The sequence below is a fragment of the Mytilus trossulus genome, chromosome 2, assembly GCF_036588685.1.
Source record: "Mytilus trossulus isolate FHL-02 chromosome 2, PNRI_Mtr1.1.1.hap1, whole genome shotgun sequence".
Classification (NCBI taxonomy): domain Eukaryota; kingdom Metazoa; phylum Mollusca; class Bivalvia; order Mytilida; family Mytilidae; genus Mytilus; species Mytilus trossulus.
The window spans coordinates 51,570,899-51,642,987 of NC_086374.1; the positions used below are offsets into that span (position 1 = coordinate 51,570,899).

The 72,089-nt window shown below is 30.6% G+C and overlaps 1 long non-coding RNA gene across 1 annotated transcript; it reads left to right on the plus strand.

Annotated features, from left to right (window-relative positions):
• The first annotated feature begins 25,760 nt into the window (after positions 1–25,760).
• LOC134707528 (uncharacterized) lies at positions 25,761–59,054 on the plus strand. Its single transcript, XR_010105721.1, has 3 exons — positions 25,761–25,976; positions 50,725–51,004; positions 57,649–59,054. It is a non-coding gene; the product is annotated as an uncharacterized LOC134707528 (long non-coding RNA).
• The last annotated feature ends 13,035 nt before the right edge of the window (positions 59,055–72,089 follow it).

Here is a 72,089-nt window from a genome sequence, read left to right on the forward strand (position 1 = left end):
ATGGTATGACCAGACTCAACGATAAGTAACAGAGAAAATAAATACTCGTTCTCTTTGATATTCTGAAAAAGATTTCAAGACTTTTTCATGTAACCAAACATTACATCTCCACTTTACTGAGTATATTTTACCATCAAAAGGTATGTTATTTAGTTTTAAATTCATCTTTTCATGATCTTTAATGTCAAAGTATGACAATTGCATACACCTGTCTAGTGTATATAAACATAGCTTTAGTGGTTATATATCTCAGCTAATACTTAACATAAAACTAATCTGCAATCTTTATTTCTTTAAGCAGTTATTTTATGGCAACTAATGAAATATACAATTATAACCCTGTGGAGATTATCACTGGCCTTGACCCGTATTATTATAATCTGTTTATTATCCTGTTATGTATCACAGTTTACGTAAAAAAAAACTCCCTCTAAATTCCCTCTAAATTCCATTTTACTGATGAGTTTGATAACACTTACTTGTAACTTAATGATATTGCTGCCTAAAACTATTTAAAATTTATTATAAACCCTGCGCAACATATACTCAGGTGTGCTTATCTGAATATACCTAATAGATACCGCTATCAAATATAGTGATTTTTCGAAATTTAAATATTGACACATGAAACTCTAGACAAAAGTATATGGCAAAAAGGTGAATTTTTGTTCCGTTTTGTTTATTCCCCGTTTATGATGGGGATGTTCCCTTTGATCATTTCTTATCTTGTGGTTATTGTTTTGCAACTCGTTTGCAATGTCCGTGGTTTTAGTCAATTTAAAATTGCAATAATCGTTATTTATCATTCATAACAACGTGATGAAATCAGGGATTTGTAACCAAAAAATAGTTAAAACTTCTACTCATTCCTTTATATATACGAATATTTCATACAAATGTATTTCTATTTCAAAAGGGTCAACCCATACGTGCATTTACTATGGTGTTGTTTATATAGTCAGCAAATATATATTTAGATTTTTTGCCCTCAATGACGTTAGTTAGCATTCAAGCATTGTATATTTGTAAGAACGTACATTCCGTGACTTCCTTCTTGTTCAGTTCCTGTGTACACTACCATTTCCCATGTGAAATTGAAAAGTCGCCTAAAAGAAATAATCCACAATGCTTTTCAACATAAAAATGGTAGCATACGCTATAAATTTATTACTTTGGGATTTCATAAGGCATATTCCGTTAATAGTGACAAACAAAAAGGTAAAACATGCTACACAGAAGAACAAGTGGTCAGTATGCTGGAGTTTCTTATCGACAACATATTTGTTGAGTTTGGGGGTAGACTTTTCTAACAAATTGTCGGCATTCCTATGGGAACAAACTGTGTGCCTCTTCTTGCCGACCTCTTCTTATTTTCATATGAATCGAAGTTCCTTCAGACACTTGTCAAAAACAAGAGGATCAAAGAAGCCAGATATATTGATGATGTTCTTTCCATAAACAATCCGAACTTTTCTAGAGATTAATAAAACAACAGACACGGCTTCATCCGCCTCATTTTTAGACTTATATCTCGAATTTGACTTACACAGTCATCTCAGTACCAGAATCTATGACAAACGAGACGATTTTAATTTTGAAATTATAAATTTCCCTCACCTTAGTAGCAATATACCAACTTCACCTGCATATGGAATATATATTTCCCAACTTATTCGATATTCAAGAGCTTGCAGCTCCTACTCAGACTTTGTAAAACGTCATCAGTGTCTGAGTAGAAATTTGATGAATCAGGGGTATGTCAAAGAACGTCTCGTCCTTTTTCTAAAAAAGTTAATCGGAAGGTACCAAGACCTTGTTGATAAATATTCCGTATCAACTTCTCAAATAATACACGATGGTCTTTTTTTAAGTATAGATTTTGCGTACTGATGTTGTTTATCATCTTAACAACGTGTTTTATAGTTCTTTCATTTGTCTTTGTTCTATTATTAATATTACTTTTACTGTTGAATGGTTTTATGTAATTTACGTTTGACGTGGCTCGGTACTTATACATCTCGTCAATGTGTTTGTATTGGCTTTAATTTTTTGGAGTTTTGTTTTATATAAGCGACTTTTTTGTATTTCTTTTGTTCTTATAACGTGACTCTGTACTTTAAAAGATCCCGTCAGTATGATATTGTTCTATTATATGTCATTATGATATATTTCTATTATGAATTACTATATACGTTGAACCACAAACGTCAAAATCATTCAATCGCGTAGTTGAATTAACTATTTTTGGATTCTCATAAATTCTACCTATAACTTTTGGACTAGTTTAAATCTCGGTCTATTTCTGTAATTTGTTCTTACATACTTTTGATATTTTAACTCTGTATGCTTACATTGCCTATGTAGATTTTAAAACTGTTTGTATGCTCATTGAACGACAAATTTATGTGAAGTATACAAATTTTATGACGTCAGACACTCAAGTCAATCCATGTGTTCGTAGATAGATGTTTTTGTGTTCTGTTAAATTGTTCATTTTGAAATTGTTAAACGATGATGACTGATGTACCCATATGTTGACTGTTTTGTTTATTGTGTCTGCATATTTAACGCATCAATGTAAATATAACGGAATTTGATGATACTGGCATTAAAGTGAGAGGGTTCGCGCTATAGAACCAGGTTTAATCCATCATTTTCTACATTTGAAAATGCTTGTACCAAGTCAGGAATTTGACAGTTCTTGTCCATTCGTTTTTGATGCGTTTTGTTATTTTATTTTTCAATGTGACTATGGACTTTCCGAATTGATTTTCCTCTAAGTTCAGTATTTTTGTGATTTTTATTTTTTGTAGAACATTAATTAATACAAATATCAATGTAATCACAGTGTTTGAAGAAATCATTTTCGAAAAACCGACTTAGTTTCCAAATGATTTTATGCAAAAGGAGACAACTCTTGTATATGACAGAATGTGCAACTGCCTAAACACGTTATTGGGACGCACACAGATTATTGTTCAGGTTCTGAAGTCAATGCTATTTCATAAAACAAAATATTACATATTATCAATAAACAAAGATTTGGTATAAGTGCGACACACGATTTTGAGAAACCTGGCATGGTAAAATAGCCCAACAGTAGTAGTGCTATTGACCTAATACGATATATTATGTATACAGGATCAGACCCATATATATCGTATTAGGTCATTAGCATAATGCATAATGAATTTATCCTTTCAAAGTGACCCAGTCTTCAATACTTATTATTAAGAACCTATTTCAATTGGTCATACAAAAACAAATATCAACAACAACAATTTGTAAGCTTTCAGTGTGTTTAATCAATTTATTTCAATCGTTCATAAAACTTTCGTCTTCAGTTGAAACTTTTCAAATTTATCTTAACATTCTGTTGTTTATAATAAAGGGTTGTAACACCATAACCTACCGTGAATGGCAATACGCCCTGTCTACTACATATCTATCCATATTAAACATAAACAGTCTCCCCGCGGTTGATTTTAACCAATCATATTTCTAGAAATTTATAGGAGCGTGATGAATATTTGTAATAAGCTCCAGTACATGAACACATTTGTTTTTAAAGTTTATATATTGTATGGAGGGATTCTGCATAACCTAAGAGTTAACAGTTTGATACATATAACGACGCACCTGTTCGCGTAGCAGTGTGCATACATCTATGAGAACTAAGAATGTGAATACAGTATTATATATTGCATATCTTACTGTGTAGCCTAGTAAAATCTGTGTGCATTTATGTAAATTCAACATAGCTAAAACAATATAGCAATTATTTTAAGTATTTATGTATTGCTCAGTCTTTGGTGTTCCTGTATTTATTTGTATTGTGTTCCCGCGAACGGTAACTGATATGAATACAAGTTAATTAATCATAGTTTTCATGTTTATCTAAAATAAGTTGTTCTAGTTTTGGATGAATACTTTATAATATGAATAAAGTATTACACATATCCTCAGTGATTGATATAATCTTGCATCCAGTTCATGTTCAGTTATGGGCATAGAAAACTCTAGAGGGAAGAACCGAATACAAGATAATATCTATACATTTCAGAAACCAAAATGTGGACTACTATGCACAATGCAATGCATAAAGAGCTAACTGGATAAAGTGTGCAGTTGTTTCTTATATAACTACTCTGGAACTCATAAAATGAACCATTATAATCAACATTATTGTCATCCGAGATGTATAATCTTATTTTTACCATTGTAATGAAAAAGTAAGCACAAACATACCAATATACCTGCCCTATTTGACCACTCCCTTGAAAATCGATAAAGCGAAGGTGTGTTCCATCAACATGATCCCATGGTAATGCTCATGTTTTTCTAATGTTGTCTCGTGCTCATCCACCCAAAATGCAACCAATATTAAAATACGAATATAAAAACAGATCCACATTTTGGTACTTATGGGTGGGAGAGGGGGGAACTTATCAAGAACCTCATCAACCCAAACAGGCAATATGTATTGCCTGACCAAACACAGCCCTTAAACCAACTACCACTTGGATATTGAAAGAATGAGGATGTATCACATGAACTTCCGCCAAAGATATCAACCAATGAGGTTATACACATATCCTTAGTGATTGATATAATCTTGCATCCAGTTCATGTTAAGTTATGGGCATAGAAAACTCTATAATCCATACAGCATATTTGCAGGCCAATCCCAAATTACACCACAAGCAAGGCCTTCCCTTAAGGAATAGTATTCCCAATACTCACAACAAAAATATCTTTAACACTTTTATTAAATATTATTCCTTAATTACTTTAAAACACTTCTTAAATTTCAAGATACATGTACACAGTTCTTTACAAATAGTTCATAATTCAAATAAATTCTCGTGATTTTGACCACATAGACTTTTAAAAGTTGAGTCAAGGCAATGAACTCATATTAAAATGAACATTGTCATTATTTAATAACATCTTCGGCATATTGAAAGCTTGTAAGCAAAGGGACTTCACCTCCAAGTGTAAACTATGCAGGCCTATCTCTTTCTTTACTGTTGTTGAATCAAACACACGTTTTACTTCTTATCAGGAACATTGGCAATTGTATTTCCACTTGATTCTTCACAACTCTGCTGAAAATATATTAACCAATAACAAGATGTTTATTTGTACTTAAGACAGCATTAGTCACACTTTGAAAAGGAAAAATCCCTTTGCCTACAATCCACGTGGAAAACCACTAGGGAATCAGTGTCCCTCGAACTGTAGACAAAGAAATTTAAATTAAAAAATTTAACCATAAATAAAATTTCAGTATACATTTGTACTAGACTACGTATACAAAATCATTCAACATTATAAAATTTATTAAATAAAACAAAACAAAAAATAGTACAATCATTATTTTATCTGCCAAGACAAAAGATTATGTGACATATTTTAACACATTAATCAGTTAATGAAATTATATACACGTCCAAAAGTAAACATGAAATTACGGACACATTATTAGAATAACTTAATAGGTTCATTTGAACATAAAGCTGCTGCAATCACATAAGTACCAGAAAAAACATAATTTAGTTTTATATCCGTATTTTCCCATTCATTTTTTTTTTGGGGTTCTTTTATAATTATCTTCAGAAATCAAAACATGACTTCCATATTAATTGCAATTTGTTCTCACCATATTCTGATCAGAAAAATCCCTTCCTTTTAGGTTATTCGAACTCATTGACATGAATCATCGTGCAATATCTTATTGCTTCTCCTTCATTCGTCAGAGGTAACACCATCTGAAAACAAAAACATTCTAATCAATTGTTTGTACAATCAAACAGACCGCTGAACCCAGACCTCGACGAAGACACCTCATAATTCAATACACATCACTCCGGTAAACAACAATACTATCATTTTGTTTATTTTCTTTGGTTACATCTTCTGACATCAGACTCAGACTTCTTTTGAACTGAATTTTAATGTGCGTATTGTTATGCGTTTAATTTATACATTGGTTAGAGGTATAGGGGGAGGGTTGAGATCTCACAAACATGTTTAACCCCGCCGCATTTTTGCGCCTGTCCCCAGTCAGGAGCCTCTGGCCTTTGTTAGTCTTGTATTATTTTAATTTTCGTTTCTTGTGTACAATTTGGAAATTAGTATGGCGTTCATTATCACTGAACTAGTATATATGTGTTTAGGGGCCAGCTGAAAGACGCCTCCGGGTGCGGGAATTTCTCGCTACATTGAAGACCTGTTGGTGACCTTCTGCTGTTGTTTTATATTTGGTCGGGTTGTTGTCTCTTTGACACATTCCCCATTTCCATTCTCAATTTTATCAAGTGACATGTCACACTAAATTATTCCACTTTCTCAATATTTCTAAAGAGCATTTTCTATCAGTATGTACGATGTAATAATCAATGAAAGTCCACAACACTCAAAAGAAACAAAGAAACTATTTACGCTATAAACAATTTATTATTCTCCTTTCAATTATAGGTCTCAAAAATGGCCAGAGCCCCCATTTCCACATATATTTTATATAGCGATAGCTCTTTGCCCTGCGTATACGGCATAACAAATATCTGACAACCTGGGTTGATAATTACTACCGGCCAAGGTCCAAATCCCAATACATTTTGCCACCAAGGTCAAACATTGCCATTTAGTTCAAAAAGCCGCCAAGGCGAAAAGAAATGACCATCAAGGTCTTGACGCTCCCAAGGCTATTATTTTTAATTTAATATTGACATCAAGGCAAATGTAAAAAATTATAAAAATGACCACCTAGGTCTATTGCCACCAAGGCATATATAAATGACAACCTAGGTCTATTGTCACTAAGGCATATATAAATGACCACCTAGGTCTATTGCCACCAAGGCATATATAAATAACCACCTAGGTCTATTGCCACCAAGGCATATTTAAATGACCACCAAGGTCTTAAAGCCACCAAGGATATATTGCCACCAAGGCAAATGTAAGTAAAAATTAGAGAATATAGTTACTTTGCCGACAACACGTGGAGCACGACCTTCCCACAGCTTGGATATTGAAAGAATGAGAATGTAGCACATGTACTTCTGCCAAAGATATCAACCAATGAGGTTATATATATTGCATATCTTACTGTGAAGCCCAGTTTAATCTGTGTCCATTTATGTAAATTCATAATTGCAAAACAAATATAGCATATGAAAATCGTCTGAAGTATCTGTGTGTTTCTAAAACATTGTTGAAACATATTTTGTTTATATTCAATTTGAACATCTGTTGGTGTTTTTAGGCAAAAGCAGTCAACACAAGTGAAGCAGATGATACACAGTAGTATAAGAATCTGATTCAGCATTGTAAGCAAGACTTCAAGCCTGTCTTTTTATATCCTTGATAAAAAAAAACAAAGCAAGTAGCTAAGGATATACACCTCGTGAGGAGCCAAAAATTTCAGAATTAGACATTTTTTCTTAACTTTTCGGTTGATAATATAAATAAGAAGATGTGGTATGATTGCCAATGAGACAACCATCCACAAAAGACCAAAATGACACAGACACTAACAACTATAGGTCACCGTACGGCCTTCAACAATGAACAAAGCCCATACCGCATAGTCAGCTATAAAAGGCCCCGATAAGATAATGAAATCAATTCAAACGAGAAAACTAACGGCCTTATTTATGTAAAAAAATGAACGAAAAACAAATATGTGACACAAAAACAAACGACAACCACTGAATATATATGCTCCTGACTTAGGACAGGCACATACATAAATAATAAAGACTGTCAAAAGATAATTAGCGAAGAGAAAATCATTTGGTGATGTACTTCTTTTCTTGCTACGACCCTTTGGAAATACTCAATAATGATGATTTTGTTATTTTTCATCAATTTTTACATATTTTTGGACTATTATCGTGAAAAAAACACAGTTCTGCATTTAAACTTTCTTTCATACTTTCAATAAAGATGACGTGGACCAATCTGAATAAATTTAACTTAAAAAAACTATAGGTAGATATTATTATAAGAAAGTTTTAGCATATTTTGATGCTTTTTGTGTCAAATTTACCATACTGTCAATTTTGTAAATTTGTATTTTTTTCTCAGTTTTAGGAACAAAATGCATATTATTTCAATTTTTTTGTTATAAATAATTGAAACAATATATATCTAAGAAATTTAAAACATCAAAAATGATCTGGGATCTACATGATTCTTGTAAAAAAAAAATTTGAACCCCTTACCCATTTTCTCAAAATTTTGGCTAAAAAGACTGACTTAATAAGTCGTAACATTTGAAAAACAGTCCAGTCAGACTAAGATTTCACCCCAAACTAATTGCAACAGAAAAGGTTTTAGTTCTAATCTATAGCATAAATATCCTTTATATACACAGAAAAAAGTCCCATAAAATCTAACTTGAGGAAACTCAAAATCAGCATTTTTGATTTCCTATGGAAATTAACATTTGAAGAGGAAATAACTCTTTTCGTGAAATTCATGTAAAGTATAACACTTTGATGAGGTGATAAGTTTGTATTTGACTAAATTATATAATTTTCTGCCCATGAAATGTACAAAATCGAAGTGATATCGGTAGTTTGATTTTTTTCGTGCATTTTTCATTAAAGAAATTGCAAATTTTAGGCATTGTAACCATTTTGAAAAAATAATGTGAAAATTTGGTATTGTTTATATCTGCATATCATATTTATTCAGCAACTAACTTATCTAAAAATAACTTTAAAACACAAAAAGAAATATTCATGCTTACTTACTTTAATTAAATTTGAGATTCTTTACCTTGACATGATGAAAAATTCAATAAATGGTCAACTAAATTAAATGAAGTACGAAATCTAGATTATAGCTTGATAAAATTTATGAAAACACCTTTAGAGTTGTTTGTTATACTCTAAAGACCGATAAAAAATCAAGAATCAATACATTCTGATGAATAGAAGCGGAAAAGTTATAATTTTGTGTAAATTTTTATTGATATTTATGCCTTTAATGCAAGAGTTATCTCCCTTTTCAATGCAAATCTCCATAGGAAATTTAAAATGGTGATTATTTTAGTCTTCCTCAATTTAGATTTTATGGGACTTTTCTGTGTATATTTGGGGTATAATGATAAAGATTAAAACTTAAAAATCTTTTGTTGCAATTACTTTCGGGTTAGGGTCAAATGTATGCTATATTGACTGGACTAAACTGGATTACTCTTTTTTTCACAGAGCTATGTTTGATTATAACATTTTCCACTTGTATCACACGTTTTGGGAATAATTCAAGAACGAGATTTTAACGAGACTGAAACGTCAGAAGAATACATCCTTAAGTTTAAATGCACTGACAAAAATCGGAGATATCACGATATAAAATATATTGATCATAGTTATTGTTCGCTAAATCTAGTATTTAAAAATATCGGACGTATAAATGTTACTGATCGGTATTATTCGATTTGTTTACTTTTCTGGGTTTATCGGTTTATCGCATTATCATATTTACTACTGTTAAAACTTCACTTAGAATTAGATAATTAGGATTAACCTATTTTGTTTAATATGTTTATACTTTCTGTTTTTTGTGGGTTCTTTTTACGATTTCTCTGGAAGCTGATTGTACTATATGTTTACTACAAGAAGGACCTAAAGACATCAGTCTTAAAATATAATGTAATGGACAAAACCAATAAACCAAATTCCTTAACCAGTTCAATAATAGATGGCATTTTGTTGGAATTGTTTCTCGTTGAATTACGTTAGATGTTTGGAACTATTTTATCCGATATAAATATCAGATGGAAATTCGAATTCTATCATACTATTTTAACTTCTTAAACAGTTTGTTGTTTAAATTAGTAATGCCAAGAAATTACGATCCACAATAAAACAAATGAACAAATGACTATGGATCATCTGTTTAAAAATTAAACAAGGAGTGGATAAAAAAAACCGGAATGACGTACCAGTGGCGTTTTTATTTTCACTCCTTGAAGGGTTAATGAATTAGTAATTTAAATCATAAAACAAAAATAGCATAAGGTTGTTCTAGTTAACTAAAAAAGTAACCTCAATACTTTGATGTGCTATATAAACAAAGATATTGATGCATTTACCGGCAATGTGTGTTGAGGTTTAGAAATAAAATCTTTAACTACAGTTTTTTTTCTTCTCGTATACGTCATTTATTATTAGCAGAATTCAATGTGCAATGATTTTTGATTTTTTAAGTCAGAATATAAAACAATCATAACTGATAACTTAAGTCTTTGATTCTGCAGTAATATATTTTTAATATTCAAAGAGTATTCTTTAACAAAAGCAAACGTTCATACATCACACAAAATTTATTTTACAAATTAGCTTATTCAATTAAACTAAGATCAAACTAACAAAATAAATTATCCACTAACATTAATAACATAATTCAAAGAATTTTATCAATTAATCTTTAAATGCCTATCAATTAATTCAAAATCAAATATTTATTGTTTTTTTAATTACACGGTACTGGAAACACTTAATTATTATACCGTTAGTTTATAGTAACGTAACATTTATTAAAAACAAAGAAGGGGGAATTAATGCTTGAATGCTGTAAGTATTTTTATGCTTCAGACATACACTTCGCAATTCTATTAAAATGTGTGTTTTGTGTGTACTGCCCTAAATTGTTTTTGTTATTCGTTGTTATTCTGTGGTTAACAAGTCGAAATGTACTTTTATATCATCTATTTATGCATTTCTTAGTCTTTGGTGTTCTTGTATTTATTTTTAATGTATTCCCGTCATGCAATGTTGTCATTTTAGCGGTATATTTAACATTTTCATAAAACGCGAAGGTTCAACCAACCATGTTTTCTTAAATGTCCTGTATCAAATCAGGAATTTGGCAGTGGTTATCTAATATTTCATTCTATCTATGTTTCATAGTTGTTTATTTTTGTTGTTCTGTTATTTCGTTGTTTTCCTCTTATACCTTGGTGTGTTTCCCTTAGTTTGAGTTTGTAATCCGGATTTCGTTTTCCCTGAATCGATATATGACTTTTGAATAGCGGTATACTATTGTTGTCTTAATTTTACTTAAAATTTGAAAAAAAGAACTTCAAAATCTTATGAAGTTACAGTTTTAATCTTACTAGTGTTTACTGGTTGACAATGTTTAAAGGGTTAGATATATGATAATATAAGACTGAACTAAGATTAATGTTTTCGAAAAATATCCTGGTTTTTTTTTGTTTTTTTTTTGAATAACTAACATATTGATATTCATTCAAGTTGCTTGATTGAAATAAAAATTTTCGAGTTGAAACTAGTTTCAACAACTTTTGTCCAATTTGTGATAGAATAATGGCAAATGCAAACGCTAACTGATATGAAGACATGTCAATTAAACATAGTCTTCAAGTTTATTTATAGTAAGATGTTCTGGTTTTAAATGAATTCTTAATAAATTAAACCGTGTTTGATCATTTTTACTTCTCATGGTTAGCAACCTTCAGCTAAAATTGTTTTTCAATTGAAAATTTTCGTTTCTGCTACTGAGCTTGCATTTGAAATTGCCAAAGGGCATTGACACTAATTGACTTAGTCAAGAACAAGCAGCATAGTTGTATAACAATGCAATTACCATTTGGAAGAAATGACAAGCACACTCAGTGTTATAACAGGAGCATCTTTGTATCAATTTATGAAACATGGATGTTCAAATGCATGACACAAAGTTAATAATTTAGGAGACATCTGTTAAAAACAGATATATTCCAAAAAAAAAAACTATACACAAACACACTGCATTGTGATAATTTAGTCATTGAATGCGTAAATCAAACAGATTGATTATCAAATGTACATATTAACATTTATATACCATATCCCTTCGTTTTCGTTACAAAATATGTGATATGTTAATTTTATGTGCAATTTGTCATACATATTTAGTTAATATATTCCCTAATTTCGTTGAATAATTGCAGTGAATGCGCACTATATATTTTTCTTTGAACCTGAAAATATGATCTTGCGTTTCTTTTAAATGATACTTGGATTTATCCAACAAGCTTAAACAATTTGATATCGGTATAAAGGAATTGAAATATAGTAGTATTTCTTACACTACACTTGCTTCATAACAACCCTTCGCTAGATATGAATTTACTGATCATTTTGTAGAGATGAATTCAAACTGCACTAAAAATAAATAATGTTAGTATTGTGAAAGGGCAAACGCTTTCGAATAAACACAGTAATTCTAATAATTCAAGCTTTGTTATTAATTTCCTATATTTGAACATGCATCACTAGTGATGGCTTAAAAGTAAGTTTATTATTGTATTTATTTTTTATTAGACACATTTTTTAACTATGTATATAATTGAAATAATAAATTGAAATTGCGAAACATCCAATGTTGAAAAGAAAAACTACATTGTTTTTTTTTATATTTTGGAGTTTAGTATGACGTCCACTATTATCGAAGTAGTAAGCATTTTTGTTTAGGGATCAGCTTAGCACGCATCTGGGTGCGGTATTTTCTCGATGTATTGAAGACCCATTGGTGGCTTTCAGGATTTTGTCACTTTGATATATTTCACATTACCATTCTAAATCTTATTGTGTAAAAAATGATATACATATTTGGCAAGTAAAGCCACATTTATCCTGTTATTCTGTTGTTAACTTTTTGTAATGTACTATTCTATTATCTAATTATGAATTTCTCTGTCCTGTGGCTCCTGCGTGTTCTTGTGTTTATTTGTACTTGTCACGTAATCTTAGTCACATTTTAAGCAGTGCCAAGTAAGCGGGAGATTTGGCTAGCCATAAAACTAGGTTCAAACCTCTATTTGTGTTTACATGTTACAAGTCAGAAACAGGGCAGTTGTTATAAAATACTCCGTTTCTATTCATATTGGCATTTGTTTTTCAGGCACTTAAGTGTTTCCGTTGTTCCGTTGTTTTCCTCTTATCGTTGATGTGTTTATCTTGGGTTTGGTGTGTGACCCAGACTTTTAAACAGCGGTATAATGTAGCCCTTAATTAAAGAATTTGACAGAATACGAGTATTGACGATAGAAGGCTGAACTCTCACAATAAGTTTAAAATGCAATGATGTTATATGTATGTCCCAAGTTATTATGCCTGTTATCGATGATTGCCATCTGTCTTTTATTTATTTTTTATTTCCTCTTTCGTCATAAATCATATTGCTTGGTTTTTTTTCATTTTGATTTATTTCACATTCTGTCCTTTCGGAACATTTCATGGCTGAAGATTCTCCAAGAAACATCGTGATCTACCGGTCAACATACTTCTCAACAAACGCACGGCTTCCTAAAACAAAGCATTTATGTAAATTCATACCTCTGGGCTAAATTTCTACTTTAAAATATGTGGCAAAAACAGTTAACAGATGCTACATATATATTATAAATGCCATCAACACCAAAGTCTCTTATTAAAAATAAACACCAAAATATTATATAAAAAAGCACAGACAATCGATTACAACACATTTTCATTATTTTATACATTACAATTATAATCGAGTCATAATAGTTTTGTTTTTAAGAACTCTAAGTCATTATGTATTTGCCTACATAGGCATAATAACATTAACGGTATCAATTTTCCTGCACCAGATGCACATTTCGACAATACACGTCTCTTCAGTGATGCTCGTGGCCAAAATATTTGAAATCCAAAGCTTATATAAAAGATGAAGAGCTATAATCCAAAAGGTCCAAAAAGTATAGCCAAATCAGTGAAAGAAATCAGAGCTTTGCATGAGGGAGACCCATTCCTTAATTTATAAGAATTCTAACTTTTTGCAACAGTAAATTTTAATAACACAAAAAAAATCCGTATTTTAATGCCAGTACCTAAGTACTAGCTACTGAGCTGGTGATACTCTCGGGTCTAACAGTCCACCAGCAGGGTCCACGACCATTATGTTCCCTTAGATACACAAATATTTTGCATTAAAATCTTGTATAACTATTTCACAATAATTAAGGAGTAAAAAAAATGTAAATCTATCACCTATCAAATTCAAAGTTGATAAATTTCTAAATTCCCTGACTATTACTTCCTGATTTGAAACTAATGGATGTCGAATTATGCACTTACACATGCGGTAGAAACATATTTTCAATTATTCTTCTGAGACTTGAAATCAATAAACTGTACGTGCAAGCTGCTAGAAATTGGAGGATTTTGTATCTAAATTGTTTTAAAAGTATACAGCGAGACACCTATAAGTAAATACAAATCATTTGAAACCTTATAATATAGATATAAACAAGAAATATAGTCACGGTATGTAAAAATTTAAATTTTTAAAGTTTAAAGTAATAAGAAACTTCAAATGAAAAAAAAATATGCATATGTTTTTGTACAACTCAATGGATAGTTTTCATTATCAAACATATCTACATATACTTTTTTATGAAAAAAAATCTTTAATTTGTTAATATTTAGAAGTTAACTTTATTTTAATTGCTTCCTTCCAGAAAACAATTCCCCGAAATACTTTCCGTTTGCAAAGTGACCTCAGTGTGACCCATCTCGTATAAATCCGGTGATCGCAAATTATACGCATGGATGTCCTCAAAATAAACTATAATCTGATTGTACATGTTAAACACGTGCTCAATATCCATGCTTTTTGTAGATTATTGACAAACAGGTGACAATCGTTAAACTTCGGCTCTAAATACGAACTTTGATTACCTGCCATATTTTCACAACAAAACTGACTGATTGAAAAAAAAAATGACGATTAAACGAAATTTATGCGAAAAAAATGATAAAATCGTGCACAGAAGACTAAGTTTATGATGTTTATATGTATTGGTTCAAGAATTGGAATAACATTGTTTTCCACCAGTTACTCGTTTCATATGACTTTAACCGCTGTTTAAATATTGTGATTTGATAAATTCGAAGATAGATTGTATGTAAAAAAACAACCCAACAACATTTAAGTTCTTTATTTATGATTTTGACCGTATTACCCTATCTTTAGACAAGATTTTGATTGGTTTTGGCTTTCATTTTTTATGGATTGTTTGAATATTTGATTTCAAAAATATACTCTAGCTTGCTTTTACATATCATCTTTTGGTCAAGAAAAATGAGTCTTCCGACCATTTTATTTTTACTGAGAAGGTTTTGTTTTTATAAAGTAATCCCTGAGCTTATGACAACAAACGGCATGAACAGGCATTTAACGGTGAATGCTTTGTTTTTCGTGGATCTATTGTGTCCGGGTTCATGTATTTTTTTTCAAGAATCAAAACTTATTCATTATATCTATATAACTTAATGTCCATGGTTTGGAACTAGAGTAGTTGTTATTAATAATTCAATTTTGATAGATTCTTATCTGATATTTTTAACAACGTAAATTGCCAATCTCCCTGATGTCTTTTTGTGCTACTCTTTAATGTCATTGCGACATTGCATTGAATAAGCCTTGGCTTTTATGTCTCTGATAACATTGATGCAGCTTAATCCAATAAACTTTGAAGATTGCTGCTAAAACCCTTTTTTCTTTTGATTGAAAAAAGACATCTTATAAAGGATAAGCAATGTGAGTAAGACATCTAAAAGACAGACAATATATCTTTCTCCCACAAAACAGCCAATTACTCTATGAATTTATATTTTTACACTTTTAGAGGTTTTTTTTCTTGTGTATATTTTATTATAAGAACTACCAGACGTGTTATTAATCTAATCCAGGAGTAAATTGCTATTTTCATAAAGCATATTAAGAGCAGAAATTACCCCTTCCCTTTCCCCCTTCCACTCCAAAAAATCATAAAAATAAATAAATTAATTAAATTAAATAAAAATCCACCAAATTCAACAACGTCTGATGATAATAATTCGTGATGCTCAGACTTTAGTTTACGGTATATTCTCTAATTGTAATACCCTTGCTTAATTTAGAAACGGTATATTGCGGTATATTGCTTACCAGTTTTGTTCTATGTTGGATAGTCTCGACGGCAATTATACCACCATATTTCCAGATTTTCATACCATTAATTTTTTTCCATTTTTTTTTTATAACTTTGACATGTTGTCATAATAACGCTACATGCTTTTCTTCTGTTTGATCATATACTTTGTTATCTTTCATTTCATTTAGATTTAGCTTTTTTACATGGTCATTCTCAAGACAATACTTGTACAATTTCACACGGGTTCAAGGATTTGAAAGCAAACAAAACTAAAACACATGAGAACAATTAATCAGAAAGACTGACAAATAAATATACATATAGACTTATTAAGAAGGGATAAAATTACGATACTGTTGTGAAGTCATTAAAGCTTGCATATTTTGGCCTTAATATTGAGTCACTGATAAGGTCTTTGCGTCGGAACTAAACACATTTATTCTAAAAACTGTTGTTGGCATGACACGGGTTATGTTCTTCTCATATATGTTATGATGGTATGATACTAAACCCCTAACGAGAAGGATTGTGCCTGATGTTCATATGATGAATTCATAATCTTTCAGTCAGTTTATTTGAAGTCTGGAGCTGGCATGTCAGTTAACTGCTAGTAGTCTGTTGTTATTTATGTATTATTGTCATTTTGTTTATTTTCTTTGGTTACATCTTCTGACATCAGACTCTGACTTCTTTTGAACTGAATTTTAATGTGCGTATTGTTATGCGTTTACTTTTCTACATTGGTTAGAGGTATAGGGGGAGGGTTGAGATCTTACAAACATGTTAAACCCCGTCGCATTTTTGCGCCTGTCCCAAGTCAGGAGCCTCTGGCCTTTGTTAGTCTTGTATTATTTTAATTTTAGTTTCTTGTGTACAATTTGGAAATTAGTATGGCGTTCGTTATCACTGAACTAGTATATATTTGTTTAGGGGCCAGCTGAAGGACGCCTCCGGGTGCGGGAATTTCTCGCTACATTGAAGACCTGTTGGTGACCTTCTGCTGTTGTTTTTTTATTTGGTCGGGTTGTTGTCTCTTTGACACATTCCCCATTTCCATTCTCAATTTTATTTTATGAAATAAGTTATTTAGATATAGATTCCTTCAGTATCAAACACATATCGCAATAACAAACCGCTGTTTTCGATCAATTAACTGTAAATAAAATGTTAAATGCTATATATAACATCTTCATGCCTTATATATCATGTACTGTAGTACGCCGCTAGATTAAAACTGACGAGGAAAGGTAACATACGGCCAGCGAAAGCTCTATTATAGAGCCCAGGTGGTCGTGTGGTCTAGCGGAACGGCTGCAGTGCAGGCGATTTGGTGTCACGATATCACAGTAGCATGGGTTCGAATCCCGGCGAGGGAAGAACCAAATATATATAAGAACCAATACCAATATATATATACAACTCGTCTAAACATCAACCCAACAATGTTAGATCTGTAAATTTCGCAAATTTTTGGTTCTTCCCTCGCCGGGATTCGATCCCATGCTACTGTGATATCGTTACACCAAATCGCCTGCACTGCAGCCGTCCCGCTAGACCACACGACCACCTGGGCTCTCAAAAAAAGAGCTTTCGGTGGGCATGTGTTACCTTTCCACGTCATATAAGTTGAAGTATTTTAAAAAGTATCAAATCAAATTTTAAAAAAATGACACCCTTCCCCTCCCCAAAAAAGAACAACACCATATGGCTTTGAACCTGAAATATGACAAATAAACATATTTTTAATATACCAAGTGCTAACACATTTTTGAAATAATGCATTGAATATATTATGTTAAATATTCATAAGCTTAATACAAACATTTTTTTAAAAGAAAGACCCTTTGGATGTATTTGCCTAGAAAAAAAACCCCACTACACATTAAGATCTCGGTCAGTCATTAAAAATCAACCGTTAATTATAGTAAAAAGTACTATAAAATTATTTTGTTGATTTTTTTTTTATCTAAAAGTATGTTTTGTTTTCAATAGTAAAGTGTTTTCCTGTACTGTTTCCAATGCACTTTAATGTAAGTTTTGTTACACAACTAATCGAGATTATAAAAAGGGGAAAATTGAGATCAAAACATTAACCCTATATCCCCATCAATTAAAAGGCAGTAACGGTCGTATATAAAAATGTTTCTTGTTGTTTTTAGTAAAATATTTTAATAGCACATCTTTATTTGCCTGTGCTAGATTTTATCACGTCTTTTTTAAGATTTGCGATGGATTAAAGCTTGAAGTATAACAGCTTTCTACTTTTATTATGTTGAATACTGTATGTTGTCCCTGAAATGTTTTTTGCTTTTATTTATCTCGTTAAAATTTACCCCAGAGGTCCTTTTATGTATAATTTTGCTTAAATATCTACTACTAAAGCGATAAGAATAAAAAGAATTACAAGATGTACGACCATAAAAAAACTTTCGAACGAAAATAAAAGACAACAAATAAATAAACGGTCGACACAAAAAGAAGATGTCTATATATTCATACATGTCAATCCCATAACAAAAATATGCATAATTATAAAACAAAGACTAAAAATTGTCTTCTAATATTTCAATCCCTGTTCTCAAAAGGGGGTGATCTACAGTAACGGTAACAGTTTTGTATATTGTATGAATTCAAACTTGTATTCTAACGTTGTTGTAAGCTTTTAAATTACATCGCTTTCCTCCATAGTTTCTTGTTCTCTGACCTCTGTCTGGGACGGAAACTGTTGGAGATCTGCACCCTCCTCTCATTGTGATCTTTAAAGGTACACACAAGACCTGCCAATACGAATTAGTTAGGAACACTAATACCAACTTAACTCTGTTAAATCAATAACAATGTATAAGATAAATATCAGAGAGCTACGCTATAAACAGCCACAATTGTGGGCAATATAAAGATACATTTTAAACGAATTGCATTGTCCTTCCCTTTCACAAAACAACAAAAGCAAAATATCAACCACAAACCAATTTAACCAACTAAACTAAACAAGTTGACAGAACAAATCCATATTTTTAAATTTCTGATGTTATTATACAATGTACTTGTGTCTAATCCATTTTGCTACTTTTGCAAATATAATATGTTTAAACTAATGTATATATATATATATATATATATAACCGTTTAAAATTAATGGACGTGATCGAGGTATCAGCATGGTGACTCCAGAGAAAATAAAATGACTATGAAACTTATTAATTACAATGTATGTGATGTTTGTGAAAAGGAAGTAGAAAATATCACTCATTTATTTCTATTATGTTCTGAATTAGTAAAATTTCATCTGTTTATGCAACAAAAGTTGTCAGTTTTATTTGATAATGTTGATTCTGACAAAATTGATAATTTAGTGTATGAAGAGGTATTTATGTTTGGTTTATTTGGATCTATCAAAGGCGTAAATGTAAGTTTTGTCAATTTCATGTTATCTATAGCGAGATATTGTATCTTCAGAAGAAGGAATTTACTTACAAATTTAAACAGTAATGTTGATCTTATTAGACTATTTAAATACACTGTAAAACATTATATAACTTACCTGTATGAATATTTTTGTGATGCAAGATGTATGAGAAATGTTTTTGAGAAACACTTTTTAAGGAATAATATTATGGTACAAGAAACCGAAGGTGTAATAACATTTAATTTCTAAATATTGTGCTGATTATATATATGATTATACTTCAAAACATTGCCTTGTGATATTTGTGTGTAATATGTAATATATCTGTTGTATATATATATGTTGAAGAATTGAATAAAGATAAAAAAAAAAATGACAAATTATTGTTATTACTGATGCTATGCAAAAAAAAAGTGTGAATTATAAAATTTTATTTTTTTCTATGTTCTTTTTTTTCTTCTTCAGTAACACATGACCTGTAGATGAATGCCGCAGAAATCCACCTTTGACCTCAAAGACACTGCAATTATGTATTTTCTCCATGAAGTGACATAGTGAAGATTTATGGTCAACTCGACTTCTCAATTGCCTCGCTCTCATTTCACAGAAATACACGTTATATTAAACAAATATGTGATGGGTCAACAAGATGCAGCTGCACGAAAAAATACTTGCCGCTATAACAAATGGAAGTGTTTAACTACCTTGACTGGCTATACAGCCCTTGCACGGTCGAATGCACCTGTCGCTTTACATCATATCCTCTTTTTAAAGTACAAATCTGAAGTCCCCAACCTTATACCAGTTGATTCATTTTTTAAAATCTGTCTTATTTGTACTAAATAGTGAATGAAATACTTGCCCTAGGTAATTCAGCAAACACAAACCAAATCATACATAAAGTTGTAAATTGATTTCACGACTAGAGAAAAACAAATTTCTGATTATTTATTTAAATCTGTAAATCCGATTTAACATTATTATTTGTTCTCATTTGACCCTGTTTATTTTGCTACAATTAACATAAAATATAATTATCTATGTTTTAATGTATCATGTTTTTTTTCTTCTAAGTATTCAAAAGAAGGAAATCCCTCACAAATAGTGTTGTAGGTTCCACATTTTTAAATTCTATAATTATCCTTTACTATTATTCGAATGCGAGAAGATTTAATGATAAGTCAGCTAATCGTCTTGAGAAGTAAAACTAAAGCCTTTCCCCATCAGTTTCTCATTAAGACTGAGTTGGTTTTTCTGGTTCAGGATTATTTTCATTCTGAAAAATATAATTGAATTTCTTCTGAAGTTGAAATAATCTTATTTTAATGCTTGGCAATTTTTATTGTTGCCTTTTAATATTTACATTAAGCTTCATATGATATTTTCAAGTTATGAATGTAAACTATAATAGATAAATACATAGTCGTACGAAACATGAATAGAGTTGTTAATCTAGGATTTTCAATAGCTGACATGTCAAATTTACTTTGTAAAATCCACTGAAAGGACTCCATCTTATTTTAATATATGTAACACCATGGTATAGTGTGAATTATTATAAATCATTAAAAGAGAAAACAAATCTTATTTCATGTTTACCATATAAGTTTACGGTACTGTAACATGTATTACCAGGTGTGTGTTCTTTGTGTGCGTTAAACTTTTCTGATTTCGTCGCTTCCTATTCATCTTATTCGCCGCTTTCTATTCATCTAATTTGACGATGTGGTTGTTTTTTCCCAGGAATAATTTCTATTAATATAATTATAATCTTGATCTTGAATCTACAATGTTTAACGCAAATACATTCCAACAAGCATATAAAATTAAGTAGGGTTTTCATATGTTCTAATTAAACTCGTACCAAATAGACACTATGCGCTTATATATATACGCTAGCGTAAGATTCATATTAATTAACTAGACAAAGGGAAGGAAATAAGACGGATTAAGATGGGCTCTAGACATATAAATATCATTACGGATGGATATCAGGTCTTAGTCGTTCTTCGGTGAAATAATGAAAAAAAACAACAGCTCTGCAGCTGAAAGTGCTTTTCTGATGCTGTTGTTTGATAAATTTGTTCACATAAGCTTCTTTAAAGTTTTGAGTTGCATCACTGCTTGCTGTCAGTCAACGACAAATAGTTATTAATACTAGTAAAGCACACCCTGAATATGATGTGTTTACTCTTATTAAAGGGGCACTAGCTGTCAAATTCATGGTCACCGATTTGACTCAAATTTTCATATTTGATTTATAACAATGTAAAACATTTATCCAAACTACCAAACGTCTAAAATAAACAGTATACAGAGCATGGTATAGATAATAGGTAAGTTCGTTTCGTGTGTATGTTAGTCCAGACGCCATCTAATTAACTAATGATTTGACCTCAGATGACCATATAAGCGATGTAAACATAAATAACGATATGAATAGATTAAACCAACACGTGCAATTGGATTTTTATAGGTCTGTTTGATTTTATCTTATAGATTTAAAATTTATGTGTCTCATTGTTTTTAATCGTATAAGAATGATTTTATATTGATCGAATCAGTAATCAAATGATTTACCGTAGTTTCACTTTCATTGTTGACATTCTTTTTCTTTAAATAACCTGTACACGTATAATGCATGCGTTGTCAATCTCTAGCGAGGGGTTAAATTGAAGTTCATATGAATACGGATTGAATGAGGTACGCTAATTCACTTGCAAGTGAAACAGTGATTATCTATGTTTCATCGCTTAATTTGACAATATTAAACCATTTTGACTGCTAAAAGCGAATTATTATTTCACTATTTCACTTTCATTATTGATTGAACAAAAAACATCTTACTTAATTTTTTTGATATATCTCGTAGCCAGTGCCCCTTTAATACTATTACATGTACTTAAAGGGTCTCAAATAAAGGTATTTGAGTACTAAATGTTGTATCATAGAGGGAATAATAATTATTACTATATTTATATATCTATTTTTTGAATTGCTTTGCCGCATATGATTTGATAAACACAGAAATATACCAACAAACAATTTTAACCAATTAGGACGGGTGTCCTATGTACAACGTTTTATAATTATTTGTGGTGTCACAATAATTGCAATTTTTGTAAACGTAATTTTTCAGTATAATTGTAATGTCTATTTGTAATAAGTACTTCTAATGTAGTTCATACAAGTATTTATAGAATCATACCATATTATAGATTGTTATACAATACTATTGGCAAAGTTTATAAATTAAAATATATGTGTCGAATCTTCCTGTTAGAGGAGGTCTATATGTGGAAAAGGCACGAAACTTCAAAGGGAGAAATGTTGGTATTTAGAATGAAATTCCGGTTTTTCGTTTTTTCTTTCTTTTCTTACATTGTTTGTCCTATCATATTCATACGACACGTTACGGATTGTATAAAAAGTATCTGAGACTAGCATTTATCGGGAAACCACCACATTCCAAACTTCATAAAAAATGTACTTAGGTCAACGCCTGTACAGAACACCAAATAAAAATACAAACAGATTGTTTTTTTTCATTTGTTAAGCAATTAAATTAATCATCTACATGTATGAAAGGCTCTGATATTACAAAAGGTGAAGCAATTTTAAAGACGATGAAAACAACTTCGACTTCAATAAACAAATTAAAAACAAATATGACAAACAGCAACCAACATCTAAACCAGATTTTAATAGGACAAACAATACAAGTACAAGAAAGAAAAAAAACCCACCTAAACAACACTACAACTTTAAAACTGTAAAATGACTAAAATCTGATATGAAAAAAATGTGATGCCACCTTGCACCTTTATGTCATAATTTGTGTACATACAATGTAGTTTCATACAGAAAATTAATAATGACACGTTTTATCATAGTCCTTGATAATCCGCCATAACGAAAGTAAATGATTTCACTCCAATAGTAAAATTATGTATTTCAGCAAATCTACGTTAAATTCAGTAAGATTGAACATATTTCTTTATCCCTGATGTCAAAGTTTTAGTTAAGGAAAACTGGATGCTTACGAATATCTGAAAGATAGGCTTTGCTCATTGTTGAAGGTCGTACGGTGACCAATATTTGTTAATTTCTTGTTTATGTCTGTCTCAATGGAAATACCACTACATCTGCTTTTTTGTATGGAGCCAAATGATATTTTAATTGATTGATGTTTGGTTCTTGACACCCAGTAACAAATATTTCAAACGTAAGAGGTAACAAATGGACACTAAAAGAAAGCTTATCATAACTGTATTAGATTGGGATATGTGTTGGTGTACCGTGCTTCAAACATTTTACAATCAAAGTAATCCTGTTAATTCTCTTATCAAGATCTCAGACAAAAAAGGGGTCACTTTCACTGATGCAATTAGTAAAAGTTATATCAAATGGTTTGATTTCATAGTTTTTAAGTGGTGATACAAACGTATTGTCTATTTTAGAGTCATGTTTTTATTTTAAGTACACACATTTGTCTGCATTGAATTTCTTTATAGATATTCTAAACACCAATGTGTATAGTACTAGCAAGTCTTGTCCACATTTCCATATTGAAGGAAAAAGTAGATGAACTGTAATACATGTAAGTCCCCTTGAATTTGAACTATCAAAAACGATTTCCAATCTATTGAATAACAGCCCGTAGATGTCCATTAGTCTGAAAGATCTTAGTATTCACATTTTTTAATTAAATATTAGATATTTGCACTATGGCTTCAAACTTCTTAATATTGCGTATAAACGTAAATTTCGAATACTTTACACAAATTCGATTTAACATGTCTAGATTATACCATCCTATTTCTTTATCAATAAAATTTACACAATTTTGAAAGGTTAAAGATTTCAAAATGTTTTTTCTAATTTTAAGATCAAAATAACGGCTATCACCATACATCGTCTTCTACGATATTGTATATCATTTCAAGAAAAATATAAAATAAAAGGATTCAATAATGTTAAATGCCTATCCATTTCATAAGAATCACAAAATTAGCAGTCATCATGTCGTGACCTCTTAACTTATTGCTCGATGTTAACAGCTAGAATCGTTTATTTTGACGTCTACAAGAGAGAAAAAATGTCAAACGGATATATACAAACTAGAGGAGTCAAACAAAGTACAAATTATTCTATAGAAAGAACCAGAAAAACGAAAGTAATTGTAAAATGCATTCTTGTCACAAGAAAATTATTGATACTTTTAAAAGTTTAATGCAGCGTAAAGTAACCGAATCGAAAAGAGTGCGTCTTAATTAAGTTTGAGTCGAATATACCCGCCAGACTGTTGCTGTCGATTTTCACATCACAGAATGCGGGTCGGCAACGTTTATTTTAATCTGGTAGCAGTACGACTTGTGTGGCTATATGAGCAAGAACTACCCACCCTTTTGGAGTTCACTCCTGTACGTATTCCGGTGGGATTCGTTTCGCTCAATATTTATTTTTTTAGGACTGTCTTCGTTGTTAGTTCGTTTTTCATTTGACCATTGTTTGCTTTTCTTCCTTGTATAGTTCTTGATTAGCATATTTTGTATATATTTCTTTCTCTTCCATTTAAACATTTTCAAGGACATTGACGAACAGTATTGTTTCATATTATGTTTTCATTTTCTTTAGGAATATAAGATCTTTAAATAGACCCTTGACTAAGTTTAAGAGTATTATAAGTACATGTAAGTACTATGAATGTAATTGATTGATACATTGACAATGCTGATCTGTTTAATACGCAGAGAATTGTTATCTATATAATGTTTTAGCAGGCACGTCATCCTTAAACCTTTACAGACTTTCCATTACATGTCTGTATTATTGTACAAATCCATGTATAGACTGAATATAAGCAGATACTAGACAAAGCTTGAAAATCTCGTTCATTTTTGTTTTCTTTCGACCCGGAAATAAATTGTATGTATAACTCAATCAAGTTGTATTACTTAATTTCATGTCAGTGTTGTTTGCCTTTTCAACGAAAACATGATAGAATTGTAGGATTCAGTTTTGTGTAAACAACGCAGTTGTTTGAACTAAGACAACAGAAAATTAACCTTAGGTTTAAAAATTCGTACTCAATTATCTTTAAAAAAAAAAACCAGAGGCATTGTTTTATTCAAATGCACTTTAGTGTTTCACCCGGTCAACCATGTTGTTACCTTGTGACATCTATAAGAAATACTATATATGTTGTAGATGTATTGACTTAATGTCATTAGGTATTAAAAACGACCATAAGAACAATTTCTAGAATTTTATTGGAACTTTACATTTTAATGTAAATATGTTTCCTTATCATTTGATATCAAGGTTTTAATCGATCGTAAATTAATCACGTGATATATTTTACAACAAACGTTTAAGTGATATGGATGATTCTGATTTTACAAATGCTGATGACTTTTGACTTCAAAGATACGCATTGTCACTAAGAACAAGATCATCAACAATATAAAAGTTCGATATATCTGTAGGAGTGGGTTCTATGACGGCATAGCTTTATCACTTATAAGGACAGATACGTCTTCGGTTTAGCTTCAAACGGGACTTTTCTATACAGAATATAAAAAAACTTCAAAACTTTTTAAGGTAAGCAACACATTTTATATGTTTTTCTTTTTATAATTTTGATTCATTAAACAAGAAATTATGTCAAAATTGTGACCTGTTCCATTTTACTTAACTTTTGTCAGGGCTTTTCTGTATATAGAATACATATTTCTAGATGCATGAAAGTATCCATAGAATAATTCATTTTTAAAGATTTCAGCTTATGAATGTTTTTGCAAAAGGGCTTTTAAACAAGAAACAGCATTTAAAAAATTATTCCAACTAGGATTTGTCAGGCTAAAAAAACACATTTCAAATTCTAAACTTTTTAAAAAATACCGTTGATAAATAGCATGTTAAAACGTTTGATTGTGCATTTAGCCATTAGGCAGATGAGGATATTTAAGATTGCATTCAATTTACGAAGATAGTAATTTGAAACTTAACAAATGTTTGAAATGTTTAAGAATAATAACACGACCAGTCATTATGTCATGTTTGTGCATTTTAGTAAACTATTGCATCATGAAACAAAACGAGTTTTATTTTTCAAATCCTTGTGAATAGTATTTTTTTTTATATGTAAAAAAAAACCTTGAGAATTGTTACATAAAGAAAATAAAAAAATATCTTTGGAGTACAAAAATATGATTTCCTATAAAGATGGGATCGTTTTATATTAGTTTTTTTTAGTATATTGATTGGCACTTAAAAAATGACCATAAGCCTATGATTGTTTGTTGAAATATGTAATAGTACTACATGCTTTGAGGACGTTTGGTATACTTAGAAGGTTTCAGAAAGAGTAAGAAATTGATATTTCTCTGGCCAAAAGGAACAAACGTTTTAATTTCCTGTCAACAATAATAGATAGTAATATTACTCGCAAAATGAAACATATTATTATCCGGTACGAAGTAATGTAGCAGAGAAAAGATCGTCATATCAATCATTATAAAAAGCAAAATATGAAACAAAAAATATACAAATAAGCATTACTATTTTATCCTATTGTATTTAAATTTTGACAATAATGATTGGTAATTAAAAGTACTTTTACTACGTTAACTGAAGTAGAAATAGAAACAAAAGAGTATCTTTAGGTTTAATGTGTCATTTAATTTTCTGTACATTTATAAAATGTCATCTATGCATACACATGTTTTTAATTGTTTGACGTAAAATGTTTAGGCGATTGAAAATTTAAATAGTTTTTCGACTTTTATGAGACCAAAACTCAACAATAAAATGAAATCATTTGAAATTAAGATCTAGTGGTCGCAACTTGGCTTTTAATCACTTACTCCATTTATATATTTGAAAAAAGATTAGCTATGTGAAAAAAATATTCCATGTGCAGCCTATCTTTCAGTATTGTAAGATTGCCATATAAATAAATTCTCTTGCAGCAGCTGAAGAACAGAAAGGAAAGCAAACGTTACAACACATTATGTCCTATCATGTAATTTTGTCATTTTAATGTTTATTTAACATTGCTATAAAGCGGGAGGTTTGACACAACCAGATTAAATCCACCATTTTTTTCTTAAAGTGTTCATTGTTATATTAAAGTTCGTTTCTGTGTGTTTTTCATTTTAATGTTGTATTTCTGATGTGTCGTAGTTCTCCTCTTATTTTTGATGCGTTTCCCTCAGTTTTAGTTTGTAACCCGGATTTGCTTTTTTTCTCTCAATCTATTGATGAATTTCAGTGGTATACTACTGTTGCCTTTATCGGATACTTTTTCTATTAAGTATAATTATTATCAACATACCCAATGTCATGTCATGATACATGCAATGATCATTCTGATATTTTTTCTATTAAGTATAATTGATGTCAACGACCCAATGCCATGTCATGATACATGCAATGATCATTCTGATATTTTTTCTATTAAGTATAGTTGATGTCGACGAAACAATGTCATGTCATGGTACATGCAATGATCACATAAAGTAAAAATAGTTAAGCTGAAGATTTTACATATTTTTCAAATGTTTGTTTTTGTTAAATTGATTTCAGTATTTTTAATGATGAAATGATCGAATCTGTTAGAGGCGATAACTTTAACATTTTTTTATTAAATCAAATGAATGAAGCTCTAAGATAACTATTATTCGATTTTTTAAGAGGAACATTTTTAAATTAGAAAGATGCTGTTTTACTATCTTCATTTTGAACAAAAATGTTAAACTTTGAATGAAATTTTCTTCTAAGAAACTGGCATAAACCTTTCAAAAAAACTGTTTAAAAGAATTCGATTTCTTTATTTAAAGTTTACCCTTATAGTTTTATTACTCAAGCTTTCTACAACAGAATCCACATACATTCTTGATATTTTTTTTATTCATAAATTAAGCTAGATTAAAAGCGATATATTTCTAAATCAAACATGTAAACAGCTCTAAGAAGAAACTCTGCATTTTTTCCGAATTGCCAGGTGTGAGCGATATCACGTTCAACTATTCGCTCAGGCTCTTGTGTGTTTAAAGTTAAATTACATTTCCAATACTAGTATTAGAGATGCTCACCAAATGTCAGAAGTTTGCAACAGGGATGTTTCTCTAATTTATAGAACAAAGCTGATGGTGATTGGTTTTAAAAATTGAAAAAGAAGATTATGTTTATCTGAATGAAAAAGTATTTTACTTAATGAAAAATAGATTTACAAGTAAGTCGTGTTCAAATTAATTCAAAATCTCTCATAATTGCGTTTTTTTAGAAATTTGCGTACAAATGATAGTTTGCAAAGTGATTCTTTATAAGATCAGATTCATGTACCTCGCATTGTGTTCTTTTCAGTTCCCCTCTCTTGTCTCTACGTAAATTTATATGGCATTTGTGCCATTAAGAGTCTGATATCTTTGACGAGTTTTCTATACTTGTGTGACATATTTTTGGTAGATCTGCAATCAAATGTACGTGTGTATTTCTTTGAAGACATTGTCGATCATGCAATACATGTAGTACACTTATGAAAACTAAGTACGTAGTTTTTGTTCTCCATGCTGTCTTTATGGAGACTTTCGAACATCATCCACAAACAGTCAATATTCCACGTGTTACGACCTGAAATGTGAAAATTTGGATCAAAAAGATGTAAATGTGAAAATCTGGATCAAAGAGATATAAAATGAATGTTTAAATCATCTCTTATGATCATGATGATAACATACTTTTTGATTTTTTGAAATCATTGATTTATTATAGTTCTGTATTAAGATGAAAAAAAGGCAGCACTTGCATAAAACAAAGAAATATGATTTGCTTTGTTAATGGTCAGAAGAACATTGATACAATACAGCTGGAATTACTTTGTTTCCTTTATGACAGAATAACAATTATGGTTTTGACAATCCTGAGCAATGCAGGTGTTCTGGAAATTTATAACTGACTCTGTCTGCGATTTTATTAAAACAACTTATAAAATATCGCCTACTATAGATGGAGTTAAGCACTTGTATTTTCCGATTACTTTGATATGTACACTGTCATTAGAGGTCCTAATAGAATATTGATAAAACAAGACAATAAATGTGTTTAATTATTAAATTATGTCAAGGGCTATAATTGTTTCGCTGATTATTCACCGAGTTTGTTCTAAACTCTATAATGACATAGGTCATAAAAAGTTGATTGGTGAAGACATAAAACCACGTTGACATTGTGGAGGCAAAGTTCACCATGATCATATTAATAAAGTTATAAAGCTTTTGTTGTCTCTTTGACACCTTCCCCATTTCCATTCTCAATTTTATTTCTTATAGTTCTATTCAGAAGGTGCGGGTAATATATCTAATAAGAACAGAATACAACAACGACAACAACTGAAAGCCTGAATATTTGCATGGGAAAGGCACACTTAAATGTGTCAAAATTAATCGGTTTACTTGTTCAAACATCATCGATGCTAAAATTTGTGATTAATTGTCTCTAAGTGGCAAGCATTTAATGCTCAATCCGAACGAGAATAACCTAGATTCTAATTAATCAAATAGTTTCGTGACTTTATAAATAGTTGGTACAATGTAGCGTCAAATGCATTTTTTAACAAATCAGACAGAGTTTAGAAATACGATGACGACCAATCAAGACTAAGCCCTGCTCAACACAAGTCCTATATAGTAAGTATACCGATACTCGGTATTTACTTCCCTGCAAACCAGGTGTTTAAATAACACGTCTTTTAGAGGCAAAATTGAAATTATAACGTAGAATGGATCGGACATTTGAATATTTTCCCCAGAATTGTCAACTTTTTGGGTCCATATCCCATGGCTTAAGCCCGAGAAAACCAACTTTCTCCAAATAATTTTTTCTTGATGTCAACATCAGAATTTAAGAAAAAAAAAGGAAGCAACAAAAATGTTATAACTGCTAAAAATACGCATTACTGAAAGTATTAAACAACAACATTTCGAGAGACAATTAATTTGCAATTAAATGTTGATGACTTCCGAAAATCAGATGACGGAAGAAAAATGGGGTTGTTGTAAGGTTAATGGTGAATGCTTAAGTTTCGCACTTCAGTTGCTAACCTTTCTGTTAGATATACTACTACTCTCTTCCAACAAAAGCAAAGGATTTAATTTCCCGATTCCGACCGGAAATGACTGTATATGAAGTATACATCCTACTCAGCCAACTGGACATACATAATTATTCTTCTATATCAATATAGCCTATATTGCAATGGAATCAATAATCCAAAGAAGAGATTTGGTCAAATCTTGTCGCAACAGTTGCGAAAAACAACCCAAAGAGTTAGAAGAGTTTAAAATAGTTTACCAGTAATTTAAAGTAGACATTTTAATCACGTCCCAAATATTACTTATCAGTGAAAGTCTAAGGCTTAAATAAAACTAGCATTGTTTTAAACGAATTATCAAAGATATAATATGAAGATAAACATAAAAAGGCAGATATTGAATATTTATAACGCAGCATCATGATTGTTTGTGATAAAATTGTCATCAAATCAGTTTAATTGGTCTTATTCAGTGAGTATAGAATCATTACTTCCTGTTACCTGTTACGTCTAATGTATTACTAATACTAAAAGCTTATTTATCATGTTTATTAAAATATTTTAATGAAATATCTCGAGATACATTCAATATAACTTGATATTAATGTACATTCAAATACTAACATCCCCAGTTTAATTTAAGCTTATGCTTAGATTTTATTATCTGCAAATGGCCTATTATCCATAATTTATGTATGAAACCTGACAATAAATAAATTTTAACATCACTGTCCAAGATTGGGAGTAAGTTGTCGTAGTGGCCACATCTCCTTTTTATATTAAAGTCTTTTAAAAAATGGCAAAACCAACATCTCAAACAATAAAAAAATAAAATGTTGAGATTCCGAAAATTAATAATGAATTTCGATCTAAATGTTTATAGTGTATATCTCATTCATTATTATCAAGGACTAAGGTTAATAAATGACATGACTAAATGCATAACCTCTAATTACATTATTGCTAGAATAAAACGACATATGTAGATTTTATCATATACATGTAAGATCTAAATAACAAGACTACTGTTGTGTTATCTGTATGATCGCAATGGATTTAGCATATATAATTGATGAACTAACTACTACATGGTTTGTTGTAAACCTAACACACACAGTTCAGTACACCCCTATAATTGTATTTATAATGATATATAAATTCCATCGCGACATATAGCTTTATAATTCACATGATTACAAAATGGATGAAAAACATTTAGCAAATTTTTAAAATTTGACATTTATTGTAGATATGTAAACATCTTCGATATTTAGCAATACGCCATCCGTGTAATGGCATAATAGTGCATGTTTTATTACATCCTACAGTACTTGATTTTGCGAAGGGTTTTTGGTAATTCCATTACAAGAAAAAAAAACAGCGACACAAGTTCCAGGCTTTAACTCTAGAATTTTAAATGAAAAACAAATTAAATCATTTAGGGTGGGAGAGACTTATTTTTTAAGAAAAATTGTCAAAATTAATTTAAGTTAAGGAGTAAAAGGATTGTGTTATGTCATTGTCAACTGACAATCACTTATATCATTTTATCTTGAATTCATTTTACTGTAATTGTAGTTTCATTTTTCACTATCGAATGCAAACCCCAAAAATAAGCGATAACATAAAATAACTGAGCACCTAAGATCACTCCAAGTTTTTGGTGGGGTTCGTGTTACTTAGTCTTAAGTTTTCATGTTATGGCTTTTGTACTTTTGTCTGTTTGTCGTTTCCTTTTAGTTTTTTAAACCATGACGTTGTCACTTCATTTTCGTTTTACGAGTTTGAATGTCCCTTTTTTATATTTTACCCCCTCGATCTTTTTGTAATCTCGAATATTGGTTTTCTTTATGAATTATATAATATGTTTTTTTCCCGGTGTTGTGTAATTTTTTACCCTAAAACAAAATTAAAAATGAAGATATGATTTTCGTCGTAGTAGCATTATATGTTTAATCTATACAGCCTATCAAACTAGACATAAAGGATAATACGGAGAACGTTAAATCTGCCTCATATCTAAGATTTTACCACATAACCTCGCTAAATACAATATTTATCTATTCCCCATAACTACATGAAAAACTTTAATCTTAGAAGAGATTTTACATTTGTAAAACGTGTGAGAGATAAATAGCCACTCTCGCTTCATTTGTGTCCATCAGTAGTGATATGGTCAGATGAAGTACTTGTATTACTATTTAAAACAAAATACCATGGCATGTGCATAAAGAAATCAAAATAACCCGTTTGATTATGGTCATTCTATAAATGTTTATAATGCAAATTTCATTAATTTGTTTGAAACCAAAAAAATCCCGCCTAGATAATACGTGCAGTTCAACCAATGTATGACTCAACAACTGAAGCAACTCTTGTGTATTATTGATGAATCTTAATCCAGTTTGTTGTCGCTAGTACTGTCTAATAGCTTTAAATAGTCATACTAATAGCAGGCTTTCGACCAACTATAATGTGGAGGAGATCACCAATTTTAAGAATAAGAAAGGGGAGTTAATTCCCAGCATATTAAATACGGTTTGGAAATAAGGGTTGTTATAGTTTTATAAATATAGACAATTATCTCTGATATTGGTCTGTTAGACTGCAAGGCTACCGACAGACCAGGAGCTAGAATTTCGGCAGTGACATGCACATATGGTTATTGTTTTAGTGAAATTTGCTGTAATAAAATTAAGAAGTTCATTGAAAGTGTGGATAAATTTTCAGCTCTGATTTCTTGACAGATTTTACCCTACGCGCTTTTTTATCACTCTTGGATTTCGTTTGAATTCAGTTTTAAATTTCAAATACTTGACAAAGAGACATTGTATGTCGAAATGTGGATCTAGTTCATTTATTGTATTCGGTATTTTAAATGCGACAGAAAAATAATTTCGTTCTCTTAATAATGCAATATTATGAAAAGAATTAACGAAAAAAGTTAAATAACAAAATTACTGAATTCCAAGGAAAATCCCTTATCACGTGGCAAAATTAAAAGTTCGAACACATAAAATGAAAGGGAAGCAACTGTCATATTCATTACTTCGTAAAGACATTTCCCGTATATTAAATATAAAAATCCCTTACTTTTTCCAGTTTTGTAAAGTATGCTTCATTTGAGTTTGTTTCAATTGTGTTTACGATTCTTAATATACATACATTGTAACACCAACACAGACATGAATACTGTGTGGTATAAAGGTATTGATACTGTACAAATCATGTATTAAACTAAGCGTATTGAGTAGTCTTCGAACTGTACTAAAAATAGACAATTCCACATGTCCTTTGATTGTCAATGCGAAAACTGATTGAATTTCAGTTCAGAATAATTGAATTCACATTCAAATTTCAATTTGAAGGTTAATAATCCTCTTGGAATACTACATGTGTTTCCAATTTTGTCTATAACACCCAATTATCACTGTAAGCACTAGAAAACGATATGAAATGACATTTAGAAAACAATAATATTTGTAAGATATAATTTTCTAGAGAAATCACGTCAAATTCTAAAATTCAAATTTATACAAGTTGAAGGAGCTTTTTTTGTTACATCATTTGAAAGCATTGTTATATGTATTTACATATACATATTCAAATATTATCAAATAAAGGCATCAGTAGTATACCGCTGTAAAATGTGACACCTGTCATTGTGGTGTCCGAAAAATGATATACAAGATAAAAAAAATACAAAATACAAACATAGAAGTTGTGAAAAAAAAGTTAGTAACGTGGGCCTTCTCGTAGTATTTCAACGTATGCATTCGCATACTTACAATCCACCATCACAAACACACGGTCTATACAATGACGTTGTAACTTACGCCGTCGCATCTAAAAAAAACGAATATCGAGATTATCGCCTAGTGGAATTATTAAACGAAGTTACTACTCTTGTAATTAACTCTAGTGCTTGTATACTTATTTCGGTTCAGTATATTTCAAAGCATCTTGCATTTTATCTTTAATCAAAATTTGATCAATACAATGTTCTTTCGTAACATTAATGTCACACCAACGCATTTCACAAATATAGTAAAACGTATTGGTAGCATGCACGCGAAGAATCGCTTGAACAAACAGTCAAAGAGCTCACGAAAACTACTCTTAAACTATCCTTCTAATGTTTTCTTCCTGGTTCATGTCAGTTCGATGTCATTTCATTAACAATAATCATGATACATTTTACACATATAATGTCTTTCATAAAACGATCGCATTCAAAATCTCCTTCCTATGTCAACTCTTTTAGATAAAGTTATTGTTATATTTCAATATAATGTTCTGGCATCTTAATCCAATGTTGAGAAAATTTACGAAGATTTGAAAAAAATAGTTGTAATTATACTTTTTCTCTCTCATTAAGACGAAAAGCTCTAAATGTCTTCCATTCATTTGACATTTAAGTTGTATGCTTACTTAAACACTAATCTGTACTTTGAGCGCTCGTAATATCACACATAATTTTATTTCAGAAAATAATAAAATAATGACTATCTTTGGCATTTGCTCTTTCTAGTTTTATGAAAAGAAATTTCATTATTGAAACTGAAAAGGTTGCCATGTAGGTATTGTTCAAAAGGGTGGAATGAAGTTGTTAAGCAACGAAGAACTGAAACAATTATTGTGGCCAGTAGAAGGATAGACTATAATATTTTGAAATTTTCCATAATTTTCCATTTGTCTACGTGTATAAGTTTTTGCCTCAAGTCGTCATTTAATAGAGCTTTGTTTCAAAACCTTAATATCCAGTTCATTTTTGTAAATCACATGGTTGAACTTGTGCTGTTCGAATAACGACACTATTGATCGGTAACAAACCTGTTTAACATTTGTAGAGGATGGATATGCAGGTTGTACTAAGACCTATGTTTATGATACTGCAAACACCAAAAGTGTCGTCCTTCCTGATTTGCTTTTAACAATAAGCTTAGTTTCAATATTTGTATGAATATCAACTTTGTGATGGGAAATGAAAATACAATTTGGAAATTCTTCGTACTATTTAAATGTCACACAGATAGCTTATCTTTTAATAATCATGGTATTAATAGAAATTCGAGATGTTTATTTTTTTTCTTCAAAGTAACACATTTTCAACAGATCGGAGCTGGCGTTGTCAGATTATTTTAGATTTATGAGTTTTGACTGTTTCTCTGGTATCTTTCGCCCCTCTTTTCGAAAGAAATACCATATCAGTAATTTTTTTAGGTTTTACTACGTCATTATGTTTTGGGCAAAAGAATTTTATTTTTTCTGAAAACGTATTCATCAGAATTCATGCAACAGTTGTTTGATGGTCAAAATAAAATTTAGTTACAAGTTATATATAATGCAATTTTAGAAGTTAGAGAATAAGTTAGCCATAAAACCGGGCGGCTTAATCTTCCATTTTCTACACAAGGAAATGTCTGTACCAAGTCATCAATAGCACAGTTGTTTTTCGTTTCTCTGATGTGTTTAAGCTTATGATTTTGCCGTTTGGTAAGGGACTTTCCGTTTAAAATTTAACTCGAAGTGAGGTATTTTCTTTTTCTTTTTTTTAACAAAATAAGCATTTTGACAATTAAGTTCTCTTCAATGATGCCTGATGTCATAAAAATTAGAAAATCTGAAATCTAATGCAAATTTTGTAAAAAAAAAATTAACATTAACGGAAAGCACGAAAAAATGGATTTCAAAGTTTTCTCAAAGCAAACTCCTATCAAATGATACTGTACGATTGATTTACTTGGCTAGTGATATCCTAGCAGACGTTATTCCAAACGCAAATTATAATCAAATACTACCTGTATCTTCATGTAAGACGACAGACCTACTGAATTGGAGTTACAACGCCAAAGAGCAAAGGTATCGAACAGTTTTTAAACATTAATAATCTCGTTCAACCCTAAAAGATCCCTATGCGTCCACTTTATTTCTATGTTTCTCATGAAAATACACACTTATAACAATTTGAACATCATAGCAATTGAACAGAGCATCAGCTTTATAAAGAATAAAAAAAAGTCTGTAATTTTTTTTAGCAGAATGGCTAGTATTGTTTTCGTGTATGTGTTTGTCTCTAGCACTGTTTAACATGGTATGAATACATTGGTTGTGGCAATCGCTATATCTTAATTTGTTTCGTCTACTTTCTATGTTGGTGTCTTTGATTTTCTTTTAATACCACCGTGAACCGTGAAATTATGTCTCATTGAAGAGAACAGCATTTTTATAATTTGTCTTTCAAAATTACCCTAAATATACGTCTGATTAAAGAGAACAGCATTTCTCATAATCTTTCTTTCAATTCATACTACGAAAGCATTCAGATATTGCGTGTAGACACTTCTTTTTTCAAATGAATAGAAATAAAAGTTCACCATCTGATTTCCATGACAATGATACAAATATTACCATGTCAATGATTGTCTGACAAATCTAATTACACATCCGGTATTTTCATTGAAAAAAACATCATTTATTGAATTGCATTCAATTTGTACTGTTTTAGAAGAAAAAAGAGATCAAATTAAATTTGTCGCACATTAATAACTGCATTGTGGCCATATGCAAAACAGCTCCCAATGGTATATTTAAAGCTATTCGTATGCAATGATTTAATTCCTCAAAATTATGGCCATTTCTTGCGTTTAGGATCATTAGTTGTACAATGTATTCTGTTATTATTTACATCCCTTGGACAATTAGTAATAAATGTCTAACTAAAACATGTGAACAGCAATTAGGTCTTATTGTATGATAATGTTTACTGAATTTGGCATATGCATTTTAATGTGTTCAATTAAACGTTGGAATCATACAAAATGTATTTACTGCATTTTTTATATATTTCTACTAACGAGTGAGTTGTTTACTTTTATATATGTGTCCATCCGTCTGTCCTAAACCTTCATTGCATCACATCGCGTCTATTTCACTAAATGATTTGAAATTTGGTCTAGAACGTCAATGATATGTGAACCCATTTCATTTTCATATATACCATACAGTCACTTCACGTTTGATGACACTTTCAATATGTAATTATGCTTATAAGGCATTGCTTTTTTTGTCTCATTTTTGTCAGCTTGTGTATTAAGGAACAATGATACTTTATCATATTTTGTAATATGTGAGTGATACTCAAATCTGATAGCCATTGGATTTTTCGTTTATTTGATCTTATTTTTAAAATTATTTGGTATTTGATCTAGAAGTTTACTTTTAAAAATTTAAAACAACATGTTTAATAATTTCATGCGTCCGAAGCTGGATTTACCTGAATCAGGAACCTCAAAGCCAAACACTTGACATCCGAGGATGTATAAGTACCGAAAAGCGTTGAAGAGCTATATGACAAACATACATAACAAAAATAGCCAAATTTATCTCAAGTCAACTTTGCCTGAGGGAGTTGAAACCTTATACAGTCAAAGTGATTTTAAGGCCGCCCTGTTGTCATTTTCCTGTATTAAATATAATAAAGATAAACTACTTCAAATACCAATGTAGGAATTACCAAAATATATTCGAATATCTTTTAAAACTACAAACAACCAGCCCGCTAAGACATAGGAATACATCAACAAAGGTGATAAAACAAATTAAAAAACATGCTAGATTGTCCGAACGCATGCCTAGGAATAATCTTTAATCTGATTAACCGGGTTATAATCAGACTCGGCTAGTCTAGACCCTTGAACGTAACACACTCGTAAAAATCTCAAACATGACAGCTTTTAGCAATGCATTAAAAGGTTTAATGGAACACAATGCCATCTTTTTAAAACCTTTCGTGCAGAATATCAACTTCCTTAAAAATAATTCTAAAAGCCAAATCGTAAGTACTTTAATATGACAAAAATTTCTTTTCTTTGTTTCTAACGTCAGATTCCTTTATATTAGGAAATCTGGTCAGCAATGAACTGAAACGTTTGTCTTGACAGTAACAAATGTATGCAGTTCCAGTCTATGTTCAATGTTGTATAATCTGAAGTATGCGGTGAAAATGGTTCACAAGTATTGAAGATCACTTATCACGAAAGGGTTACTGCAAATCTTGATTTATTTACCAATATTCTCTAATATCACAGACATAAGTATAATTCTCTTCACATAGTTACTTTTTATCAGCCATTATTTTGGGAATCATGATTAAATGTAATACGTTTGTTAGTTCAAATTACATCACCCTTGGAAGAAACACTAAGTAGCTATAAAAAGATAAGATAACAAAGATACTGAAATCCGAGGAAAATTTATTTCGAAAATTCCCTAATCAAAACACATAAAACGTATGACAACAACTGTTATATATATGTGTAAAATAAAGAGCCAAATGATGTAAGGTATTGTCGGTTAAACAAAATGATGATCACTTACATTTTTTCAAAAACCAAAGATTTTCTTATCCCAGGAATAGATTACCTTATCCGTATTTGGAACAACTTTTTGGGAATTTCGGGTCCTATATGCTCTCCAACTTTGTACTTAATTTGGATTTATAACTATTTAGGTCTGAGCGTCACTGATGAGTCTTAGGTAGACGAAACGCGCGTCTGGCGTATTAAATTATTATCCTGGTACCTTTGAAATCCTGGTATCTTTGATATTCTCGTACCTTTAATAACTTCTTATAGCATCATGATACATTGTATTAGTGCAGTACTGTTTCTGAATGTCTTGAAGTATTATGTGCAATTGAAAACGTAACTGTCAAATGATTTACATTTTTTTATCATATCAAGGTGCAACCTAACACTACAGGGAGGTAACTCTATTGAAACAGCTAAACGTTTTAATCACGTTGTATAATTCAGGAAATATTTTAAAGCTTCTTAAACATTAAAATTAGTGTTGGTCGAACTGCTATATATTCAATGAAAAATTTCCGAGAAAGTGCTTGGTTTAATTTTTTTGAAATTTTGATATATTTGTCAAAGGGTCAAAGTAAATGTTTTGTCAACATTTTATGATAATCAAACGAGCCAAATTAATTCTAATCAAGGGGTTTTGTACCACCTTATGGCTTTTAAAAATACAAACTGAAAAAAAGATAAAACAATGTCTTTGGCCTCGTTATTATAATCGACAATTGACAAACGACTTATATTGAAACTTGGTGTTATTTATACTTTCACAAAATTGTGAATTTGGTGTATTGCATGACTTTTTTCTATTATACTCGACAATTGATCGTTTTGAAGGGTCTAATATAATTGAGGATCTGGGGCAATGCAATTTGTACCGTTAATGTTATTGCAAAAAGTCGTTTAATTGGTTTTAATGCTTCGTTCAAATACGAATTTTGAACGACATCCTAGAATTAGATTTTCTTTCCTACGTATATTTTACTTTAGCATACATTTTCGGAAACACACCATTTTGAGAAGAAAATCAAGAAGATATCCGTGCATTAGTTTTTAAATTTAGATAATTTTAATAGAATAACGGACATCTCTTTACTTTGGGTCACATACAAGAACATTTTATTATCGAATACTTTGTAAAATGACGTCATTCTTATAAAAAATCTCAGTTAACTGCGTTCATCCTAACGTTTCTACTTAAAGGGTGCTGGTTATTTTTAAAATAATTTTAAATCCGAATATTTTTAATTAACAATAAAGTAAACTTCATTAGGAAGGGATATGAGTATTCAGAAAGTTATCATCTCTATTCATCTTCGGTGCAACGAAGTAGTAATATCATGTCAATATGGAGTATTGACACACACAGAGGTTTTAGGTAAAATTACCATTATCAAACATCGTTGTCCATCAGTATGATAAGCAACTGCCACCTAAGATCATTGGCTGAGTGAAGAAATTACCACACTCAAGGTAAACTTTACAGATTTTTAAAGGTCCGTGCAAATTGTTTGAATAGTAATAGTAATATTTGCAATGGAAATATTTGGAAATTACAAGCCTATATTAGATAATGTGTATTATAATCTAGTGGCTAATTAAGAATTGTATATCCGAGTTTAAACAGCGAACCATCATAATAACACGAATATCAAACGAGATGACGTCGTACGTATTCAACTTTTGAAAGACCATTCAGTATGAAGTAATACAACGATGAGTGTCAAACTAGGGCATCGTTTTTCAAACTCATTAGTCATCATATTTTAACGATTTGTGTATGTTATAAATTTTCATCAGTTTCTTCATTATAATGGGCATCAGCGAAGCTGAAAGAAATTCGAGAATCCGTTAATAAGTTCTGTGAAATGGAAAAATATTTAAACTGTCATCTTTTTTATATAAAATGTTGAAAAGATCCATTACATGTGTGATTAAAATAACAGCAACTACTTTCAGCATGTCAGTCTTTAATGAATGTAAAAGTAATATGTCATGTTAAATGACATGATGCATACTTTGGATTCTACATTTAAAAAAATATTTATCTGTCTTTTTGAAACAAAAGTCGTAACAAATGCGACAGATAAATAAAACTTAACAATTATTCATTTTTTTTTAATAAATACCCATTGCTGTCTTTTTTTTAACACTGGTATATTCTTAGATGGTTGGATGACTGTCCCATGGCAAATTGAATGTATATTCAAGACGAGAACATGTGAGCGCAATATAGTCATGAATTTTATATCTTACTAGAGCGACACACTGAGCCTTATCTTTTTACGTGTTCGTTCATAAGGTCACAATCCGAAGGAAGACATGTCACCTTATCACATTGGTCTGACTCCGAGCCAACCATTCGGTATTCCTACTCCTGAATACCGCATGCTCAGCTTAGGACTGTCTGATACCAATTTAGCAGTGTTTTCTTTAGTAGAGAATTAGGTTTTACGTATTCTAAAAGTAAAGAGTATGACAGGTCTCTGATTCCTGATCCTGGAAAAAACATTTTGGCGCTATATATTAATATTTTTGCAGACAGTATCGTCATCATTATGGTCACAGTTTTATTAACATTATATACGTGAAAGTTGACAGAATGCAAGGTTGTTGTTCTGTTCAGAGCTTTTCATGTTCGAAAGGACAATAATTTTGTCTTTGATTCTAAAAACTGTTTGCCTTTGGCGTGCATTGAGTAAATAACTTAATCGATGTATTTTAATCGTAGTTCTTAAAGATTGCAAAACAATCAGTTTGTTTACTGAAAAACTTCCTCCAGCCAAATCATTCCATCATAAAAGTCTGCATCATCGGGAAAATCTTTAACAATCTTGTAAAAATAAATGACCAGAACAGACGATTAGGTCACTATAGTGTCCATACTTCAAGTCTTTATCTTTTTGTTTTATTTTTCCTTTCATATCTTATAGCTTTTGATTTATTTTTCTCAGAAATAGTGCTGTTAGATTCTGACGAATGATTTTCTATAATTGTTATTGATTTAGCATCTGTTATGTTTAAGTTAGCTACTACTACTATTATTCTACTACAAATGTGTAAATGTATATGGTCGTTGATTACGTTTAAGGTAGAACAGGTGTTGTCGCAATTTTAGTTTGAAAAATATAAAAAATTATTGGCCTAGATTTTTTCATGAATTAAGTAAATTATTTTGATTTTGTAAGATTGTCCATTTAAAAAGTGAAGTATGTATTTCATCTTATTATTACAACTGTTTTTTTCAATATAATTTGTTTTGTTTAATTCAATATACTTTTATAACCATATATAGTGGGGAATCTTTTTTTCCTTTTATGGATGATGTGTTTACCTTGGTTTTAGTTTGTAGTACGGATTTGTTTTCGATCGATGTATGACTTTTGAACAACGATATACTACTGTTGCCTTTATTTAGTGTACTGGTCCAGGCTCGACTTAGTTCATATTGTAATCAGAATATGACACAATATTTTAAATAAATTAAAACTCTATTTTACATTCACACCATTGTACAAGGTTTGTTTGAAGTACGATATGTTGTCATTAGACTTATGGGTCGACACTGCCATCCACGAACAGTATGTTAGTTAGATGTTGCACCACCAGAAATGTCGTTGAAAGTCAATAAAGGTGTTTCCAAGCAGAGTCACCTGTGGACCATCTAATTTTGCTAGCCCTTGCTATGTCCACTACATTGTTTACAACCTGTTCGTTGTCGGTCTACACATGCTAACAATAAATTCGGTCATAAAGGCGTTGGCGTAGTTATTGTATTAAAAAACACGCAATGGCTTTTTTTCAAGACTAAGTTGTCTTTGTTTTATAGCCACTTTTGAATATATGTTAACGAAACGTGCGTGTGGTGTATCAAATTGTCATTCGAGTATCTTTTATGAGATTTTACAAACAGCTACTGTATCGATGCCATTGTTGTTGGCAATTTGTTAATGTGGGTATCACCAGCCTTATATTTTGCACTTCTGTATGATACTATTCAAATCTTTTCCGTATTTGGCACAATATTTTGGTACCTTTTGGTTTTCAATGTTCTTCAACTGCGTATTCGATAAGGATGTTTATCAATTTGTAAGCAAAACGACCGTCAGTCATATGTTTCATATTATCAGCATAGTGTTTTTGACAATGTTAAAGGTAATTCAAAAATATCTTTTTGGGAAGACTTTGCCTACTTGACATTTTTTGTAGATTGTTTACTTCTGTAAGGAAGTCTGAAGCCCTGACATCGTATGCCAACGTGTACAAAACATTAAAAAATCTTAACTACCCGTCAAACAAACTTCCTTGGTGGATATTTTTGGTGATTCTTTGTAGACGAAACTAAATAATAATCAAGATGTCTTTGATGAGTGTGTTTTACTTTATAGAATTCAACAGCAAGCAATTAAAATCATCACATATGAACTTAAAATAGAAAATTAAAACTTCAAATTGTGTGCCAAAAAAGCTAGCATTTTCCTAATTGTTGAATGTGGACACAGTATGCTATTCAGACATATGCCATATACTAAAAAATACCTTGTAACACATTTTGTTCCTAAAAAATAGCACAGAAGAGAAGACGTTGATAAGACATGGATGTTCTGTTTGATAATAATCACGTGTTCTATTTGACAAGTGTTTCTTTTAAATCGCTCAAAGGACAGTTTACACATACGTGTTTTGAATGTCTTCACAGAATACAATGACCTTTCGTATCATGCGTTTTATAAAATTAATAATGTCAATAGGCTATTATTCTTCTGTCAAGTATACTTTCGAATCCATTTATAACCAATAACTGAATTGTGGGCGATAATCTCTACAAATATAAGCACCTATACACATATTATAACTAGTTTTATGGACACTCATACATTGTTGTCTGACTAATCTAATAGATTCAATCTGTCGTTGTTTTTAAGATGAAATTTGACCTTTTATGTATTTTAATATCTTGTTAATACATATGGTTTCTTTTAATCTTAGTGTAATGGTTTAGTCGATTATATTTTGCAAAATCCCTAATATATTTCAAAATCAGCAATTCCAATATATATTGGAAAGCCAAAGAAGCACAAATAAAACAAGGTAAACAAAATCATCATAGATACCAGGATCAACATTTTATATTTGCTTCAGACGCGCGTTTCGTCTACAGAAGACTCATCAGTGACACTCGAATCAAAATAATGTTTAAAGTTTAAATAAAGTACCAAGTTGAAGACCATTAAGTACCAAATTTTTTTATAATCTATTCATGAAGGAGAAAATATTAGAATTTATTATAAGAGTTTTATAAACAGTTAATTTACAGTTTTTACCATATCAATAATAATACATGTCGACAAAGACTGACTACCATAAGATACATGCATTTCATAAGAATGATACATTTTTTGGACATCTATTGTGCGATCGTCATATTTAAATGAATATTTTAACTGTTAAAATTTATGCATTGGTGACTCTTTCATATCATCAAAGAGATGAGATAATTAATAATAAAAAAAAGACATTTAAACTCATATGTCGAAAATTAACTGAAAATTGCAACTTCATGGCAAAAAAAGAAAAACCAATACAAAAATAACTGTACACAAAACAAAAACATGGAAAACTATAGACTGAGCAACACTAACCTACCTAATACCAGGTGATCTCTTGTGTTCCATTTAAATATCTTTCTTTCGTGAATTATTATATTTCATGTCCTATCAGTTTTGCATTTAATCTCCTGTTTTTTTTACCGGAACCACCGATGTTATTGCTATTCAAACTTTGTAGAAGAAAGTAATTATTCAAAATAGTTTTCTTTCATGCAGTTATTTCAACAATATACAGAACAATTGGTTGATTTGATATGAACGGTAATATTTTACTTTAAAACTGTCCAAACACTTGTTTCAGTTAAAGGACACAAGAGTGTGTTGTTCGTATAGATTATTGAATTGAGAAAACAACACACTGAAAGCTTAGGCACAAAGAAATACAGTATTCAGAAAATTGTTGCCGCAGTCGAAATAATTGGTCTGAACGTCTCTATGTCTCATAAATACTTATGCATTTAGCAAGAAAGCAGCAGAAATTAAGAGATGTTTATCCTTAGTCGACGTACATGAACCAAGTCTCGCTTGTGTTTCATCACTTTTGCATGTTTAGGAAAATAATATATGTTTAAACTAAATTTTAAAGGGTTCTTGAAATAAAATTTGCATCTTTGTTACTTTCATTTGTGTCATTTTCTTCCATTTGTGAGGCATGAAGCTTGGTAAAGTACTGTTGTCTTAATCTGAAACGCACGTGGCTATTATAAATTAATGAATGATTTAAAAGGAAATAACTGAGGAATTTATTATCGTTTGTAGCATAGTTAGGAATGATACAGTACTGTGATTCCATTATAAATGAAAAGACCTTAAATTGTAACACATTTGCTGCGTACAATATTAAGCTTTGTCAATTGATTGTATTATTTTCCGATTGCATAATTTCTGTCTGATTTAATTTTTGTTGCATAGAAATATTTCTTGTCAATTTATCTATGCGGGTAATTATTTAAGTATTTTACTTTAAGAATTTCTATGCATCTATAAATTCATTGGCATATGATTCCGCGATCTTTAAATGCATATAACGTTTTGTGCCATATCTGGTGATAATGATTCAAATAAGAATATTTTAATCTAACATATACGGTAAGTACATTCTTGTTGTAGTCAGATATAAAAGCTGAAACACATGCACAGAATAAGTAAACGTGCTAATAGTTCAAGACGACTTTATGCTGGTTTTCTGAACAGAGGTACATCAGTGGGGGTTGTCACAATCACCTACATGGTCGACCAGATAAGAAGTTTTAACATGGTTTTAATTTACAGCCAATATCACATAAACAACAGAAAAGAAAAGAAGTCTTACTAACTTTTAAACTATCAAACAACCGAACGATAATCATAATGTGTTATATATACAATGTACCTTTACTCTCTTTTAGTATGCATAAACAGCATTATTAAGACCTTTCAGAGGGGCAAAAATGACTGATTAAATGATGAATACTATGTTTATATAATGAGTGAAAACAATAAAGATACATAATATAAAAAAGAAGATGTGGTATGATTGCCAATGAGACAACTGTTCACTAGAGACAAAAGGACACAGAATTAACAACTGTAGGTCACCGCACGGCCTTCAACAATGAGCAATACCGCTATAAAAAGGCCAAGATATGACAATGTAAAGCAATGCTAGCGAGAAAACTAACGGCCTCGTTTATATAAAAGAATGAATATATTTATATATAAGCATGTTACTTTGATGACATTTGTTTAAATAACTCATACCTTCAATTATTTGTTTGAAGATACATTATTGAAATTGATTTGAAATCCGTTTACACGATGACATTTAACAGAATGCAAGCATATGCACTGTCTGTCTAATTTGCTACAGGTAGGATTTTATAAATGAGAGCACAATCAGTTGTCTTGATCAATTTGTTGTTACATCTCAATAAGAAATCTTCTTTTATTTACATGTAATATATGTTGTCAAAAATTGATGTATTTAAAAGACATATTGAAGATCGAAACAAAGAAGTATACAAAAGAGTATAAACAACATTTTCTTAAACCAAATTCATGTTGGCATTATTAAGGAACTGTTCACTGAAGTTTTACTGACCAAATGAGTATCTCGATGGTTGTAGTTTTGATCTCAATCTTTAATTATGTTTCTTCATAGTATTTCGTTAACTGTTGATGTTATAACAATTTATTCATTGTTAGGCTACAGTGGTATGTTTTTTCGTCGTCTAATGACATTTGGTAGTTACTTAGCTTCGAAGTTGTAACCTTATCTTTTAAGAGCTCCAGAGTAATAGGGGTTATGAAAGGTTTATGGGGAATTGAATATTGTAGATGTTTTACATGTAACAGTTACACAAATACCAATGCATTTCAATGTCAAGAATGAACTTTGATAATACAGAGAGAATATAACAAGTAAAATACCATTGTGCAAAAGTTCATTTAAACCTTGTATTATCAAAATGTTAACTCAAATTAATTTTAAAAGCAGCTCTATTAAAAAGAAAACGAATAATAATGGTCGCCTCCGGAACAATGAATATTATATATAAAATGAATAGTTTCTTTTAGCATCTGTAAAAACGCTTTATTGATTTACTTAAGTCATATGAAATTTCAATTTTAGAAAAAAAATTGAATATGTTTTATGTAATTATATTGCTAATAAAAAAAACTCATCATTGAAACCAGTATTGAAATTTTGCGCCAGACGTACGTATTATCTACAAAAGACTCATAAGTAACAGTCGAATAAAAAAAATGGCCAAATAAAGTACGAAGTTGAGTTTAATTAAGTATATAACAAGTGTACGTGAATTTTCTAGCAAACTAAAACTTTTTATTTCTAAACTTTTCATAAATAAACTGCTATTGAATAGTTGTCTTCTCGAACACCTTTTTGCCGATAATTTCCCATATGTAACGAGCTCAAATGCGAAAATTCTCCACACAAGGCAACAACGAGGGAAAACCGTGATGATAGAAGGTAAACAAACGTGCACTGGAAGGTATATATGAATGAATACTTCCGATGACAACAATAGAGGGACGCTCAAATTGCATAGAGGAAGTTATTCAACCTAATGATTCGTTACATAAATACAGCAAGAAAACATTCCGTGAACACCCGGCATTTTATGTCTTACAAAAATAATATTGACTAACAATTTCTAAACATGTACACTGTAATTAATTCATACATGAAATGATGATGACTATGTTGATGGGTGGCTATTTAACTGTTTAGTTGCAAATTCAAATGCATATGTGGGACTAGTGTAATTTCAATCTGAACCCTGCTTTGTACTAGACCAGCCGGCTGAGTCGATTTACAACATGCTAGCTCCGAACATAACAGTTCGTGGACACCCTATTAGGACATATTATTCCGACTCCGAGCAGCTCAGTTGTTCTTCTTATTTCTAAATGCCATGTAATTGGCGGAAAAGCAACGAATACCAATTTTTAAGTCGTCGGGGATGGAACCAATGACATACCTCATCTTGGTCGACCACTGGCCCACCAAGATGGTTTAATACATTTAGAACTCATTGATCTGAATCTGAATATTGAAAATGATCTATCATGTAGCTCATTTAGCAAAAGACAATCAATTACAAAATAGTGAAATCCTGTCTTTAATGTTCATCTATAAATATAACGGAAAGATAGATTCTTAATGATTCATCTTGTTTATTAGCACAATTGAATGTAATGCTAGCGAATAATTGACACTCCATTGTCATAAATCTGTAAGTTTTACTAATCATTTCGAAACAGGCGCTGCGTTTAAGTTATCATATAACAGATATTAAATAATTGGATTATTTGTCAACATGCAAAAGTTCTCTCTCTTTAAATGTTACATTGATTTATGTGTTAAACATGTAAGAATATAAAAAAAAGATGTGGTATGATTGACAATAAGACAATGATCCACATAATTTCAAATGGAGTGGTTTTTAGTCATAATAGGCAACCGCACGGCCGTCAGCAATGAGCAAAACCCATTCCGCATAGTCGGCTTTAAAAGGCTCCTACATGAAATTATCAAACAATTTAATTAAGAATTTACTGACGGCCTAATTCATAACAAAACTATTTACGAAAATGACGGACATGAACCAAGGAAAAAACTGAGCTACAGAACATCAGGATAAAGTTGAACTAATATAAAAAAAAATTGATAAGGATATTGTTTTGTACTTTAATGGAGTGTTTTATTTTGAGGTTCCGGAAGTAAATGTAATTACGTCTCATGAACTAAATTATTTTCTAATCTATTTTCAAGCACATAGTAACGACCGTCTGCCGTACAAAATTTAAATCCTGATATCTATGATGAGTTTATTTCAAATAAATTAAAACAAATAATCTGTTTTCGAAAATCAATAGGCTGGATTTATATCTAAATACCTCATGTTACTTGTTCCAAACTTAATTCCTCTTTTTTTATCACGGGAAATATCTATAATGCTAAATGAAATGTTTAAATGGAACTTTAGTCAAATACCTAAATATATAGTCAGATTGTCATTAAAATAAATTTTTAAATGTATAAGTTGTACGTGTTTATGTGATATGGTATTCCCCGAACGCAAATGCGTTAGAATTAAATATTTTAAGTATGAAGATATTCGAATGTTTTCGTCTGTGGTTAATAAAAAACTTATTTTACAGAAACTATGATTCAGACTTCATTTGTTGTATTAACGATTGTGAACCAATTGCAGAAAATTATTTATTATAGTAGCCGCTGGAATATAAGATTTATAATTTTGGATTTCATGATCCTGCGACAAAAAGTTGGCAGGTGCAGTAATTATCTAGTCAGTCCGGTCATCTATTTAAAGGGTTCGTATGGTTTGACTGTCGAGCTTCCTTTGCAATTTAAAAGTAAAGCCCTTTTTATTGTGCAGATTAGATGTACATATATTAAAGGTTAGCAAGTGGACATGATTTAGATTTCCGTCATTTGTTTTGGGCAAAATGTCCCATATTAGAGTACGTAATATGTTGGTATCTTTTCAACTCCAGAGAGTGCACGGTCAAAACTGTATATTTTGTAGTACAGTTCTGCATTTACATCAAATATGCATTGAGTTAAAAAAAACTAATTTATCCAATATTGCACGAAATTCTTGTTTTACTAAAATTTGAAACTTAGAAAAAATTATGAAAATTCATTGTTTTATCATATTTTGAAAAAACTTTGAACGGCAATTTTTTTTTTATATATCTTCCTATGTGACATTTACATTCTGATGTCAAACACGCGATTTTACACCAGAGTTGATGTGAACCTAGCCATTTAGTAGCAGGACTTCAAATATTTCAACCTTTATGGGTTGATTAAAAATACAAAAATAAGTAATCAATGAATAATGTTGTTAATTAAATTTGATATATGCTTTTTTGTGCTTTATTTTTGTACTTCTTTTTTCAATATATTTTTGTTTTGTTTTTGTTCTGATTGAGATTGTGACACGATTATGACTACTGTGCCCCTATTTTGACCATTTTGACAATTTACCTATTATGTCTGTTTTGTTCACGCAACGTTGTAAATATAATGTTTGATACGACTGTCATACAAGTGAGAGGTTTCGCGCTGTAAAACCAAGTTCAGTCCACCGTTTTATACATTTCCAAATGCCTGTATCAAGTCAGAAATATGACAGTTGCTGTCTATGCATTATATGTGATTTATCATTTGATTTCGTCATTTAATTAGGGACTTTCCGTTTTGAATTTTCCTCGGAGTTCAGTATATTTGTGATTTTACTTTTCCTTATTGCAAGATAAACTCTTAATACAGTTTGCAAGATACAATATTTATATATAGATTGTAGAACAGTTGTACATGACAAACTTAAGATTCAATACAATTTTATAATTTTATGGTTACTGATGTTTGTTTTATTATGTACATACCCATGTTTAACAATTTAACAAAATAATAGAAAACAAAATCATCATATAATGTAAATCCCTTTGGGTCGAATTATATTCGTTTTTTAAAAGTTTCCAGAAAATACAAATTCAAATAAAAAATATGTTTTGCCATTTTTAGAGAAAAAATATTTTTATCCAAATTTCTAAATCATCTAAACAGTGAAAACATAGATGCAAGACATGTAAATAAAGTCGCAAATACTTATAATATATGAAAATTTATACAATTTCTGTTGTTTCATTCTTTCAAAAGATGAGTTGATTAAAAGAGCAAGGTAATAATTGTATATTTATCAGTAATAAAAAATTTGAACTTGATGTTTTATTTTTTTTTTTTTCAGATACTCTTCAAACAATGAATACAGTAAAGAACGTTGGAATTGTAACAGTCTTCTTAGCATTATTAGTTCATATTAGTCAAGGCAGAAATATACAGCTAGACTGTCTAGAATTATGTGCTGAAGGGATAAATCCATTGAAATATAATATGGACTGTGACTGTTTCAATTCTAGCCCATTCCAATTCGTTAAACGCACAGTTAAACTTCCATTCAGATATGGTAAACGAAGTTTTATGGGATATCCTTCAGGATTACAACAATATTTCAGAAACGGATACGGGTATGTTCAATAGTTTGTAATAATACCTTATTATGAAATAGACTTATCATGCTTGCAGGTCGCATTTTTATCTATGGGATATTGTTTCCTTATATATTCTTGGTAAATATAGACCGTTCGTTTTCCTGTTTGAATGGTTTTCCACTAGTAATTTTGGGGCCTTTTTTAGCTTCTTGTTCGGTGTGAGTCAAAGTTCGGTGCTGAAGGCCGTACATTGACCTATAATGGTTTACTTTTATAAACAAATTTTGGACGGAGAGTTGTCTCATTGGCACTCACATTACATCTTCCTATATCTATTAGATCGAGTAAAACAAAAACAACTCTGAACTTTCCATTTCTATACAACAACTATCCAGTAGCGACTGCTTCCAGATAATATTTTTGATACGATATCCCAGAGCTTGGGTTTCCTATCGCGATATCTTTGATTTATGATTGTTGTTGATTAGAAAGCTCTTAACCAAGTTTTCAAAGTGTCGTCATTTCGAAAACCTTACATACGGTATCACGTAGTAGGTTGACATTTATTAAGATTTCGAAGTGGCGTTCTAATCTCTAAGTCATTCTCATGACCGGGGATATCAACAAAAAATAGTGTTAGTCAAACTGCTATATATCCATTGAATTATTTTCGACGTAGTTAGTGGTTCAAAGTTTGTAGAATTTTTGAAACTTTTGTCAAAGGGTAAAAGTTAATTCTTTGTCAAAATTATTAAAACTGACGGATCAAAATAAATTTTAATCTAGGTGTTTGTTACCATTGGACCCCTTCAAATGTTCTTTTTTCTAATTGAAATTGATGCCACCCAAGCATTCGACTTCATCAATAACTGATACATTAGCAGCATACATTGAAAATAATGATGAAAGACATACAGGTGAAATATAAACACAAAGCATGATACGTGCCAGTTTTAATTCAATTAGTAATATACTTTACACGCAGGTGATTCATCACGCGAAGCACATAATCGGTTGACATGGTTTTTTGTTGCAAGGTTATAATCAGATATTTCATCCTCTAAGCAATCTGTTATTTACTTTTCATTTTTGTTTTATATCTGACACTGTGACTCTGAGGAGAGGCGTCGGTGGATTTACAAATGAGTGTTTTACAAATCAAAAGTGTCCAGTTTTCGGTTGAAATTACAAATTGTCTCCCACTGATTCAACATATTGAGTAAATTGTCCCCTCGTCTTAGCTGGTAGTAATTATTTTCATGCAATTTAACGATATTGTATCTAATCGCTAGTTTACGAAATTTTCCTTTGATTTAGCTGACTTATAATTTTCTTTCTCAACGGAGTCGAATGATATAAAAATTATCGCTAGAAACTAAGGACGCACATGCCCGTTGTCAATAAATTAACAACGTAATCATAGGTAAAATAGCGAAAAACAGATTATCCTTATCACCGTACCGGCCCAAGCGAGAAAAATTATCTCGTTGAGATGATCAACGATAACTATAATCTATAAATACTATATTTAAATTGAATGAATTACAATCATATAGTTAAAAACAAAAGCGGAAGACACTACACGGATATTCAAACTCATATAAGTCTAGGACAACGTTATGGCAAAAAATCGAAAAACAACAAAAAGTCAAAAACACAAATAGAAAACCTAAAAAATCGAAAACACGATTCCCATCGGGAATGATCTCAGGTGCACTGAAAAGCAAAGAAGATCTTGCTACACATATGTCAATTAAAGTCATAAGAAAATAATGCATATGTTTTTTATAACTAAATGGATAGTTTTCATTATAAAATTATAAAACTTATGTACATATACTTTTTTCTGAAGAAAATTCTTTTATTTTTCATATTTAGAAGAAGTTTACTTTATTTTAATTGCTTCCTTCCAGCAAGCTATTCCTCCGACATATTTTCCGTATGCAAAGTGACCTCAGTGTAACCCATCTCGTAAAAATCCGGTGATCACAATACGCATGGATGTCCTTAAAATAAACTATTATCTGAATTAACATGTTAAACACGTGCTCTTTTTCCATGCCTTTTTGTTTATTTTTTGTCGATTGTTGACGAACAGGTGACCATCGTTAAACTTCGGCTTCAAAACACTAACTTTAATTACCTGCCATATTTTTACAACAACACTGACCGATTGAAAAATAAAATGACGATTATACGAAATTTACACGAAAAAAAATGATAAATTCGTGCACAGAAGACTAAGTTTATTATGTTTGTATGCATTAGTTCAAGAATTGGAAGAACATCATTTTTCACCGGTCACTCGTTTCTTATGACTTAAAAGTATATTAATATGTGTCTTTGTCAACTTGCCTTATAAATATTACGTTATATGTTTTTACTGTTTGGCGACAGTTTCGACTTACTTCTTACTGAAGAAGAGAAACATCCTTGATAATACCACAAAAGTCATGTTAACGATGTTTTTTGTTAGTGCTAAAATCTCTGATGCAAGATACAAGTTACATTATCGTAAATAATGGGCGACCCCTTGACTTCCGATAAAACAATAATTCTGTTAATAGACTATCATCATGGAGGCTTTATAGTAGGTCATTTTGATGTCATATTATCTATTGTTTCCGTTATACCACGTGTTTAAGTGATATTCCGGATATTAATTGTAGAATGGGATACCTGCCATTAACAAATTTGAGCTTTTAATTATTGATATTTCTGTCAATATTTGACATTTATCATATCCTTTTAATCACTAAGTAAATGAGTGATAATATAAATTTTTACATTTTCTGTCATCAAATATACCATAAGATGTTTTTTCTTCACTCTAAAAAAAAATAAACATAGCTTAGAGGAGAATTACTGATTGCGTCAAAGGAGAAGACAAAAGACAAAAGACAACAAAACAACAAAACAAAAGCAAAACATTAACAAAAACATAAACAAAAACAAATCTTAAGCTCAAATATGTCAGGAGTATTCAAGAACAGTTAGTTGTCTGTGCCATACATCAAACTCCTAATTGTCTCCAAAAACTGTTCGATCCATTTAACAGCGACTACCAAGGACAGATTGTTCATCACTGCTCAATTATTTAAAGGACAAATACATAAAGATATACTGCTTATTACGACCATTGACGTTTTTTCTGACTTGTGCAAGTTTAGTAAATGTACTTTTATAATAGCTGAGAGTTGTTGCCAGGAATCTTTAAATCGTGTAGTTGGCCTGATAATCTTTCTACAAGAAGTATAATAATTAAATTCCTCGTTGCCGCTAACAGTATATCCCTCACAATCAAACAGACGCCCCTCTTTGGCATAGATTTTACTATGATCGATAGATTTTAAAAAAATGACTATATTTTAAATCGCCTGTTAGCCGGACGACGGGACATGTTTCGATGACGACCATATACGCTTCATCTATGCTTAAACCAAGACCTGTTGCTTCTCAGTAAGATGAACATGTTGACAGTTGGTCTGCTTGAATTATTTTCAACATCGGATTAATATGAACAGAAACGGATTTACAAGTATCCTTACCTGTACAATGAATATATATATTAAGTCATACACATAATATGTATACGGTTTGTTTTGTGAAATTAAAAAAACTCTGTAACGGTATGACCGATAAGATATAATTAGTGTGTGTTATATCACGTGACTATGGGTCAATAAAGGCAAAAGTAGTATACCAGTGTTCAAATGTCAAAAATCGATTGAGAGATAACAAAAAAGTGTTTAATGGCTTGTCAAACCTCCTGCTTTATAACAATGTTAAATATATATATCAATGACCGATTAAGCTAACACACAAAAGTAAGCCAAGGATACGAAAATGTAGCCTTATGAATAAAAGAAATGTAGATTAATCGAATACAAATGGGACAGTTAACTAGACGATACAAAAAGACATATCATTATTTTAAATTAAATTTTCATTTCGTTCTTTCTTAACTGATGTATCAAGAACCACTGTATGTCACTCCATATTTAGTTTTTTTGTTGTATCAATCGTTTCATTTAGATACGCTGTAATGCTTTATTGTTTGGGTCTTAGATAAATTTTAAAACGGAGTAGGAAAGGTGTGTGCGCACTGACTAAAACATATGAAATAGTAAAATATGATTTTACAACGAAAACACTTAAACGTGGATTCTAGACTATAGAATTTAAAAAAAAAATACGAATCTAGAAAAGAGAGAGTTTATTTTTTCATGTTCAATTTTTCGAAACAAACATATGGAATACCACTAAACTATATGTCATTTTTTAGTTTCAAACGAGTTGCTGCTCATAAAAACAGTCTCTTAATTTCCAAATTTAGTAATATTGATACATAATTAGCACACGCTGTAAAATCAATGTTTACCTAAATGAAAAAAAAAGATAAGTTCATGATTTTTGTTTTATCAGTTAATTGGATTCAAGATGTTATTAAAAGCCTGTAAATTGTTTTTAATAAGATTTCTTAAAATAACAATATAGCAATTGATAGTACATGCAAATATATTGCTCGAGTGATTCGGTCTATAACCATTAATTACACTTTGTACGTCAGCATGTTATCAAAGCTTTGTTTACATGTTTACTCGGTTATTAATTGTTTAACATTTTTAAAATCTCGAAATACCATATCCATATGTAATTGTTTTGAACTGAGTTAAATCTAAGGTCAAAGTTTTCTTTTATTGTTGAAAAACGCAAAAGTTTATATCTAAATGATGTACTTTCATGTTATAGAGTAGGTTTTATAGTCGGTAAAAGTATCTTCATAGAGATTTATATTAGTTTTTTCACTTTATTTTTGTCCGCTTAGTGAGCACTGAATGGTTATAGCAAAGTCCTTAAAATCAATTTAGAACCCGCTATCTAGACAACTTTTGTATTTTATATTTAATGACAATTCGAAATTACAATCAGAGGGGAAAATGTGGATAGTAAAATATATTTATTGTCAATTATTGCTTGTTTGCACCAAACGGTAATTGTTTTCATTTCAAATAATTGTTCACGTGTGGAAATGAATATATCATATCAAATGGGCGTTTAATGGCACAATCAGTACTTTGCTAATTAGAAAAGCTAATAAAGACATAGTGTGAAAGGGCTGTCAGAACAAAATATATCCATCTCTATGTTAAACATGCGAAGCGAATAGGTCATAGAGGAGCATAACTAAAAGCAAATGTTAACATTGGGAATTGATGATGCAAAAATATGAGTGGTGAAAAAAGGCTAAAATATCAATGCATGATATATGACACGTATGAAGTCGCAAACTTCTGCAGGAACAAGAAAACATCATTTTGATAAAAAAAATAATATTTCGAGAATTTTCAAGACTTAAGATTCAACGTATTATGAATTCTAAATATTAAACTATACATTCGAATAAATAAAACAGATCTTTGTTATATGTAAAAAAAACTACTCAACTAAAATTGTATCGAAAAAAGTACCAAAATCCTCGGGCAAAGATGTACATGGATGAATTTGTTTGTTCGGTTGTTTGTATATATATTTTACCCTTAAGTGGTTTATTTATTGAGTGTACCTGGCGAGGGATGTATGTTTATGTAATGCAAGTAATGAGTCTATAATAAAATATCGAATCGGAGTCTTCAATGACGTCAGCACTGAAATTAGTATTAATCGTTCTTGATTTGTGAAGTAAACGTTTGAAATGATATATCCCTATACTAATCTCTAAATTAGGCATTCACGCTATATGTAAACTTACTGGAACTTCAGGACTGAAATTGGTATAAATTGTTCTTGATTTGTGAATAAACGTGTGTAATGATATATTCATATAGTAGTAATATCTAAACCTTCACCTACGTAAACTCTCGGGATCTGCAGGACTGGAACTTGTATAAATCGTTCATGATTTGTCCAGTTTAAATTTGGAATGATGTATTCCTATAATGATCTCAAAACCTTCACCCTCATGTAAGTAAACTCTAGGGAACCTAAGGGCTGAAATTGGTATAAATTGTCCATGATTTGTCCAGTTTGAGTTTGAAATGACAATCCCTAAAACTGTACATTAAGAAACCCTCGGGAGTAATTGATATTCCAATAGTGAATTAATCCATTCTCTTTTTTTAATTCGTTCTGATTATTGGAACAGATGGAATAAAGGTTCTGAAGCAAACGAGATAAGTACAGCTTCCTGAACATCAGGTTTCCATTTCCTCGTTTATAAAAGTATGCTTTTCTCTTGATTGGTGTGTTTATAAGAGTCTGTGATTGATACGACTTTGATCCAGGATGATACTATCAGAAATTTGTAAAATTCAATGTAATTTACGATATATAATTAGACTGGTTATCATATCAATCATTTTGTAAAGTTGTAAACAAAGTTTTTCATCGATGAGTCGGCGAGAAGCATGACATAAACGTGTTTGTCACGAAATTCACATATTAATGAAACTTAAAATCTGTATCAATCAAAAAAATATACAGAATGTAAACGCAACAGTTTTGTACTCCATATTTCTGTTAATTCAAGAAAAAATTAACATCTTTTATCAAACTCGTCTTGACTTGATGATATTCAGAGCATGTAGAGATATACGTATTTGTCGTTGAAGACCAAGTGCTGTCCGCTAGCTGTCGTTGTATTATTTATTGTATTTTAACGCATTTTCTTTTTTTTTCAGGGTAAAGTCTTATGATTCCAATCCATTCCTGTCAAAAGAAGCATACGGAGACTACTGATTGGTTACTTCAGCTGACCTCTAGTCACATGGTTTTGAAGCCAGTTTGTGACACGATTTAAATTTTAAATCGTTTAAAACGAACATTAAGTGCCTGAAACATATAATTTTAATAGAAGTTAAATTCAGTGCGCTAGAATATTTCGATCTTTTAATTACTTTTTACTATTGACTTATTCCCATGTTTTATTTGATTGTATACCCTCTGGTTTATTTTTCCGTCCTAAACATGTTTAAGTAAATAAAGTATTCTTGTAAAGTTTGACCTTCTGACACAACAAATTTGCATAATACATATATATATATACCAAATAGACCAACAACAGAAATTTGGAATGTTTTTTGTGGTCGGCAATGTTATCTCTCGTAGAGGTACATTGATTATGCTTATTTGTAAGATATATTACATATTTCCTTTTGAATTGCTAAGGCGATTGTCTTGATAATCCATGAATTTTGTATTGCATATTAACGGAATGTTTAATTTTGATTTAACATGTATGTGAATATATCATGTCTGTGCAACTAGCCAAATAGTATATGATAGATAAATATTTGAAAAATCAACAGCAACAAAAGCCGAATTTACCACTCCACAGCAAAAAAAAATTTTAACAATATTTTCACAGCAACATTTTACCAAAATCACCGTGTAATCGTCGTTTGAACCGGGGGATGATTGGTTGTCTGTATATATTCAGTGAAAATAGAAAAAATAGCCTCACAAGCACATTAAGCAAGTTTAGACTTACTTGTGAAGAGACTACCTTTTATTTGAATCATTAATTTGAGGTTTTGACATTCAAACTAATCATTATTTAAATAACTTAAATTTCACATCACAACAAGTAAAGAAACTTCCGTTTTTAGGAAATGGAATGCATTTTACAGTTAATTGGATCAATGCATATTGGATGAATAAGTGGAAAATATTTTTATGCTTACCGCTTCTGAAACAGAATTTAAAGTCGAGAATGATGAATAAGAAGTACTAGTTTGTCAGTTACGACTAATCATTTTGGCCTACAACGTTGACAGAATACCTTTCTGTTAAATAGTCAAATGCTTACTAGAACTATCATATACACTGATATATCTTTTCAAACTTAATTTATGTAAATCGCATATTTAAATAATCTGGATTTAATCTTCAAAATTAAGTCAACTTAAATGTTCTTTTTGTCCATCGTATTGCGCACAAAAATGTTATATATAATCATTGTTTACATTCTTCATTCAGATGGACATGCTTTACATATCATATGGGTTGTCTTTGAAATATTTGACAAAGAATATTTAAGTTTTCTTTATTGTCAGGTTTCTGTTTTCAATAAAACTATGTATCTGTGTCTTCTCGTTATCATTATATGTGTGCATCCAACAGGTTTAGTAATCTATCTTTATAAACAGTCGAGAAAAAGTATGGCCTTATGTAATTCCGAAAGACAATAACTATATCGACATGATGTAGGATATCAATTGTTAATAATTGTATAATAATACATATCTAATTATTTTCTTACTTTACGGAAAGCAAGATGTGAGAAGCCTGAGTTCACGTATTAACAAACACCTTCAAAATGATCGTTATTATTATATACATATATACAATATCAAAAGGGGAGGGTATGGATTGTTATTCGACAACACTGAATAAAAAATGAACAAGACAACTGAAAGTAGAATAATTTGTACAAACTGCTGCCGCTCAACACCAACATAATGGGATCTCTCGTCGGCAAATATCATAGATTGTTTCTATACATTTCATTGAAATTATTGAACGGCTTCTGTACAGCTTGAATTTTTATTCCAAAGTTCGGGATCTTCATAATCAGAAATAGGTCTAATTGGGTTAATTTCAGTATCAATTTTAAATGTGTTTTAACAATAATGAAATTCTAAAATCCGTCTCTTGAACTTTAACAGATATCTAAAAGCCAACACGAATGAATAACTTACTAATTATCTTTGATGATTGATGCTTAATTAATCTGAATTTTGCAAGAAATATGTCCATGCGGAATTCTATATGTTATAAATTCCACCGAACTGTTTGCCTCATTATTCATAAACTCTTTGATTTTTTAAAAGTGCAGTCAGTTGAATGTCAGTATGCTCAGATAATTCAAATCTTTTAAATTCGAAAAAAATCGCAGAGTTTTTGTTTTAGTAAGAGTTTAGAGTAACTCTAATAATTATGTGGTTTAAAATGTAAGGATATTGTTTGTGTGAATCGGTCAAGAGTCTGATGATTGTTGAACCAATGCATACATAAATTCCTAACTTAGTACTCCCCTATACATTTATTTCCAAAAATATTACGAACCAACAATGTATAATCGTCCTTGAAACCATCAAATTAACTTAAGTAGAAAGTAAAATTACAAATATACTGGAGTCGACTTCACATAAAAAATTATGACTAAGATTGATCGTAAGTATACTAATCAAATGGCAAAATCAAAAGCCCAAACACATCAAACAAGTGGATAACAACTGTCATATTCCTAACTTGCGACACACATGTTCTTATTTAGAAAATGGTCGATTGAACCTTGTTTTATAGTTAGCTAAACATATCACGTGTATGACAGTCGCATCAATTTTAAATTTAGTTTTGAAATATTCAAATAACAAAATACCGAACTCCAAAGAAACTTCAAAACGGAACGTCCCTTATCAAATTTTTCTTGTGGTTCTTTAAAAGATGTTTCGAAAATTGAGCGAATTAGACCCCTTAGAAATTTAAAAATGCCATAAAATAGGCAAAACGTAAGGTCATTTATAATTTCACATGAAACACATGCTCTTTCTTCACTCCTTTTGGATAAAAAATAACATATTTTTCTTTACAAACAACATTATATCACAGGTTCAGTCCAATGCTGCACAAACCCACTTTTCAATTTCAACATCTATTCTATCATCGATCAAAACCAGGTTTCAGTAATATACTGCAAAACAAGCTGTTCCAGTGACGGTATGAATCGGATGTGGATACTATATTAAAATAGACTGGCCAATGCAGATTCAGAAAGGAATAACCATCCGTAAAAAAAACTCTGATACAAATATAGACTTATCGAGAACGGATATCATCAATATGCTAGATTTATTGAAAACTATTTGTAACTTTTGAAGTACATTTTTTTCATCAAAAAAGATCTACAATCATACAGGAACCAATTGTAGCCTCCTTATTGTCGAGTTGTTCATTTATTCTCATGAAGCTGACTTCAGACATGAGCATCCATTCCAAAAGGAATTCATCAATGGAGAAAAAAATCACGACATGTTTTCACTTTGCGACTCCAATTTTAATCAAAATACTCAAGTACAGATACAACTTTTATTGAGCATATCAAACATTTAGATGACACTTATTTTTATCCTAATAATGAATAGGTCAACATATGGTCTTGAACAACAGACAAGTGCCTATAACCTATGACAAGATTTAAATAACGACTATAAGTAGAGACATGAGGCGGCAAACATATCTGAGATCTGCAATCAATATCAAATTATGTTAAGGATAAAACAAACTGAGATAGCATTGATGAATCTCCGGACTTGGATCAGACTGATTGACATCTTCAAAGGTGCTCACTTATTCACCTTTTATATAGACAAGTAAATTAACAAAAAGTGCATAGAAAAAGGAACAAAATCTCGTCTCAAGGTTGCAGTCTGAATATCCACAGTTCTAGTCAGACAAAAGATACTAAGCTAAAAATAAACGCCAGACACACGTTTCGTCACATACAACTTATAAGGGTCATTTGCACATAAAAATATAATTGTATAGGTTTATTAAGTAACGCATTTACGTGCATTTAAACCAAAGAAATCCAGAATGTATGACAAATCTTGCTACGACCTTCTATGCCGAACCTTGGGAGTAAAACATTAGTGGTCTGGACTATATGATTCAGAAATTTATATTTACAGATTGTAAAAATTAACAATATAAACATGTCATGTTAGCACAGTGACACTGATAACATGACTGTTGATATACTCGATAAGACGCATATACGATATCTGGCTTATAATTGTAAAAGCGAAAGACTCATCAGTGTCGCTCGTTTGAAAAGAATTGGAAAGTTAAATCAATGATAAAAGTATTTCAGAATTTAAACATTACAAAAAGTTATTCAAACATGACGAAGAACATGTACGTCTTATGGTAGAAAACCGTAGTAATGGTTTGAATGATTTTAACGATACGTTAACATTTTTCCTGTACATGCATTGTATCAGGATAATTGAGAGGTTAAGCTAACAATAAAACAAGTTTTGATACGCAATTTCCTACACAAGGAAAGGAATGCTCTTCAATTTTGTACTTGTTTGCCTATATAAATATTTTGATATGAGCGTCATTTATGAGTCTTATATAGACGAAACGCACTTCTGGTGTTCTAAATGATCTTGGTACCTTTGAAAACTGTATCAATTCAGGGATATGACAGTTGCATGGTTTCCGTTCGTTTTATGAGTTTATGCATTTAATGACATTTGATCTGGGGCTCTCGATTTGAATTTTCCTAGGAGTTCGGTAGTATTTTTGTAATTTTAAATTTGAGTAATATCATATTGTGATTAAATTTCATGCCAAGAAAAGCAATAAAGATATACTAATGAAAAATGCATGTGTGCTCTGTCTAATGCAGTTTTCTTCTTCTGTACCAAATCATGCAATCGTGATGTTCTACCTCCTGTAGGATGTCTGAAAAGGAAGTGATATTTTTACATTTAAATATTTAGGTTTCCTGTCAGTGCACATTTGAATTAAACAAAAACAAAAAAACACACAGTCCCGACAAAATTCTGAAAAACATAAACCATTTTAATAACATCAATGTTTTGACAGGAATATATTTAAACGCTAATAGAGAAAAGCTTGATATTTCCCCATAACTGTGTAGAATATTTCCAAATGATTTGTATTAGATAAATTGTAACACATATCAATCTTCCATAATTCAAAAGAAAACTGAATCACTTGTCCTGATTTATTAAACCTTGTAAAGTGATGATGATGGATGTCGGATTTTAAGTCCAGTGACATATTAAGAAGGAGAACAAAGTTACGCGATATGAATATGAATTCTATTTCATGTTATACCAACAAGCTCAGTCGGACCTTTAACGTGATTTCGAAGAGGTCCGCTTGAAGAAAATACCCATTTGTATTATTTAATTTGACCTGACGGGGATGTACTCCGCGACCTCACTCATTCAAGGTGGGAACACCGTGGGCACACCTCCACAAATCGATCATACCTTGTATTCAAAAGTTTTAAAATGTTAATCATTCTTTATAGTTAATGCCTTCGTTCTAATTCCAAAGATATTATATTAAAAGTTTGTTGTGATTGGATTTATAACCAAACATAAATATTAATTCCATTTAATATAGATATTATTTTATTTGAAAATCTAGGAAACAACGGAACCAGTATGATAAAAAACTTAATAATACTCCAGACAAAATTCTATATTTACAGAACAAAACTATGTGAAAATAAGGTAAATTTTACAGGACTTAAAAACTACCTCAAAGAATATCTGGTACCGGAAAAGAATTTATTTTTTATAAGTAAACCTTTTCATATGGTCAATATCTGCTGGGACCCTGGCATCCAATTTTAGAAGACTAGGTTGATTATCAAAAATTGGTACATTATGTACCAGAATTATTTTTATGTACACTGACTTCTTTCCTTATCCACATCACCACCTATGTTATGATTTGATACTGTTATATGTTGGTTTATATGTATGCTTGATGTTTTGTCTATGTTTATAACTACATGTATGTTCCTCTAAGTTATTGCCTGTACGCAAATATTTGAATAAATAAATCGCGCAAGCTATATTATGAATGCTGTAAGTAAAATATATTTATTATTTTTTATTTTTTTTTATTTTTCCAAAATTCCAAATTTCTGTGGTATTTATTTATCTATTCTTTATTTACTTATTTTTTTTTTCATCTATTCAGATTTATTGATCATTCGATATTGATAATGTTTTAGTTGGATATATTATAATTTACTATGATTTATAAATGTATATATTACAGTTAAAGAAACTAACAAATACTAACCAAATTGATTATATGCTACTAACGGTTAACGAGGCCTGGATAAGGAACCGGTATTTGATGTATCCACTAACAAATGTCAAACTATCAATAAAGTATGTTAACCTCTAAAAATAAAGAAATAAAAGTGTGTTGTTTTCTATTTATAATTGTTTAACTTTCTTTTAACGTTTCATTTGAAAACCCAGATTTTGATTACCTCTTTTAGAATTTTATACATTAGGTTCATCAAGATCTTTTTCACTAATTTATCGGTATCTTTTATACTGCGTAATGTTGTATGGTATCTTGAAGATGTATATACTTACCCATTTACTGCTTTTGTATGTATGTGTGTGTCTGTGTCATTTTATTTTTTTTAGTTGGCGTTTATATTCAGTTTTAGAAATCAGGACAGTTGTGATAACTTTTTTTAATATTTCGTGAACCATGTTACACATGCCAGTAAGTTGGATCGAAGTACTTTATACTGTTTACATATTCCCTAGATTGACAATCACTGGTAGCGCTTAAGGGCATACGATACAGTTACAGGAAAGGTAATGACGTTGCTAACATAATTTGTTATTTTCGCGACGTCAAACTTTGACATATCGGGAAAAGATGCATTTTTCGACTAATTTTTATCATTCAAACTGATTTAATTTAAAAACGAGTTCATGGACCCCTATTTTTCAAAACAGCATTTTGTTTCATTTTGCAGGGAGATTATGTGACCCAAATTTTATAAAACTGTAAATAGAGGATTTTTTGGAATTTTCATAAACATTTAATAAAAAATGACGTTTTTCCTCAAATCATGAATATTTGATAAATATGAGTTATTTCTGAATGAAAAATTGCGTATTTTTTAGGATATTTATAAAATACAGAAATTATCGATTATTTAACAAAAAACAATTTGTGTTTATCTTTTATAACAAAAAAGTTGTTTAAACAACTCACCATGCACGATTCTTTTTAATGAGAACTGTTTAAACTACAGTAAATACTTCAAACAAATAATTTTTTACTTAATTTTAATTTCGAAAAAAGTGGATCATGCTCTATTTAAGTTTCTTGATGATAGCTTTCTAAAGTTTTTCTTCCCTCAGCTCTCTACTGAAAAAAACTCTATATTCGGCCGCTTGACCCAAACAGGAAGTTGTATAAATGACTTTTTTTCCCGTATTGGACTAAATAGCGATAAGGTGTATTTTGTTAACAGAAGTATTAAGTTTCTTATATCTTCTTTATTTGTTTTTGTTAAAATACAAAATAAAACCAAATCAATATTTAAAGTTAGTTCTATTTCTGTCTTCTCAAATATCCAGGAGTTAAGGTCTTCCCATAATATTGATATGTATGGACACGTCCAGAATATATGTTCTATTGATTCGACCCCTCCGAACCCAAAACTACAAATATTTGTATCTTTAATTTTTATTTTAAGGAGAAGTTCATTCGTGCTTAAAATTCGATGTATACTTATTCTGTATTGAAACCACTGCAATTTTGAGTTTATTGTAATTTAAAATGGCAATACATGGATATTTTTCCAATTGAAGTTTGCATTGAGAAATAATGACCATTTTTGTTCACATTTTTGTTTTGGATCTGACTTTTTACCATTTAAAGTATTATACATATCTTTTGAACCTTTCTGTGATTTAAAAAAAAAAATTTAACACTGAGGGCAAAACTGGACCATTTTCTCTCTTTAAGTCATTTGGACATATTTGATATCCTTTAAATACTTTTTTATTGCTGAAATTAGGCCTTAATATGTGAGATAATTAGTTTCAATATTGTATACATTATTGAAGTGATCAAAAGTCATAAATTTTTTACCTTTCTGTAACAAGTCATCGATCAGCCAAACCCCTTTTTTTTTGTCCAATCTTTATATAATACTGAATGGTTATCAATCTTTATTCCATCATTCTTCCATAAAGGGCATGTTTTAATTTGAGAGGTATTTTGTCAATTTTGTAGATATTGCCAAGCATCAAATACTTCTTTCCAAAATGGATTATTCAACTTTTTATAACGACCTAGAAATTGCATTTCCAAACAATTCAAATTTTCCGAAAAAAGGAATAGTTTCACTAGTTTTGAATTATTCTATTAATTTTTCCTATCCAAGTTAATTTAAGACCATATATGTAGTTTTCAATATCTATCATTTTTAGTCCTCCTAAACAGTGCGGTTTGGATAAGGTGTCTCTATTGACTTGATCGGTCTAATCTGAACCACTATGTTTACACTACAATTTAAAACGCAATCGATCTAACCTTTTTACCCGTAAAACTGTAAACAACATTGTGTATAAATATAACTGATTTATCAAATTCATGTGTTGATACACTGTTACACACACTTAAACAAAAATTGGATAAAGTTATTGTTTCTCTTAAATCACTAGTTAAAATTCTGATACTGGTGTAAAAATTATTGCAGTTTTCTTTAATTTTGAAAAAATAACTGGAGCAAAGAAGTTACAACACGACGTCGGAAATACTGCGGTTCCTGCAAAGAAAATAAATCACATAAGAAAAGAAGACACATATTTCGCAAATCTTTGCTACGGAGAAGACAACATGTTTTCAGTTTGATGTAAAGGTCTTTTAACAGAGAAATATGGGTTAAACAACGAACCTCTGAGATAGTTTTGCCGCTATACATGCGCATACGTTCTTTTCGATTTAATCGTACTAGTTTAAACCGATCTCTGCGTTCACATTTAAAGTCAGATAGGTTTACTTTAGATCGATTCAAAGCGTTCACATTAGCCCTTAAACCGATCTAAAGTGAACTGGTCTGGTTTAAATCGATAAAAATGTCCTAGTGTGAACGGGGTCTTACTCATATTTATCATATGTTCATGAATATAGAAAAAAAAACATAATTTTTTGCTATATATTTATCAAATTTAAAAAATTGCACTTTTTACGTTTTCATGAATATTGGCACACATAATCTTCTCGCGTAATCAAACCAAATGGCATTTTAAAAAAGAGGGGTCCATGAACTCGTTTTCAAGTTAAATAAGTTTGAATTATAAAAATCAGTCGAAAAATTAACCTTTTTCCCGATAAGTTATACGCCGAGAGTGAAATTGAGTTTGTGTTTAACACTCATATTAAACACGTATATGTTATTTTATAGTTTGAATTTACTAGTTGTCATTTCTTTCTTGATATTTGTGTAATTGATCGTAGTGTCTACAACATACGTACAATAGGTCAAACGAGTAAGAGAAAACGGGGTACCAATTAAAAAAAGTGTATGTTCATAAAAAAAACATACCTTTTACCTTTCTCACAAATAGTTATGCTTTCTTTCAATACTTTTGCTTACATCACTTCTACATTGTACAGTTACGTGGCTTTTAACATGTTTATCTTAATCTTGCATGTTCACTATTCCTGTTAAACCTGAGAGAGTTGCCAAATGTCGGTAAGACACATTGTTTCACTGTAAAGAGTACAACTTCAATTTATCTGATATTCATTTGATTATAACTTATAAACTGTGCAACAGTACTGGTTACTTTCCACGAAGATTGTCGTTGCAACTGCAATAAAGAGCCACAGTTTACAATAAATTCGGTTAGTTATTCAAAATTCCATGTTGTTCAGTTTAAGTTCAAGGAAGTGCAAATGAACGCAATAAATTTGCAACGTCAACCTATATCATGTCATCATTATCTCTAAAAAAAGACATTAGTTTTATAATATTTGAAGATTATTACGGAAAATGCTGTATACCACTACGACTTATACTAAAAAAAATACCGAAAAGTTTTCTAGGAAATCTCGATAATGAGCAAACATTTCATAATGATTAAGAGCTAGAAAGGAAATATCTTAATAACATCTCTCACGAATAGGACAACTAAGCAATTTAATGAATGTACGCTCATTTAAATCACAGTTTGAATTCATCACTTTGACTTTACAACGACAATTTCTGTTTTCAAACTGTAATAATGGGTTATTTTATGTCTACAGCGTGATATAAAATTTATCCATACATCTTTTGAGATAGAATTACACTTATTTGATATATATAATGACAAAGTCTAGCATAGAAAAAGTTCGAATATTTGATTTTAGAAACTAGGATATTTACATTTTATTCGAAGGAAGACCTGTCTTATGTGTCACACATTTATGTGGAACTTAAAGGTTGAAAGTATAAATGTCCAAAGATGGCTTAAAAGTGGAATGCCCATGATAATTTATAGTTTGCTTATTCTTGGAATAATAATAATTTATCAAAACGTTTTAATCCTTAATTAAATAAATAATTTGATAGAAACTAAGAATGAGGCTGAAATGGTAGAAAACAAACGAACAACGCCAATAAAGTTTATTCCAAGCATGTCAGAACTGAATCACCGAAAACTGACCATAAAACGTTTAGTTTCGGGAAATTGTCACTAGTTTACGCTTTTGTCGCATAGAATTCGAAACATTTTATCAGTATTAACATTTTATAAAGACCGGAGCGTTTTCTATATTAACATACACCAGAAAAACTCCCCCCCCCCCCCCAAATAAATGTTATCTTAAAATAAAATAGAAAACCAATAAGGATGAACCACCAGAATACTTAAAGAGCAATATTTCATATTTTAATTGAATGGTTACACAACAAATATTAGAGTTATCTCGCCTTCAACGCATCCGGTCGATAATAATTTCCTTATTTTCATGGTATTGTTTTTTTTTACTCATCTCTATCGACCATACTTTTACCTTTTGATAAGTCGAATAAATATTTTGTGCTTTTTTAACAATTTTGTAATTGATCAGAGGAAAATTCGAGAAAGGTGTGTTTTAAATCATGTACCGAAGTTCTGTTCTGTGACCTGGAGATACTATATCGGGGAGGTGGAATCCGTTCATCAGCAGCTACATCGACCCAGTACTAAAAAAGAAAATAACACTTTATAAATTCTGTGCTTCTGATGCGCTTTTCTCGATTTAAATTCACCAGAAACACTCACACTCAAAACTTTTTAAAATAAGGATAGATTTATTTTTTGACTTGAAAGGCCATTTGGCCAAACAGGATATAAAAAGAAGAACCAAAGCCATCTCGAGTCACGTCAACTTTGTCAGAGTGCGTTGGGACCTTTACTTCTTCACTATAAATAATTTTGACTTGGTTATGGCATTATATGATTTTTTTTAATTTCATCCCTATATATAGTTTTACTACAGCATAGGGTGGATGAATTACACCTTCTATTTCTTCAAAAGTATGTTGGTCTTGTAACTTTATGGAATGTTGATGTACATCGATCTTAAAGCAAGGAAAATGAGTTTATACTTTCTAGTCAAAGCATCAAACCGATGAAGTTCGTATAAAACAATGTTTATAATTAGTTCAATAAAGCTACTAATTTCACATGAATCCAACGATTTAAGAATTCGAATATTTGTATATCATTAACACAGTCGAACTTGACGAAATAAATTACCAAACTGTACATTATTCAGTTAAAAAATAATATCATATTTAAAACGGAATTTTGTTTTAAGTTAATATGAATATATCAAGGGGGGATTCTTTGAAAAGCTTTCAATCAACAAAAGTTATTCATTTTCTGTTCTTTAATGTTATTATTGTCTCTTTGACACATTTCACAATTCCCGTTCTCAATGTGATGTATTATAATTCACAATGACCTATGCGATTTCTCTAAAAATAAAATATTCTGTAAAAGTATAAGTGTTTTACATTTGCATTTGGAAACAAGCTAAATATAATCAACTATAGCTATTATATTGATTAACACTTGCAAAAATGAAATAAAAAAAAAGACTGGTTTGCGTCGGTGGAAGACTGCGGCTTGAACCGCTTAATCTCTCATGTGACGAAAAGGTTTTTCAACGAAGTATCCACGTGACTAGGCCAGCCATATCATTTATCCTACTATCTATATATAACTACCTTATTGATATTTTGATTGTGAAATAATGTAAATATAACTGATTTGTTTATTTAATATGTGAGGTTATGACACACAATCCTTTCAAATTGATATTCTAATAGAATTCAAGTAAAATGGGACTGTAACGTATGTGTGAATATTCTTTTTTAGTAATATAAGGTAATTTTTGCAAGTTTTAAAATTATTATTAACTTCCTTGTTGTGCAATATTGTGTACATAATTTGATAATGCTATAAATAAACTCATCATGAATACCAGGCGTAAAAGTCCATTGTATGTTGGATGTATACGGATTGATAATTTAGTCTTAGATTTTTTATTAGTTGTCAGAGGCTTTGAACAAACTGGCAGTTAACTGTACCTAATGTCTTTCTGTTGTTGGGGTGTACAAGTAGCCGTCAAGGTTTACTTGTATTTTTATCCATCTGATGAGTTGAGCCTTTTTCAACTGATTTCAAATAATTCAACAAGACCAAAATGGGAAGCTGCCCCCAAAGGAGTTATTGCCCTTTATAGTAATTTTTTACCAATTTTTCGTCAATTTTTGTAATCTTTTACAAAAGTCTTCTCCTCTGAAACTAATGGGCCAAATCTAACCAAACTTGGCCACAATTATTATTTGGAGTATCTAGTTTTAAAATGCGTCCGGTGACCCGTCCAACCAACACAGATGGCCGCCATGGCTTAAAATAGAACATAGGGGTAAAATGTAGATTTTGGCTTATAACTCTGAAACCAAAGCATTTAGAGCAAATCTGACAAGGTGTTAATTGTTTATCAAGTCAAAAATTATCTGCTCTGCAATTTTCAGATGAATTGGGCTACAGGTTTTTTGGTTGCTGCCCCCAATTGGTAATTTTTAAAGAAATTTTGTCGTATCTGGTTATGATCTTGAATACTATAATAGATAGAAATAAACTAAACAGCAATAATGATCAGCAAAGTAAGATCTAAAAATAAGTCAACATGACCAAAATGGTCAGTTGACCCCTGAAGAAGTAATGGCCCTTTATAGTCACTTTTTAACAATTTTCATTTAATTTAGTATATTTTTGTAAATTTTTACAAAATATTTTCCTCTGTAACTAAAGGGCCAAGTTTATTATAGATTGAGAAAATCGTAAGTAGTACAAACACGTCACCATTATCAAAACACAATTTTGTCATGAATCCACCTGTGTCCTTTGTTTTAAATACATGTATGAACAGAGATCACGGTGAGCGACACAGAATCTTAAGAGCCTCTAGTTTGTACTTAAATTAGGTCGTTAGTCTTCTCGTTTCAATTGTTTAACATTGTCATACAAAAAATCAAAATCAAATATCAGAAGATTCGTTCATGTCGTTCTGACACTTTGTATGACTGAGGTGTTATTTACTCCAAAGTACAGTCAGCACTATAAGCGAAGGATGACATGATTTTATATTAGGGACTGAGTTAATGAAGGTACCGTGAAATATTTAGTTTAAAAAAAATACAAATAGTAAATGAATTAGGTCCGCATCAAAATCGAAACGATCGTACAGTATTCAGCACTTTATAAAAGTGTCCAGATCGGTTTTTATTTATAATTACATTTTATACAAGAACCAATCAAATCCAAAAATTTAAACGCCAAACTACCAGCAAACATCAGAAGCAATATTTCTTTTTTCTCTTTCTGTTCATTTAACAAACAAACAAAAATAGATATGTGTTTTATTTTGTATATTAAGTACATTTAAGCCACTTCATAAAAAGTAAATAGATTTAATTTTGAATGTTAATTCAATATTTGTATTAAAATGTAGAATCTTGTCAATAATATAACTCCAGAAAGCCACAAATTGACTAAAACTTTGGTCTAGAATAGTAAAACACCAAACATCACAGTTATCTCGCCTTCGACACGATTGTTCGATGATGATTTCTGTATTTCTATTGTGTTGTTTATACACATCTATATCATTATCTTAAACATGTTCTGCGACAAAGTAAAAGAAACTAATAGTTCTGGACATTCTAATTTGGAAGTAGTATTTTCCTCACAAGACCATTGACTTTACTGATATAAGCTCTGTTAGTAGTTTAGAATCTTTTCTTCAACAAATGATCAGTTTACATAGTAGTCATCACAGGCATTGAATCAATTCGACAGTTCAGGAAATAGTTGTTCCTTTTAGTCTGTCGAATAGAAAGGCATATTTACTAAGCTTCAATACTTGGTGTATAAGTCAAGATTTTAATTGGTCAAGAATAGAAGCAATGCTGCAAAAACTGGTATTTAAGATAACAATGCATATTTCAAATATTTAGCGGTAATGCAAAATTATTCAGCAGCTA